This window comes from Odocoileus virginianus, unplaced genomic scaffold (genome assembly GCF_023699985.2).
Source record: "Odocoileus virginianus isolate 20LAN1187 ecotype Illinois unplaced genomic scaffold, Ovbor_1.2 Unplaced_Scaffold_5, whole genome shotgun sequence".
Taxonomy (NCBI): Eukaryota; Metazoa; Chordata; class Mammalia; order Artiodactyla; family Cervidae; genus Odocoileus; species Odocoileus virginianus.
The window spans coordinates 2,909,988-2,978,573 of record NW_027224267.1 but is presented as its reverse complement, the minus strand read 5'-3'; the positions used below and the strand labels follow the sequence as shown (position 1 = coordinate 2,978,573).

General features: G+C 57.7%; 2 protein-coding genes and 2 long non-coding RNA genes across 6 annotated transcripts; 3 read left to right on the top strand and 1 right to left on the bottom strand.

Annotated features, from left to right (window-relative positions):
* Window positions 1-17,341: 17,341 nt before the first annotated feature.
* On the bottom strand, window positions 17,342-19,403 carry LOC110140821 (uncharacterized). The gene is made up of 2 exons (XR_011485984.1): window positions 17,990-19,403; window positions 17,342-17,904 (listed from the first exon to the last, which is right to left on the bottom strand). It is a non-coding gene; the product is annotated as an uncharacterized lncRNA (long non-coding RNA).
* Window positions 19,404-19,632: 229 nt separating this feature from the next.
* On the top strand, window positions 19,633-43,820 carry CTBP1 (C-terminal binding protein 1). Of its 3 annotated transcripts, XM_070462491.1 has the most exons (10): window positions 19,634-19,821; window positions 26,869-27,061; window positions 28,425-28,579; window positions 36,529-36,673; window positions 38,015-38,221; window positions 40,188-40,402; window positions 41,279-41,409; window positions 41,956-42,083; window positions 42,647-42,764; window positions 42,946-43,820. In XM_070462491.1, the coding sequence occupies exons 2-10, from the start codon at window positions 27,055-27,057 to the stop codon at window positions 43,130-43,132; spliced, it is 1,293 nt and encodes a 430-aa protein (XP_070318592.1). In that variant the 5' UTR covers window positions 19,634-19,821; window positions 26,869-27,054; the 3' UTR covers window positions 43,133-43,820. The 3 variants fall into 3 exon arrangements, with proteins under 3 accessions (XP_070318591.1, XP_070318590.1, XP_070318592.1); XM_070462490.1 differs by lacking the exon at window positions 26,869-27,061 and having other exon boundaries at window positions 19,633-19,821; window positions 42,949-43,820; XM_070462489.1 differs by lacking the exon at window positions 26,869-27,061 and having other exon boundaries at window positions 19,633-19,821.
* A 5,165-nt stretch (window positions 43,821-48,985) lies between these two features.
* On the top strand, window positions 48,986-50,015 carry LOC110140817 (uncharacterized). The gene is made up of 2 exons (XM_020899441.2): window positions 48,986-49,181; window positions 49,609-50,015. Exons 1-2 carry the CDS (start codon window positions 48,986-48,988, stop codon window positions 50,013-50,015), a joined length of 603 nt encoding a protein of 200 aa, XP_020755100.2.
* A 1,671-nt stretch (window positions 50,016-51,686) lies between these two features.
* LOC139033412 (uncharacterized) lies at window positions 51,687-54,943 on the top strand. The gene is made up of 2 exons (XR_011485973.1): window positions 51,687-52,352; window positions 53,233-54,943. It is a non-coding gene; the product is annotated as an uncharacterized lncRNA (long non-coding RNA).
* The last annotated feature ends 13,643 nt before the right edge of the window (window positions 54,944-68,586 follow it).

Here is a 68,586-nt window from a genome sequence, read left to right as displayed (position 1 = left end):
TACCTGGGAGAATGCAGAAGGAGTGCGGCCCTGAAGCCACCTTGATCTCAGGCCTCTGCCCTCCTTGACTGCAGGACAATAAACCTGTGCTGTCAGAAGCCACCTGGCTTGTGGGTTCACTGTTATGCTACCCACATACGGTACCCTGGACTTCCGGAAGCAAATCTCCAGCCCGCGTCCGGTGAGCCCATCCACGGCCCCAGCGCAGCTTATTGTCGGGCGCCCAGCACGGAGCCCGCCAAGGAGAGTGGGCAGCTCGGGCGGGGGCTGCAGGCCGCCTGCTGAGCCGCTGCACGCTCCCTGATTGGGAGGGGTGAGGCAGCTGGGGGACGTTTCCAGGATCTCAGCAATCAGTTTTCTGGTTCCAAGCGGCCTGGGGTCTGCAGTGCATTTCCTGGTAGGCAGGATGTATAACCTCTCCCACCTGGTGGGGCGTTCAGTGTGGGCATGACCGCTCAGAGATAGGGCTCGGTGTCACCTGCAGCCTTGGAGGAAGAACTCAAGTTCCTCGACTTCACATCTAAGCTACTCTTATTTTGTCTTGTTGACTGTTTTTATTTGTGCATTTTGTCACTTCAGTTAAATTTGCTCTTTGGAATTCTGGGAAGGCCTAGGAGGCTGAAGCTTGTCTATAAACAAGAGGCAGGCCGGGGATGCGGCCTCCCCGAGGCCCAGCAGGACCATGCTTGGTTACACTAGGGAACCGACACACCAGGTCAAGATGGTTTGCTCTCAAGATTTTTGACTCAATGAAATGGTACAAAACAACATTAGCAGTGAGAAAGAGGGGCTTCTGTGTGCGCTGGTCCCCGAAGGACCTGCTGTCCTGCCCAGCAGCACGCTCCACACCTGCAGCTCCCAGGTCTGTCCGAGTCCTTTAAATCTGCTCAGATAGTACTGTTCTTAATAAAAAATAATGCAATCTTACAATAGCAACCCAGGAAACAGGGAAGTACCAAACTTCCAAAAGCAGCTACCAGCTCCTCACCTGCCGTCTACCTCTCACCCGGTGAGGGTCCTTTTGGATGGCACTAGAGCCCACATTTAGGGGGCGAGTAATGCTGAGGAAACAAGAGGATGAAGGGGGCAGATAAAAGCAGAAGTGACTCCATCACAAGGCTGTGCCAAAGCAGGTGCTAGTTTCATAGTAACAGAAGAAAAAAAAGCAAGGGGAATGGAACAGACTGGTGAAAGGCAGAGGTGGGTTTTCTACTACAAGAGATATTCATTTCCCCAAAGCCCCTACAAATTAAGAATAAAGATGATGAAAGGCAACAGGAGAGTGAGCTCTCTGCCAGCACCCCCCCGCCCCGATCAAAGCCATGCAGCAGGGGGCGCTCATTCAGCTCTGGGCCCAGAGGTCAAGGCCCCTAGCGGCTCCAGGGCAGGCCCTTCCTACCCTTTGGCTTCCATGTGCCTGGTGGCCTGGGGCAGTCCTGGGCTTGCCGCCATGGCCTTCCTATCTCCGGCCCCCTCCCCGCGTGGCTTCTCTGTGTCTGTGTCCACGTTCCCTTCTGCTCATAAGGATATCTGTCAGGTTGGCTCAAGCCCACCTAAGGAGCTCGTTTTAACTTGACATCTGCAGAGACCCCCTCGCTTCCAAAACAGGTTGCACCTGCCGGCCCACGTTAGGTAGAATGTGCCTTTGCGGGGGACGCAGGTCCACGCACACCAGTCACTCTGGGTCCCTCTCAGAGCAAGTTTCTGGTGTGAGCCAGCACCTTCCACACTGCCTGGAACCTATACCCCCCACCCCCACCCCCGCCACCCTCGCCCCCTCCTGCGGTCTGGGCTCTTTCTAATTTCCTGGCTTCGGGGCCTCCATAGCCTGTGCCACCCCTGTGACATGGCAGCTCTCTGCCTTTGGTTCTGTGCGTGAGTGTTTGGTTTCACCGCAGTCCGCTCCCGATGACTCCTGGGCCCGGAGATCCTGAGCTGATCCAGGCCTCCAAGGCTGCCCCGCCGCCCCGGGGAGAACCGGCTTTCCACCCCCAGTGGGTCTGGGGGTTCCTGGGGCACCTGTGCTGGGAGAGGAGCTATGCTTGCTGAGCCGAGGCCCTGGAGACTCAAGTCGGCTGGGCTCTGAGGAGGCCCCCGCTTCGGCTGCCACCTCCCAGTTCTCTGCAAACACCACCTCACTAGGAAATGCAGTCTTTCCTCCCCTTTGGACTAGCCCTGCTGCAGGAGGCTCAGCTGTTGCTGTGGCGACAGTTCTCTCTCCTCCGCCCTGCAGGCAGGACCATCCACCTGTCTCTGAAGACCTTCTGTCTTCAGAGCTAAACTGTCTTCAGAGCCGTGGTGCTGAGACACTCTTACACCCCAAGCTCTGGTCACAGAGGGAGGGAGAGGGGAGGCAGAGGGGGAGGGGGGGTGGGAGGAGGGGACATATTTAGCATGGTTTTTGTAAAAAATAAAAACGGAGTAGCTATGGTCCAGGTTGGAGGAGGAAATGGCAACCTGCTGCAGTATTCTTGCCTGGAGGATCCCATGGACAGAGAAGCCTGGCAGGCTGCAGCCCGTGGGGTCACAGCGGCTCAGACACGACTGAAGCAACTGAGCCTGAGCACACACGTGGTCCAGGCACCCACAGAGCAGCAGGCGGCCAGTGTGGATGTGGGTCAGACACGTCCTGCACCGCCGAGAGCTTGCAGGTCTCTGAGGCGCGTCAAACTCAAGGACACCACCATCCCTCTTCGCAGCAGCACCTGTGAGCAGCTGCCAGCTTCAAAGTCCCCACCCACACTCACTTCACTTCTTCCAGCTCCGACCTGGGTTCCTGGGAAGCATTTTATGCCACCAAGCCATGTGCTACCTTTCTAAGCCCCCATCTTGTAGGCTGCAGGACACAGTTCCCGTGCTTGGATCTGGGTGGCAAACTCCAAACAAACCCCAAATAAATGCCTCCTTATTACAACCAGGCCTTCATCCTTGGGTACCAGAGGGAAGAAACAAGCAGCCATTAGGGCTTTCAGTCCTGGGGGTGCTGACAGCTTTGGCTTCGTCCTGCCTTCTTTTTGGCACTGGGCTGTTTGCCATGGACGTGTGTGACCCTGTGTGGGGTTGAGATTTGGTGTCAGATGATGAAGGAAGCGCATCAGGGAAGCCCCTCCTCCCCTTCCCCACCCTGACCCTGGCCCTGGGAGGACTGCATGGCCCACACACTTGTGATCTGTGACAAAAACAACACACAGGGGTGGGGATGGGACCAAGTAGGAGCCAAGTTCTGTAAGCTATTGAAACTGTGCATATTAATTCAGACTAGATTATTATAAATTAAGATGTTACTCATAATACACAGAACAACCAATAAGATAGTCAAAAATATATGTATATATTCCCTCCTCCCCAGAACAAAAATACTTAAGACAAATAGAAAACAAGTAGCAAAGTTGGCAGAAGGAAGTCCTTGTTTATCAGTAATTACACTAAATATAAGTGGATTGAATTCTCTAATAAAAATATAAGCCCAAAAAGTGGAAACCACTTAAATGTCTTATCAACTGATGAAGATAACAAAATGTATATCTATACAAGGGAATTTTATCCAGTCAGAAAAGGAATAACACACTGACACATGCTATAGCATGGATGAAGCTTGAACACATTATGCTAAGCGAGAAAAACAGACACAAAGACCTACATATTGTAGGATGCCATTTAGATAAGTTCTTAACACAGGCCATGAAAACCATATAGCCTGTGTTAGGCTATTGGGCTATAAAGAAAGCTGAGCACTGAAGAATTGATGCTTTTGAACTGTGGTGGAGAAGACTCTTGAGTGTCCCTTGGACTGCAAGGAGATCCAACCAGTCCATCCTAAAGGAGGTCAGTCCTGGCTATTCATTGGAAGGACTGATGCTGAAGTTGAAACTCCAATGCTTTGGCCACCTGATGCGAAGAGCCAGCTCACTGGAAAAGACCCTGATGCTGGGAAAGATTGAAGGCAGGAGAAGAGGGGGTGACAGAGGATGAGATGGTTGGATGGCATCACCGACTCAGTCACAAACTCCATGGGGTCCACGGGGTCAGACACAATTGAGTGAACAACAGCATCATTAATGTAGGCAAATTCATGGAGATAGTAATCTGCAGTTTAATCTGAAGTTGTCAGGATCTGAGAGGAGGAGGAAATGTGGAGTGCCTGCTAAAGGGACACAGGGTTCCTTATCGGTTCAGTTCAGTTCAGTTGCTCAGTCGTGTCCGACTCTTTGCAACCCCATGGACTGCGGCACGTCAGGCTTCCCTGTCCATCACCAACTCCCAGAGCTTCCTCAAAGTCATGTCCACTGAGTCGGTGATGCCATCCAATCACCGCATCCTGCCTTCAATCTTTCCCAGCATCAGGGTCTTTTCTAATGAGTCAGTTCTTCACATCAGGTGGCCAAAGGATTGGAGCTTCAGCTTCAGCATCAGTCCTTCCAATGAATATTCAGGATTGATTTCCTTTAGGATTGACTGGTTTGATCTCCTTGCAGTCCAGGGGACTCTCAAGAGTCTTCTCCAACACCACAGCTCGAAAGCATCAGCTTCTCAGACAGGTGTGTCTGACACCAGGGAAACGGCAGCTGTGTGGCCCCTAACTCCACCTGCCGGCCCTCCATCCTCACCCCGTGTTCTCTCCCTGGCTCTGGCTGTCTGTTCACAAGCCCCATGGCTGCGGGTTCCCTATTCCAGCACCAGTACGGTCTTCCAGGATCATGGCCTTCATCTTGGCCTGAACCATGGCTCTTCAAAGGGACCCCAGGAGACGATGATTCCACTGCTTTTATAGAGAAGCACATCAGAATGTTGAACCCTGGGTGGATGGGCTAGGCCTGACGTGAGATCATCAGATTTATATTCTTTCCAGATGAAATGTGGATCCGCTAGCAACAGGAGACCAGAGATCAAGCCCTGAGCCTTTGGACTGGGAGCACTGACTCCAGGACCTGAGACCACCAGAGAACTAACCCCGGGCATATTACACAGTGAGAACTCCCACAAAGGAAACCACGTCAATACAAGACCCGGCATCAAGCGGCCACCAGTAGTACCCTGTGCAGGATGCCTCATCCAAACAACAAACAAGACAAAAAACACACCCAATCATCAGCAGACAGGATTACCACCTCACTCAGCCCTGCCCATCAGAGGAAACGCAAAAAACTCAGCACAAATCTCACCCTGTGCGAAGCTTACACAAACCACTGGACCAACCTTAGGAGGGCAGAAACCAAAAGGAAGAAAGAATCAACCCTGAAGCCTGGGAAAGGGAGACCTCAAACACAGCAAGTTTAAAAAATAATAATAATGAAAAGGCAGAGAAGTACTGAACAAACGAAGGGACAGACTAGAAACACAGACGTCCAAATAAATGAAGGGGAAATAGGCAAACCACCTGAAAAAGAATTCACAAGAATGATAGTAAAGATGATCAAAAACCTTGAAAACAGAAAATACAAGAATCAATTAAGAAAGACCTAGAAGAATTAAAGAATAAACAGACAGAGACAAACAATACAGTTACTGAAATTAAACATACTCTAGAAGGAATCAGTAGCAGAATATCTGAAGCAGAAGAACGGATCAGTGAGCTGGAAGATAAAATGGTGGAAATAACTGCTGAAGAGCAGAATAAAGTAAAAAGAATGAAAAGAACTGAGAATAGTCTCAGAGACCTCTGGGACAATATTAAATGTGCCAACATTTGAATTATAGGGGTCCCAGAAGAAGAAGAGAAAAAGAAAGGGTATGAGAAAATTTTTGAAGAGATTATAGTTGAAAATTTCCCCAACATAGAAAAGGAAATAGTCAATCAAGTCCAAGAGGTGCAGAGTCCCATACAGGATAAACCCAAGGAGAAACACACCACAGTGCAAAAGCATCAGCTTCTCAGACAGATGTGTCTGACACCAGGGGAAAAACTACAGCTGTGGCCCCTAACTCCACCTGCGGGCTCTCCATCCTCACCCTGTGTTCACCCGCTGCCTCACACCAAACTAACAAAAATTAAACACAAAGAAAGAATATTAAAAGCAGCAAGGGAAAAGCAACAAGCAACATACAAGGGAAACCCCATACAATTAACAGCTGATCTTTCAGCAGAAACTCTGCAGGCCAGAAGGGAATGGCAGGATATATTTAAAGTACTGAAAGGGAAAAATCTACAACCAAGATTACTCTACCTGGCAAGGATTTCATTCAAAATTGATGGAGAAATCAAAAGCTTTTCAGACAAGCAAAAGTTAAGAGAATTCAGCACCACCAAACCAGCTTTACAACAAATGTTAAAGGGACTTATATAGTCAGGAAACACAAGAGAAGAAAAGAGATCTATGAAAACAAACCTCCAAAAATGAAGAAAATCGCAATAGGAACATATATATCAATGATTGCTTTAAACGTAAATGAATTAAATGCTCCAACCAAAATACACAGACTGACTGAATGGATAAAAAAACAAGACCCAAATATATGCTGTCTATAAGAAAGCCACTTTAGACCTAAAGATGCATATAGACCAAAAGTGAGAGGATGGAAAAATATATTCCATGCAAATGGAAAGCAAAAGAAAGCTGGAGAAGCAATCCTTATATCAGACAAAATAGACCTGAAAATAAAGAAGATTACAAGAGATAAAGAGGACACTAAATAATGACCAAGGGATCAATCCAAGAGGAAGAGATAACAATTGTAAATATCTATGCACCAGATCATGGCATCTGGCCCATCACTTCATGGCAAATAGATGGGGAAACAGTGAAAACAGTGGCAGACTTAATTTTTGGGGGCTCCAAAATCACCGCAGCTGGTGACTGCAGCCGTGAAATTAAAAGACACTTGTTCCTTGGAAGAAAATTTATGACCAACATAGCATATTAAAAAGCAGAGACATTACTTTGCCAACAAAAGTCCGTCTAGTCAAAGCTATAGTTTTTTCCAGTAGTCATGTATGGATGTGAGAGTTGGACTATAAAGAAAGCTGAGTGCCAAAGAATTGATGCTTTTGAACTGTGGTGTTGGAGAAGACTCTTGACAGTCCCTTGGACTGCAAGGAGATCCAACCAGTCCATTCTAAAGGAAATCAGTCCTGGGTGTTCATTGCAAGGACTTATGTTGAATCTGAAACTCCAACACTTTGGCCACCTGATGTGACTCATTTGAAAAAACCCTGATGCTGGGAAAGATTGAAGGCAGGAGGAGAAGGGGATGACAGAGGATGAGATGGTTGGATGGCATCACCGAACTCAATGGACATGAGTTGAGTAAACTCTGGGAGTTGGTGATGGACAGGGAGGCCTGGAGTGCTGCAGTCCATGGGGCTGCAAAGAGTCAGACACGACTGAGCGACTGAACTGAACTGAACTGATGCACCCAATACAGGAGCACCTCAATACATAAGACAAACACTAACAGACATAAAAGGAGAAATTGACAGTAACACAATAATAGTAGGAGACTTTAACACCCCACTTACACCAATGGACAGATCATCAAAACAAAATTACTAAGGAAAAACAAGTCTTAAATGATACATTAGATGAGACTTTGATATCTTCAGGACATTCCATCCAAATGCAGAAGAATACACCTTCTTCTCAAGTGCACATGGAACATTCTCCAGGATAGACCACATCTTGGGTCACAAATCAAACCTCAGTAAATTTAAGAAAATTGAAATCATATCAAGCATCTTTTCTGACCACAATGCTATGAGACTAGATATCAATTACAAGGAAAAAAAAAAAACTGTAAAAAACACAAACACATGGAGATTAAATAATACATTTCTAAATAATGAACAGGTTACTGAAGAAATCAAAAGGGCAATCAAAAAATTCCTAGAAACAAATGACAAGGAAAACACAACAAGTCAAAACCTACGGGACGCAGCAAAAGCAGTCCGAAGAGGGAAGTTTATAGCAATACAGTCCTACCTTTAGAAACAAGAGAAACATCAATGGACAACCTAACTTTACACCTAAAACAACTGGAAAAAGAAGAACAAAAACCCCCAAAATTAGCAGAAGGAAAGAAATCATAAAGATCAGAGCAGAAATAAATGAAAAAGAAATGAAAGAAACAATAGTAAAGATTAATAAAACTAAAAGCTGGTTCTTTGAGAAGATAAACAAAATTGACAAACTTTTAGCCAGACTCATCAAGAAAAAATGAGAAGAATCAAATCAACAAAATTAGAAATTAAAAGGAGAGGTTACAACAGACAATGCAGAAATACAAAGGATTATAAGAGACTATTATGAACAACTATATGGCAATAAAATGGATAACCTGGAAGAAATGGACAGATTCTTAGAAAAGTTCAGTCTTCCATGATTGAATCAGGAAGAAATAGAAATTATTAACAACCCAATTACAAGCACTGAAATCAAAACTGTGATAAAAAATCTCCCCCAAAACAAAAGCCCAGGACCAGATGGCTTCACAGGTGAATTCTATCAAACATTTAGAGAAGAGCTAATGCCTATTCTTCTAAAACTCTTTCAAAAAATTGCAGAGGAAGGAACACTTCCAAACTCATTCTACAAGGCCACCATCACCCTGATACCAAAACCAGACAAAGATAACACACAAAAAAAAAAACTACAGGCCAATATCACTGATGAACATAGATGCAAAAATCCTCAACAAAATTCTAGCAAACAGAATTCAACAACACATTAAAAAGCTCATACACCATGATCAAGTTGGGTTTATTCCAGGGATGCAAGGATTCTTCAATATACACAAATCAATGTGATACACCATATTAACAAATTGAAAGATAAAAACCATATGATATCTCAATAGATGCAGAAAAAGCCTTTGATAAAATTCAGCACCCATTTATGATTAAAACTCTTCAAAAAACAGGCATAGAAAGAACCTACCTCAACATAGTAAAGGCCATATATGATAAGCCTTCAGCAAACATTATTCTCAGTGGTGAAAAACTGAAAGCATTCCCCCTAAGATCAGGAACAAGACAAGGGTGTCCACTCTCACCACTCTTATTCAACATAGTTTTGGAAGTCCTAGCTACAGCAATCAGAGAAGAAAAAGAAATAAAAGGAACCCAGATTGGAAAAGAAGAAGTAAATCTCTCACTGTTTGCAGATGACAGGATACTATACATAGAAAACCCTAAAGATACTATCAGAAAATTACTAGAGCTAATCAGTGAATTTAGCAAAGTCACAGGATACAAAATCAATACACAGAAATCACTTGCATTTCCATATACTAACAATGAAAAATCAGAAAGAGAAATTAAGGAATCAATCCCATTCACCATTGCAACAAAAAGAATAAAATATCTAGGAATAAACCTACTTAAGGAGACAAAAGAACTGTATACAGAAAATTATGACACTGATGAAAGAAATGAAAGACAACATAAGCAGATGGAGAGACATTCCATGTTCCTGGGCAGGAAAAATCAGCAATGTGAAAACGACTACACTACCAAATGCAATCTACAGATTCAATGCAATCCCTATCAAATTACCAATGGCATTTTTCACAGAACTAGAACAAAAAATTTCACAATTCATGTGGAAACACAAAAGACCCTGAATAGCCAAAGCAGTCTTGAGAAAGAAGAATGGAGCTGGAGGGAGCACCCTTCCTGAGTTCAGATTATCCTACAAAGCTGCAGGCACCAGGACATTGCGGTGCTGGCACAGAGACAGAAATACAGCCCGACAGAACAGGACAGACAGCCCAGAAATAAACCCATGCACCTACGGCCACCTTATTTTTGACAAAGGAGGTAAAAATATACAATGGGGCAAAGACAGTCTCTCCAGTAAGGGATACTTGGAAAACTGGACAGCCACATGTAAAAGAATGAAATTAGAACACTTCCTCACACCATACACAAAGATAAACTCAAAATGGATTAAAGACCTAAATGTAAGACCAGAAACTATAAAACTCTCAGAGGAAAACATAGGCAGAACACTCGATGACATAAATCAAAGCAAGATCTTCTATGACCCACCTCCTAGAGTAATGGAAATAAAAACAAAAGTAAACAAGTGGGACCTGATTAAACTTAAAAGATTTTGCACAGTAAAGGAAACTATAAGCAAGGTGAAAAGACAACCCTCAGAATGGGAGAAAATAATAGCAAATAAAACAACTGACAAAGGATTAATCTCCAAAATATACAAGCAGCTCATACAACTCAATACCAGAAAAACAAACAACCCAATCAAAAAGTGGGAAAAAGACCTAAACAGACATTTCTCCAAAGAAGACATACAGATGGCCAACAAACACATGAAAAGATGCTCAACATTGCTCATTATTAGAGAAATGCAAATCAAAACTACAATGAGATATCACTTCACACTGGTCAGAATAGCCATCATCAAAAAGTCTACAAACAATAAATGCTGGAGAGGATGTGGAGAAAAGGGAACCCTCTTTCACTGCTGGCAATGTAAATTGATACAACCATTATGGAAGAGGGTATGGAGATTCTTTTACAAGCTCGGGAAAAAACCACTATATGATTCAGCAGTCCCACTCCTAGGCATACATCCTGAGGAAACCAAAATTGAAAAGGACGTATGTACCCCAATGTTCATTGCAGCATTATTTACAAAACCTAGAATGGCGAAGCAACCTAGCTGTCCATTGCCAAATGAATGGATAACAAACTTCTAATACATATACACAATGGAATATTACTCAGCCATAAAAGGAACACATTTGAGTCAGTTCTAATGAGGTGGATGAACCTAGAGCCTATTATACAGAATGAAGTAAGTCAGAAAGAGAAAGATAAATATACACTAATGCATATATGCGGAATCTAGAAAGATGGTACCGAAGAATTTATTTGCAGGGCAGCAATGGAGAAACAGACTTATGGACATGGGGAGAGGGGAGCAGAGGGTGAGATGTATGGAGAGAGTAACATGGAAGCTTACATTGCCATATGTAAAATAGATAGCCAATGGGAATTTGCTGTATGGCTCAGGAAACTCAAACAGGGGCTCTGTATCAACCCAGAGGGCTGGGATGGGAGGGAGCATGTCGATGGCTGATTCATGTTCAGGTTTGACAGAAAACAACAAAATTCTATAAAGCAATTATCCTTCAATTAAAAAACAAGTCAATTTTAAAAAAGCATCAACTCTTCAGCACCCAGCTTTCTTTATGGTCCAACTCTCACATCCATACACGACTACTGGAAACACCAAAGATTTGACTATACGGACCTTTGTTGGCAAAGTAACATCTCCACTTTTTGATAAGCTTTCTAGGTTGGTCATAGCTGTTTTTCCAAGGAGCAAGCGTCTTTTAATGTCATGGCTGCAGTCACCATCTACAGTGATTTTGGAGCCCAAGAAAAGAAAATCTGTCACTGTTTCCCACTTCCCCCTTCTATTTGCCATGAAGTGATGGGACCAGATGCCATGATCTTAGTTTTTTGAATGCTGAACTTGAAGCCAGCTTTTCCACTCTCCTCTTTAACTGTCATCAAGAGGCTCGTTAGTTTCTCTTCACTTTCTGCCATAAGGGTGGTGTCATCTGCATATCTGAGGTTATTGATATTTCTTCTGGCAATCTTGATTCCAGCTTGTGCTTCATTCAGCCCAGCATTTCACATGATGTACTCTGCATTTAAGTTAAATAAGCAGGGTGACAATATACAGCCTTGACGTATTCCTTTTCCTATTTGGAACCAGTCCGTTTTCCATGTCTAACTCTTGCTTCTTGGATCTGCATACAGGTTTCTCAGGAGGCAGGTAAGGTTGTCTGGTACGCCCATTGCTTGAAGAATTTTCCACAGTTTGTTGTGATCCACACAGTCAAAGTTTTGGTGTAGTCAATGAAGCAGGTTGTTTTTCTGGAACTCTCTTGCTTTTTCCATGATCCAGAAGATACTGGCAATTTGATCTCTGGTTCTTCTGCCTTTTCTAAATCCAGCTTGAATATATGGAAGTTCTCAGTTCAGGTACTGTTAAAGCCTAACTTGGAGAATTTTGAGCATTACTCTGCTAGCGTGTGAGATGAGTGCAATTGTGTGGTAGTCTGAACATTCTTTGGCATTGCCTTTCTTTGGGATTGGAATGAAAGCTGACCTTTTCCAGTCCTGTGGCCACTGCTGAGTTTTCCAAATTTGCTGCCATATTGAGTGCAGCACTTTCACAGTATCATCTTTTCAGATTTGAAATAGCTCAACTGGACTTCCATCACCTCCACTAGCTTTGTTTGTAGTGATGATTCCTAAGGCCCGATGTCTGGTTCTAGGTGAGTGATCATGCCATCATGGTTATCTGGGTCATTGAGATCTTTTTTGTATAGTTCTGTGTGTTCTTGCCACCTCTTCTTAATATCTTCTGCTTCTTTTCAGTCCATACCATTTCTGTCCTTTATTAAGCCCATCCTTGCGTGAAATGTTCCTTTGGTATCTCTAATTTTCTTGAAGTGATCTTTAGTCTTTCCCATTCTATTGTTTTCCTCTTTCTGTGCATTCATTTCTTATCTCTCCTTGCTATTCTTTGGAACTCTACATTCGGATGGGTATATTTTTCCCTTTCTCCTTTGCCTTTCACTTCTCTTCTTTTCTCAGCTATTTATAAGGCCTCCTCAGGCAACCATTTTGCTTTTTTGCATTCCTTTTTCTTGGGGATGGTTTTGGTCACCTCCTGTACAGTGTTATGAACCTCCATCCATAATTCTTCATGCATTCTGTCTACCAGATCTAATTCTTTGAAATCTATTTGTCACTTCCACTGTATAATCATAAGGGAATTGATTTAGGTCATACCTGAATGGTCTAGTGGTTTTCCCTACTTTCTTCAGTTTAAGTCTGAATTCTACAATAAGGAGTTCATGATCTGAGCCGCAGCCGGCCCTTAGGGTGTGATGAAAATGGTCTAGAATTCTATAGTGTGATGGTTGCATAGCACCAAATGTACTAGAAGCTACTGAATTGTCCACTTCAAAATGATTGAATTTTCTGTTATGTCTATTTCCTCTTGATGGAAAAATAATATTTGTTAGATTTTATAAGTGTTTCTTGTATTTATTGTGATGATTCAATGAAAATTTTTCACTCATTGTTAATGTGTTAAATGTTAATATGTTTTCTAATGATACATCACTCTTACTTCCCTGAAATAAACTTAATTTGGTGCAATTATTTTTTATACATATTGACAGATTTGATTTGTTAATATTTTATTTGATAATTTCATATTTCTGTTTCTAAATATGACTAGTCTGTATTTTTAAATTTTTCATAGTAACATCTGGGTTTGATGTCCCAAAATTATTTGAGTAGCTTTCCTACTTCTTAATTACCTGAAAACTTGTAAGATTTGGATTACCTCCTTGTTAAATATTTGATAGAACTTTTCCTTAAGCCATCTGCACTTTCGGATGGGGGTAGATCTTTAAACTGGTAATTCATTTTCTTTGCAGTTATTGGGTTATTTGGGTATTCTATTGTTTCTTGAGTGAGTTTTTTGCTTTGTTTGTTTTAGGGTTTTTTTGGCCTCACAGCTTGCAAGATCTCAGCTCCCCAACCAGGGATGGGACCAACACCCCCTGTGTTGGAAGTATGAAGTCTTCAACCACTGGACCACCAGGGAATTCGCTGAGTTTTGATAAGTTTAGTTTTTAAGAGAATATTCTGTATTTGGTTTAAGCTTTGAATTTGTTGGCAAAGTCGGTTATAGTATCTTCTTTTGATTTTAAAATCTCTGTTTTGTCTATAGCCTGTCTCACTGTTCATCCCTAATACCGTTCAGTAAGGCCTTCTTTCCTCATCTCTTCTTCAATCGCACCAGACTATGACTTCTGTAGCTCATATTAGTTGTCAATTGTTGTGTAACAAGGTTACATCCAAACTCAGTGACAGAAAATCGCTAACTAGGGTTATGAGACAATGGCACCCCACTCCAGTATGATTGGCTGGAAAATCCCATGGACGGAGGAGCCCAGTGGGCTGCAGTCCGTGGGGTCGCTAAGAGTCGGACTTTGACTGAGCAGCTTCACTTTCACTTTCCTGCATTGGAGAAGGAAATGGCAACCGACTCCAGTGTTCTTGCCTGGAGAATCCCAGGGACAGAGGAGCCTAGTGGTCTATGGGGTCACACAGAATCAGACACAACTGAAGTGACTTAGCAGCAGCAGCAGGGTTATGAGATAGCTGGATTTGGTTTTCCTTATCCAATCTGACAAGTGATTTTTTTTAAAAAAAATGGCCAATTTTCTCTGTTTAATTTTAATGTGATTATTGCTTGTTATTGCTCTTGTTCAGTCCCTAAGTGGTGTCCAACTTTTTGCGACCCAGTGGACTGCAGCATACCATGCTTCCCTGTCCTTCACCATCTCCCAGAGTTTGCCTAAACTCATGCCTATTTAGTTAACGATGCCATCCAATCATCTCATCCTCTGTTGTCCCCTTCTCCTGTCCTCAATCTTTCCCAGCATCAGGGTCTTTTCCAATGAGTCAGTTCTTTGCACCAGATGGCCAAAGTATTGGAGCTTCAGTTTTAGCATCAGTCCTTCCAATGAATATTTGGTGTTAGTTTCCTTTAGGATTGACTGGTTTGATTTCCTTGCTGTCCAAGGAACTCTCAAGAGTCTCCTCCAGCACCACAGTTTGAAAGCATCAATTCTTCAGCACTCAGCTCTCTTTACGGTCCAACTGCAACAGTCCAACTCACTCAGTGGGACATGACTGAGCGACTGAGCGTGCAGCTCCGGCAAGGCCTGAGCCCCTTGTCTCAGCAGCCCAGGCCCACGGGCCTGCTCTGAGCTGCTCCCAAGGGCATCCCCCGTGAGGGCCCTTGTCTCAGGCGGGCCGGCGTGGGTGTCCAGGCTGACAGCAGCCCTCCGGAACTGTCCGTCCGCGTGCACTCTGCTTGTGTTTGCCCTCCTCATGAGTCAGCTCCATGTTCCGTCTCTGCAGGTTCGGCGGCAGCAGGTCTGGGGCTCCTCGTCACGGGTAGCATCAGAGCTGCAAGTCTCCTTTGCTTTACTGCTAAGATCACCCTCTGGTCTTCTCTTCAGCACGTTCGCCGTTCCTCTCTGTATCGGCTTTCTAGGGCTGTCATATCAAAGCACCGCAGACTGGCTGGCTTACAGAACAGACATTTGGTGGCTCAGTTCTTGAGGCCCAGGTGGCAGCAGGTGGTGCCTTCTGAGCCGTGAGGAGCAGAGTCCGTCCTGGCTTCTCCCCTCGCTCTGGGGGGTGCTGGAAACCTTTAGCTTCACTGATCTCCGCCCATATCCTGACTGTGTCTTCTCCTGGGACGTCTGTCTGGTATCTCCATCCTCTCTTCTTATGAGGACGCTGGTCAGGGCCCACCTTGTTGACCTCACCTCTCTCCAAGTAAGAAACCGCTGGTGGCATAAGGGGTTGGGGCCACAGATGTGACCAGCGGGCCAGGGCAGTTCTGTCTGTAAGTGTCCCTGTCGCCTGGACTCAGCGGGTGACTCATGAGTTCCAGGCTTTTGCTGAACTCAGCCACGGGACGTTTCTCAAGAGGAGCTGCACAGCAGGAACCCTTCTCCCTCACCATCCAAGGTGGCATCCCCACTCAAGGAGAGCCTCCTCAGGGCCGGGAGCTGGGCAGGGGGCTTGCTGCGGGTGGGCCCGCCACACACCTCGCACACCAGGGCGTTAGGAGCAGCTTTGGGGCAACACGCCATGTTTCGTGGAGTACTAGCCAGCCTGCCAGACTGCCCATTTTTACCCCCTTATGATCGAGGAGACGGGACCTGGTCCGGCAGGGGAGAGCATCACCCCATGGCTGCAGCCCTCCCCCTCCTCGCCCCCATCCACCCCCTTGGAGCCCCCCACAGCCAGCAGTCATCCTGATGGGAGGTGTCACAAGCTTCCTCCTCTCACGGCTGAAACCCCGAGGCTCGTGGAGTTACACAAGTTCTGGGGAGTTTTTCAGGCTGGATCACAAGTACTGCAGCATCTGTCTGTTTCTGCTTCAAGTGCACCTACAGACTGGCTTTGTTGACCTGGCTGGTGTCTGGCTTGCAGCCTGGTGCTCCCTTCCAGCAGCTCATTGAAGTTTCCAGGCCCTGTATCTGTGGACCACAAGGTGATGCTGAGGCAGTATGGACCAAGACAGCTGAAGCCTGGGGTGCAGTGATGGGCCCTGGGGCGGCGCTGGCCTCGGGAGGTTGCTCAGGCATTGGGAGCGAGGATGCAACGTCCCTCCTGGTCGGTTCCAGGGTGGAGTGACCCAGAAGGGAGTGCGGCTCCCACACATGGCCGGCACAAGTATTTAAGTTGAATTCAAGGCTGTGGGCATGGGATGTCCACGACGACCATGAGGTCCACCTTGGCCTCGTGATCACAGCTGTGGGCACAGAGTGGGGAGCCCAGGGCTTTGGGGCCAGAGCCGCAGTGCAAGAGGTGCTTGGGACAGAGGGATGGGGTCAGGAATGCACCCTGGGCGCGGGCGGAGCTCAGGGACATGCGGCCCGTCTCAGCTGGACCTGGTCCCTGGTGCTGGAGCTGCAGCACGGAAGCACGGTGAAAGGGCCCCTCCTGCAGGAGCCCAAAGTCCACTCAGGCTGTGGGAGCCTCCGCTCTCTGCTGCCCTCTCCCACTGCACGTCCAGGGGCTGCGGTTTCTCCCCTGCTGACCTGCCGGCCCTCCAGCTCTCGGTGGAGGCAGATGGCCTCCCGACCCCAGGGTCCCAGCCCCAAGTCCTCCAGGCCTTGCCGCCTGCAGCCGTGGCCGGCCTCTCTCTCCCGCTGCTCTGGCCTTCTCCTGGAGGGCTGGGCGCGGCCCCTGCCCTGTGCACCGCCCCTCCCATCCAGGAGCAGGAGCTGGACCCAGGTCTCGGCCTTGCGAGCCACGGTCTCCTGCCTTTCCCAGCCATGCCCTGCCTCCTTTTCTGCACTGCCTTCCCGAGATCCCTGCGGGGCTGCCCCTTCCCTGCCGCAGACGCCACACCTGCCCCCTCCTCCCACCTGCCACAACCCTCTGCACGGCTGTTTCTGCTGCCTGCCCTTGACCTGCACCCTCCTGAGCCCACTGTCGGCCCATCAGCCTCCAGGTCTGCTGCAAGCAGACCCTCAGGCACACTGACCTCGGTGGTGGTAAAAGTGGGGAGCGGCCTGTGTGCCCTGATGCTGACAAGAGCAGCCAGAGCCACTCCTGTTCAGCCAGAAGCTGAGTCCAAGGCAGCCTTTCAGGGGCTGAGGGGGACACAGCCTCCCTGGGGGGTGCCCACAACGCGCCTGCAGGGACCAGAGCCTAGGGAGAGTGGATGGCCCACAGCAGTGACGGACACGGGGTGCATCGCTGGTGTCCACGCTGCCCACTGTTTTAGAAATTATGCAAGATCTGAACAATGTTCAGAGTGACTCAGAGACAGGAACTTTTCTTGTTCACAGAGAGAAAAGTAAAATATTAACCTCTGGCATTAGAAAAATTCTAGCATTAAGAAGCCCGGACTGCAGGGGCAACCCCTTTGGTGACCTGGTGGAGGGGGGGGTGTCTGGTCTCTTCCTGAAAGAACCAACATATTCCAGTCTTCCTGGGCCCACCTCTGTGGGGGGCACAGTTAGAGAGGCAGAGCTGAAGCCCCAGGACGTATTCCGGGTACACACGCGGGTCCAGCTGAAGGGTTGGGGCTCCTCCCGGGCCCTCCTTCCGGGGGCGAGTCCTCCTGGGAGGCGGCTTCACAAGGAGGCGGCAGCAGAGCTGGCTGGGTGGGGTGGGTGCTCTGTCTCAGGTCCAGGCCCGCCCTGCACTGTGGGGAGACAGGTGAGCTTCTCCAGGCCTCTGCCCGCCAGCCAAGCCTCGGTCTGCAAGGCAGTTCTCTGCAGGTGATTCTGGGTCCTTAGGACCATGCTCGAAGCTGGGGACGGGTGAGGGGGTTGGCGCTTCAGAGGTGGCAGCCTGTGGCTTGGTGTCCTGGACTGGTCCTGAGGATGGAGGGAATTCGTGTGGGACAGGCACGTGCGGAGGGCTGGTCAGTTCCTCCCACGCCTCCACCCAGAGGTCTCCTACCTCGAATGCAGAAGGGTGGGGGTGCAGACCCCCTGTCCTCAGGGCACTCTCAGGGCAGTGGAAAGAAGGCCCAGACAAAGCCGAGTCCGATAGCAGGCACGGGGCGTGGAGAAACTGACCACGGGAAGCGGGGGATGGGAAGGCAGCAGAAACAGCAGAGGCTGTGGCAGGCGGGCGGACACAAGGATGGAGCACAGGGCAGGCAGGGAGAAGTGCCTGGCCAGGGGACGGAAGGAAGGCTGGGGGAGAAGCAGGCGGTCGCCCCAGGGCTCTCTGACCAGCCCAGTGATGAGAATCCAGCAGGGTTCTGAGCAGGACATAGTGGAATCTGATTTCTGTTCTCATGCTCACTGTGCAGCTTGCTAGGCTGGAGAGGGGCAGGTGACCCCAAGCTGGGGGCCGGTGACGGAAGGAGAACCTTGGTCTCAGACAGGAAGGGCTGGCGGAGTCACCTCAGGGGCCCGATCCCTTGTTAACTGAGAGGAGAGGGGTGTGTGGGCCAGACACGTGCTCAGGTCTGGGGTTCCGGGCTTTCCCTTGTGAGTGGTTTTGTGTCTGTGTTCAGGAAAGTTCTCTCAGAGACCTGCTGAATTTCACTTAATCCTGTTTTCTCATTTTCCCTAAATGTTCTAATTAATCCAATGTCGGAGGTAATCTCACAGGTGAGTACCAAGTGTGAGTTTAAAAGCATCTGTTTTGTGGATAGACACCCAGTTAATTCTCCTATTATCGTTTATCAAACCCACCCACACTTTCTCCCTGGCTTGTGGATTTCGAGGATGCAGAGGCCAGTGGATCTCAGGCTGGCACCTCGCGGTTCACCAGCCCACTGCTGCCCTGTTCAGTGTGCCCGTTACCTCTGAAGACAGTGGCACTGCCCGTCCTCAAGGCCACCTGACAGCATTCTCACTGCCAGGAGACCCCTGCCCTAGGCATCACGGTCTCCCAGGGTCAGCCTCGGTCCTTGCCCATGTCCAGAGCACCTTGACCTTGGGGCCTGGCGACCTCCAACCCTGGAGAGCCCTGCTGACCCTCGAGTGCCAGGCCCCCTCGGGAGCTCTGGAACTAAGCACAGGTCGCTCGCTGGGGCTGGGGGTGGGGGGTGGGGGAGGTCGGATTTACATCCACTTCGGCCACACACCTGGCCGCTTCCCAGGGATCACCTCCACCGCCCCGGTCTCGGGGAAGCCGCCCCGCCCAGGCCTCTGCCCTCCTTGGCCCCCGGATCTCAAGCACAAGGGCCGGTTATCTCAGAGGAACCCTCCGGGGGCGGCGCCGCTGCCTCCCCCGACCTCGTGGCCGCATGGAGCCCAAAGGACCCTTAAACCCCCGGTTCGCAGGCGCCGCTCGCTCGGCGGCCGGCGTGTGGGTGCGGGATGGGAACACGAGGGAGGGTGCACGAGGGGCTCAGCGGGCTCCAGGTCGGGGGCGCCGCGGCGTGAGTGCGCGCGGAGCCCGCGGGGAGGCCGGCAGGTGCGGCCGGCGGGGCGGGGCGAGGAGCCGGGTCCGGGGGGCGGGCGCGGCGGGCGGGCGCGGCCTGCAGCCGCCCGCGTGGTCTGCGCGGCGCCCGCGCCTGGAAACAGGAGGCCGCCGCGCCGGAAGCCCCGCCCGCGCGCGCGCCCTGTCCCCGCCCGGTGGAGCGGCTGCTGGCGCGGCGCGGCGGCTCGGCACGGCGGCGCCCGGGCGCAGGCGAGCGGGCGGAGCGGCGGACGGCGCCCAGGCCGCGCCACGCGCCGGGCTCGCGGCGGAGCGCGCCGGACTGGTCGGGGCCCGCGGCCGCCCGCGCCTTTCCATGGGCAGCTCGCACTTGCTCAACAAGGGCCTGCCGCTCGGTAAGGCCGCGCGCGCGCATTTCCGGCCGCGGGGGCGGGGCGGGGCGGGGCGGGGCCGCGGGGGCGGGCGGGGCGGGCGCGGGCGCCGGCTTTTGTGTGCGTGTGCGCGTGCGCGCCGGCGTCCGCGCGCCGGGGGCCGGGGCCGCGGGGGGCGCCGTGCGCATGCGCGGGCTGCTGCGTACGAGTTGGCCGCCGCTCCGACCGGCGGTGCCGCCGTGCGCGTGCGCGTGCTGCTGCGTGCGCGTGCGTGCCGGCGTCCGGGGGGGCGGGGCTGGAGTCAGGGGCGCCGTGCGCGTGCGCGGGCTGCTGTGCGCGAGTGCGCGTGCGCCACCGCCCCGCCCGCCCGCGCAGGTGACACAAAGGGGTGCGGGGCCCTCAGGACCGTCGCGGCTGAGACTCCGCGCCCAAGGCGCGGGCCCTGTTGGCCTGTCCGCCCTGTGGTCCCGGCTGGCGGGATTCCTGCCAGCGGGGCTCCGCAGGGAGGCCGGGCGCGCCGGTGGCCCCTCGTCCTCTAGGGCCGGGCCGTCCGGGGCTCTGCGCCCGTGGGCGATGCGGACCCTCTGTTGAAACGTCTGACTTGACGAGGCGGCGGGGGGCGCCGTGCCGGTCACCGGTGGAGGTGACACCCGCCCCGGGCCCGTGTCCGCCCGTGACCGGATGGTTGTGGTCGCGTCCGTCTCACCTTGTCCCCCCCTTGCTTTGTCAAGTGTGGGGGGCAGGCACCCTCCGTGCCCGGGCGGCGCCCCGAGCTTGCGACCGGGGGGCGGCCCGCGGTGGTGCTTTGCTGGCCGCCGCGCTCCGCCCACGTCGGGCCGGGCCGTGTCCACCTGTCGCGCCCCCCCTATCAGGCCTAGCTCTCCCGGCCGGGGCCCCCTCACGGTGGGGGCGCGTCCGGTCGGCAGCGGAGGGGCCGCCCCCGCCGCTTCCCGTGCCCCCGCCCTGCCCCCGGGAGCCCAAAGACGGGGCCCCGGGCTGCGAGGTCTGTGGACGCAGGAGCAGCCGCGGGTCCGGGCAGGGCTCCCTCTGGCCTGTTCCTGCCCGCCGCAGAGGGGCCCGTCGGCCCTGGGCTTGCCGGGAAGGCGGCCTGTGGCGGGCAGCCTCTGAGCTGGGAGCTTGGCGGGCAGCCTCCTTTCCGGTGATGATCTTCTCTGTGGTTGGTTAGGACAGGCTCGCTGTTGGGACGTGCGATGGGATTGGTTTTCTTCCGAGTCCGCCCTGAGGAGTGATACCACCCCTCCTGCTTCTCTGGATGACTGGACAGTTGGGTCTGCACATGAGGGATCCAGAGTGGGGTCTGCAGGTCCTATCTCATGGGGGCACCTTCTCCCTCTCCAGGACCCCCTCCCCCCACCCCGTCTCACATGTATGTATGCAGAGACAGATATTCAGGAGAAAGTTCGTCTCCAGCAGTGTGGACGCTTGGCGTGCCCTGTGGGTCAGCATCCCCGAGCCTCTGGGCGAGTGGTTGCAGCAGGCAAGAGCACAGGCCTGGCCCTCAGGGAACCTGTGCTGAGCCCCTGACCGGTGCATAGTCGTGGACTTCTGGCGCTCCTGTGTCATGGCTGTACAGTGGGGATGGAGCGTGAGAAGTGGGGTCACGTGACTGAGCGGGTGCCACCTGTCAGATGGAGGGGCAGGGTGGGGGACAGGGGGAGGGTGCTAGGGCCTGGAGGGCAGGGGGCAAGGCTCAGGGTCTCTCTGGAGTGCAGCACTGCCTCTCTGGAAGGCAGGAAGGTGACCTTCGGAGTCACAGTTTGCATCACAATGAACTGCCCCCCCCCATGTTCTTTGATGTGTATGAAGTTATTCCTGGGACTCTTAGCAGCTTGAAGGTAGCAGGACACGTGCACACAGGTGGGCACGAGGGAAGATGGTGGAAGAGGTGAACTCACGTGGGGAAGAGTCTTCGTGACGCACTCATGCCTTTTATCATGGCTTTTATCTGGCACATGTATACCTTTTGGTTTCTGAGGAGTTGAGAGGACACCGTGGCGTGAGGCTGACTCTGGCGTGTGGTCCTGCTGCAGGCGCTGTGAAGCCCTGCGTGCCCGGGGGGGCCCCCTGACCTTGGCTGCAGGGGCTCAGCACCCAGCAGAGGCAGACCTGGCCCGTTGGTATGGCCAGACCCCTGCCCATACGGCTGTGCTGGCGGTGGGGGTGGGCTGGAGAAGGCCTGGCTGCTGCTGGCTCTCAGACAGCGACAGGGGTGGGCCGGGGGCCTCGGTATGTCAGAGGTGTAGCTGGTGGTCAGCCGAAGGGCACGTCCTGACCGACGGGCCGGCTTCGCAGAGGAGGATGGGGAGGTCCCAGGGGGCAGTGACGCGCGCATTTCCTGCTGCTGAGGTGTGGGCACGGGACTGCGGTGACCAGGGAGCCACAGTGTGCAGGCCAGAGGCCTGGTGGAGCGTAGGGGGGGTGCGGGGCCAGGGAGATGGCTGGCAGACTGGATGTGGGACCAGGGACACTGTTCGTGGCTACAGAGTTTGGAGCTTGAGTTTGAGGAGGCAGTTCCTGGGGCTGGAGAGGAAGCAAGGGCTGTTTCGTGGTGAGCTGTGGGTGTATTTACTTTGCAGTGCTCGGTAGCACTGCACCAGGAGGTGTGAGCCAGCCCATGACCCTGACTCAGTGCTGTGGGAGCGGTGAGGCCTAGGGCCGGGTTCTCAGGAACCCTAGGCGTCCTGCAGATGCAGGGATGTGCTATGATCAGTCTGGAGGCTCAGCGACTCCGGTGACCCCGGAGTCTGCCAGCCGCAGCCCTGGTCCCTCCTAGAGCAGCCGCACCCTGGGGACTGTGCCCGAGGATGCGGCTCAGGGCGTGGTGGCTGGGGTGGGGCGGGGCGGGGTAGAGTGGCCGTCCAGTGGGTCGCCGCGCGCCCAGCACGTGGAGGAGGCAGGAGTGAGCGCGAGATGGTGCAGGGTGTATGTCCCCCACGCAGCTCCCCGCTGTCGGCATCACACCTCAGTGTGGCTGTCAGAGTCGCAGCCTAAGTCCCCTGCCTTCCCCTCTAGTCCTTTCCATTCCTCCATCCCCTTTTGCTGCTATGTGGTGTCGCTCCAGGGCACCGTCTGCCTGTCCCAGGGTCTGGCAGGGGTGTCAAGGTGGCTGTCTGCTGGGCCTTCAACAGTGTCCTCCGTCCTGTTGAGCCCGAGCTAGGCAGTGGCTGGTGTGGACGTCCACCTCGGCCCCGCGGGTCCAGTCATCACCCTCTCCCAGCATTTGCGTGGGAGCCGGGGGAGCTCAGGGCCATGTCTAGCTCTCAGGGGAGCCTCCTTTCTCACCGGCTGCTGCGTCCCCTGCCCCTCACTGTTCCGCTGGATGCAAGCGTGCGCACTGGGCACTGCTCCCCGGGATCGGCCCCTGGCTCCCGTGACCACGCCGCCCACGTGCCTGTCCTCTGTCCTCTGCCGCGGGGCCAGTGCAGTCCCTGCGTCAGGCTGGTCATCAGAAGTCCCTCCCTCCCCACGTGCTTACCGAGTGCCCCCAGCAGCCCAGCCCTGCAGGGCCTGTGTCCTGCTCTCAGGGCCCCAAAGATCAGCTGGCACCTGCGTCCATCCCTGAGCGGGACCAGGGAGGCTGGGGGGCTGGTGAGACTGGGAGGAAAAGGAGAACGAAGTCTAGTGGGGAGGCTGCGGCCCAGCAGGTGCAGTCCCTCTCCCTCCAGCAGGTGTGCCTGTCTCCCTGCCCCCACCCCTCCCCCCGGGCACACCCACCCCGAGCGCCCACAGCACCTCCGAGGTCAGCAGGTGCAGGGAGGGAGGGGGAGGGGGCCAGGCTCCGTACCCAGGGCCCTGGGTCTGGGGCTGACCAGGACGGCGTGTGGGTACCTGGGAACCCGGGGCTGTCATGAGGTGACCCGCCTGCCCCTCGGCTGCCCCGCCGCTGAGGGGACAGAGCCTCTGCTTTGGCAGGTGCCCTGGCTGTCAGCCGCCTGCCCCCAGATGGCCTTTCCCCACGGTCACTGGAGTCACCCGGGGGCATGGGGCGTCCCCATCGCCTCTGTCCCCCGAGTTTCTTTGCAAGGAGCCAGCTGTGCATCCCACCTCCAGACAGGGCCCAGTTTCTGGAGAGGGTGAGGGGCAGGTGAGTCTGGAATCTGCAGGGTAGGGGACCTCTGGCCATGACCCCTTCCCCTGGTGTCACTCCTGCCCCTGCCCCCCCGGCGGGGAGGGGCGCAGACCTCCGTGGCTCTCCCGAGATGGGCGGGCCGAGAGCAGGAGCCCCTGAGACTTGTCCAGTCAGGGTGGGGTTGGGGGCCCAGCAGGACAGCCCTGCACCCACAGGGGGTGTGGGACGTGTCTTGGTGCCACGCGCGGGGCCATGCCTGCTGGCTTCGCTCCCTGCAGGCGTCCTCCATCCTCTTTAAAAGGGCGCCATTTCCTCAGAGGCCGGGAGGCGCCTGGCAGGGTGCACAGGGCGGGGTGACTGGGGGGGCCCTGAGGCTAACTGCTGGTCTGCCCCGGGCGTGACCGCGACCCCCAGCCTGTCCCTGCGGCCTTGTGTTGGGCGGTCCCGTCAGTATCCTGAGCACTGAGGTCACTTATGGGTGCTGTTTGCCTGTTTCTGGAAACCAGGTGGGGCTTAGCGTTTTCACCCCACGAGTGTGCCCAGTGCTAGCCTGGAAATTTCTCTCGACCACGGTCTTGCATTATTTCCAGCACAATTGGACAGTCGAATCCCCAAGTCTTGGCCGCTGGAAGCTGCCGTCCTGCCCACAGGGTCCTGGGCCCAGCACGGAGCAGTGCCCGCTGGAGGGCAGCTCCGGTCTGCGTTGGCCTGAGCTCTGCCCGGGGCTCTCCGCCTGTCCAGACTGGCGCCCGAGCCCACAGTGGGTGGGCACCCCTGCCCCACGGGGAGGGACGTGCCAGCCCCTTCAGGCTGCTCAGCGCAGCAGGGCTTCCTTGTGAGGCCGTTTTCACGGCGGGCGGGCCGGCGGTGGGCACAAGAGCCCAGGGTCCTGGCTGCCGCAGCGGGGCCAGGAGCGCACTGCATGGGGCCGCGCGTGAGGGGCAGAGCCCGGCCCTCGGTGGGCGGGATGCAGGTGACCGGGGGCCACGAGTGACCGTGTAGGCCCATCGGGCACCCCCCGCTTCCTGGTTTCTCTGGGGTTTAGGGAGGAGGCTGGGGGAAGCCTCCTGGCAGATGGCTGGCTGTAACCCCCCTGGAGTCCCACCACCTGCACACGCAGGTCTCTGCGGGCAGAGGGCAGCACACAGGCTGGCCCGACTCGGCCGTGCGGAGGTGACCGCACGTCTGCCCCGTGCTGCCCCTGCAGTCTGGCTGGCTGAGGTCCTGAGTGCCCTCTTCCGGCCCTGCCTGTCGGAGCACGGGTGGGGCAGGGGGCCATCGCAGCCGGCAGAACACCCCCCGCCCCTGGTTGTGATACCATCATTGGGCGTGAAGCTGGGGCCCCAAGGCAGCTCTGCTGAGCCTGGGAGACCCCAAGGGGGGCCAGCGTCCCTGGCAGCCAGCTTGCCACCTGGCTGGGCACCCCCCTGCCCGTCCCTGTCCCCGAGCACCTCCTGAGAGGCTGGGCCCGGGGGCCTGGGGGCTGGTGGTGAGGTTGCTGTGGTTCTTTGGGGGTGGTGTCCTGTCCGGGGCCGTGTCTGTGGTGCTGGGGGGACACCTGCTGTCTGACAGCTGATTGAGGACAGTTTTCACGGAGTGAAGTTAAGGCAGAGGAGCATCGCTGTTTCCACGGAAACACCGATTTCCCGTGTTTTGTGGTTTCAGAGAGGAGCGCGGCTGCTCTATGTGAGGGGAAGCCAGCGTGTGTCTCAGGCTCAGGTAGCACGGCCCTAGGTCACCGAGTCCTTTCACACTGGGGCTGCCGTCCACTATGCGGGGATGGGACCTGGGCCCAAGGCGTCGTGACCCCCACTTGTGGGCATGTGGCAGGTGGCACATAGGACCCAGGTGCAGGGGGGCTTCAATCCACGCAGCCACGTGGGGGTGACCCCCAGGCCACACGGGAGCTGGTGATGGGAGCGGCTTGGGTGCTGGATGCCCGTCAGTTGGTGGGCCCGGAGGGGAGCAGGCTGTCGATGGAGGGGCTGTTGACAGTGGGCGGCCCCTGTGCCATGGTCTGGGTTCGTGGCCTGGCTGGCTGGCCAGGACTTGTTGGGAGGGGCCAGATCAGGAAGGACTCGGGCACACCCAAGGTGTGGGTTGTGACTGGTCGCCTGCCCTTGGAAGGGCTGTGTGCAGATGGGAGGTGGGGGTGGGGGAGCCTCTGGACGTCACTGTCCGTGGGGCCTGGAGCCTGTGGGGCTGGTGAGCTGTACAGCCTGGGGCAGGGTGCGAAGGCCTGGGTTCGTGGCCTGGCCGGCTGGCCAGGACTCATTGAGAGGGGCCAGATCAGGAAGGGCCTTTCCTGGTGGCTGGTGTGAGGGGGACAGGCGCCTACGGTCCGCCCCGTGCTGGGAGTGGCCCCACCCTGAGACAGTGGGGCGGGGGCTCGGTGGTCTACGCTCACCCCCATCCTCTGATCCTCAGCCCACGTCCCCGATGGCGTGTGACCCATGTGCGGGCCCCATCACTGCCCGGCCATGCCCCCTGGAGCTGTTTGGGGAAGGCCGTGCCTGAATCCAGCCCCAGCCACAGGACGCTACCCAAGGGGGCCAATGTGCTCACTGGCCTGGGGAGCCCCCACCTCCAGCTGCGAGAGGGGTGTCCAGGTCGGGGTCTGCACCCCGGGGGCTCTCCCCAGCAATCCCCATGGAATCCCAGTCTGCTTGCCCCATCCCAGGCCCAGGAAGCGATGGGCCCCATGAGACAGAAGCTTCCAGAACTGGCCACAAACCTGCTCCCTGAGTTGTCCACCCTCCACCCCTCCCAGCTCATGCACAGGGTGATGTCCGGGGGGGTCCCGGGCATGTGGATGCGACCTTTCGGGGTGAGCCTCTAGCCTCTGAGTCCTGGCCATAGCTGGCTGGTTGCTCCCACGCCAGGTGCCGCCTGGCGCCGCGGTTCGAGGCTGCGGGGACCGGGCTCGGGGGTCCAGTTGGGCCTCAGGGGTGCTTAACGTGTCTCTTGTGTTTGATTTTTAGTCAGACTTTGACCCGGTGCGGGCTTCGGTGGTCGCCGTGGACGGGCGCCTAGGCGCTTTGGTTCGAGACAATTAAAGACGTGGGATGAGGACGCAGTGACAGGCCGCGGTTCTGCCAGGGGATTCTGAAGACAGCCGCTTTGAGCCGTTGAATTCATGGTCGTGGGAGCCGTGCCCATACTGAGAGATGGCAGGTTGGTTCGGGCTTGGGAAGGTGAGGCTGCCCAAGGAGGAGGAGCCGCCCCTGGTCACCGAGTGCGTGGGGTCAGGCCAGGGACACCCCAGGGGCCCTCACCATGGCCCTGGGCTTTGCTTCTGGTGAGGGCCCCAGGGGAGGTGCCGGCCAGGCTGCAGGAGGGAGCAGGCTTCTTGGGGCCTCCCCGCAGGCTCGCTGTGGCCGGGGGTCACTGCCACCCCGGCCCCGCTGGGCAGTGTCCTCTGGTGGGGCTCCCATCCGCGTGCCCCCCGATTGGTGTCTGATGGGGCTCCCGTCCACGTGCCCCCCGATCGGTGTCTGGTGGGGCTCCCGTCCGTGTGCCCCCCGATCGGTGTCTGGTGGGGCTCCCGTCTGCGTGCCCTCGGGTCGGTGTCCTCTGGCGTTTCCCATCTGCATGCCCCCCGATCGGCGTCTGGTGGGGCTCCTGTCTGCCTGCCCCCACGTCGGTGTCTGGCGGGGCTCCCGTCCGCCTGCCCCTGGGTCGGTGTTCTCTGGCGGGGCTCCTGTCCGCGTGTCCTGCCAGCTGGTTCACTCAAGGCTCTGCCAGCGCCTTCTGGCCAAGAGGCCCCTGGACTCGAGGGCGTGGTTCTCGGGGCTGCGTGGGTCGGGGTTTGCGAAGTTGAAGCTGAGCGCGGCTGTGGGTGGGCGTGTGTCATACGTCGTGAGTGATGTTCCTTAGTGAGACATTCTGTTCTCTGGGGGAGCTGGAGAGACCAGGGCGGTGGTGACTGTGTCCCCCGCAGACGGAGGGGCCTGGCGCTCTGCTGGGGGTGCGGGGTCGGGGTCCCATACGGGCCGTGGAAGCGGCTGCCTTGCGTGTCTGCCTGGGCCTCAGGCAGAAGGAGGGAGTTTCTGACAGCTGTTCCCGGGCTTGTTTCTGGAGGGGAGGTGCTCAGGCTGCTTTCCCGCGTCTTAACGTTCTGCTGCCTTTGCTGTTTCTGCTCTTCAGACCTGCGGGTAGAGGTGGTCCTTGCTGTAGTCGGCTGGGTCCCTCTCGGGTTTGGGGCAGTGACGCTGCAGCCTGGGCTGAAAGAGAAACATGAGGCACGCCCGCGAGACGCCACGGTCCAGCTTGCGTGTCTGACGCTGGCTGGAGTGCAGGGGGCCTGGGGCTCTGTTCCCTGGGGCCCTGATTTGTGGTGGGGGCGTCACCGCAGTCAGCAGCCCCTCAGGTGGCAGTGAGCTGTAGCGACCACCCCTGGTGTTTAGTTTAATTTTCGACGAAGATTCCAGCGGCTGGTCGCACAGAACTGGAAGTCCTCGGGATGGGCTGCATGATGTCCGCGGCGGGTGGGCTGAGGTCCCAGCAGGGAGCTGAGCGTCTGGCACTGTCGTTGCAGGCGTCCGACCTCCGATCATGAATGGGCCCATGCACCCCCGGCCCCTGGTGGCACTGCTGGACGGCCGGGACTGCACGGTGGAGATGCCCATCCTGAAGGACGTGGCCACGGTGGCCTTTTGTGACGCGCAGTCCACGCAGGAGATCCATGAGAAGGTACGGCGGGTAGGCGGGCGGGGAGCAGGCACCTCCTGGCCTGTCAGGAGGCGTGGGGACGTCTCCGTTGTAAACAGTTCTTCCCCAGAAAGTGGCCCCTGGGGCTCAGCTGCGGTGGGTGGTGCTGGCAGGGGATGGGGTCTCTCCCCCCACCCCCACACTGATGACAGTGGCGGTGGTCGCCGGGACGCCCTGATCTGTGCCGTGTGGTTGCACCTCTCACGAGTCGAGTCCTGGAAGCTCCAGGCTCCCCGGGACGGGAGCACATTGATCTGGTTTCTGTCTACAGTCCCAGCCGACCAGACTTCAGAGCCGCCTCTCCCCCGAGTCAGCTGGGGAAGCTGGGAGCCCACAGGGCTGGGAGAGGCCCAGCTGCTGCGGGAGAGAAGGCGGCGCTCGGCCCGCGCCCGCCGGGCCGGACACCGGTCGGGCTGCAAGTGGCGGCTGAGAGGCTGGGTGGCGTTGGCACCTCATGGGCCAGCGAACATGGAGCCCTGCTGGATCCCGGCTCTGGGCTGGGCTGCTGGAGAAAGGCTGTGCTGGAACCAGACCTGCCCTCGTGTCCACATCTGGCCTGGACCACCCACAGCAAGCCTTGAACGTGGGTGATAGAGCCCCCGCCCTGTGCCTGGGAGGCTGGCAGGAGGAAGAGGATGGTTCTCTGTGGGGAGAGGCCGTCAGCCTGGGCCCCAGGTCATCAGCAGATCATGGGCTAGCGCGACGCCAAGCACACACAGACGAAGATAACTGGGCCGCAGGGGAGGAAAGAACTGAGTGAGGGCATCCGCTCAGACAGTAAAGCATCCGCCCGCAACGCAGGAGGCCCAGGGTCGATCCCTGGGTCAGGAAGATCCCCCGGAGAAGGGAATGGCAGCCCACTCCAGTATTCTTGCCTGGAGAATCCCATGGCAGCCCACTCCAGTGTTCTTGCCTGGAGAACCCCGTGGACAGAGGCTGCAGTCCATAGGGTTGCAAAGAATCAGACACAACTGAGAGAATTAAAAAAAACCTGAGTGAAAGCAGAGACAGTCAGGATAGGGACCCCATGAGGCCAGTGGGGTGGTTGCTGCCACAACCACCATGTGGAGACCGAGCCTGAGCCGTCAGGAGGGGCCGAGAGCAGAAGGGGCGTGGGGAAGGTCTAGAGCTGCAACAGCAGTGCTGATGTGAGAGAGAGCAGACTTGCCGGCCACTGGGCAGCTGTGGGTGGGAAGGCGGCCGGCGGTGGGCAGAGGCTCCGGGTGAGGGCCCGAGGCAGGAGCCAGCTTCCCGCAGGAACCTCAGGGACCCAGGGCGGAGACGGGCCAGGAGCAGAGCTGACAGGGCGGCGGACGTCAGGTGAGAGGGGGCGGTGGCCCCTGGAGCTCGGGTGGGTGGGCCCCCGAGCAGAACAGGCCTGGGCCGCCTGGCCGGCGGGCCCACAGCCAGTCTGTCTCCTCGAGAAGCAAGCCCCATGTCCACACGGACCTGTCCGAGAGCCCCCAGTGGCTGGCTTTGTGCCTCGTGGCTGGAACCAGAGGGAGCCAGGCTGCCTTCAGCCCCGGGCCCCGGGCCCCCGGTGCCCACTCGGCCAGGAGAAGGAAGAGGGAGCAGGGCACTGGCCTCGGCCAGCAGGGGCGGCTGGTCCTCAGCCTGGCCGTCTCCGTGACTGGGAGGCCGAGGTGCCGGGTTCACGTGCTGATGGGAGGGTGTTCTCTCTGTGGCAACGGTAGTCCTGCGTGGAGGCAGCGGCTCCTCTGATAGAAAGTGACCCGTGGGCAGCTTCCTGTGAGTCTTACGCTGTTTCACACTGAAAAGATATGTTTAGAAAAACCAATAGAGATAAAAAAGAGATAATACAGGAAGAAGTTTTAAAAAGTCATAAGCAGCTCTTCCCTGGTGGTCCAGTGGTTAAGACCTGCCTGCCAATACGGGGGACACAGGCTCAGTCCCTGCTTCGGGAAGGTTCCACGTGCGCAGGAGCCCGCGCACCACTCCCAGAGAGCAGCCTGTTGGCTGGCACCAGAGACAGCCCGCACACAGCTGCATAGACCCAGCACAGCCAAGAGTGAATCACCCCATCAAACCTAAAAACTGAGCAATGTTAAAACAAGTTTTGCCGATGAATTGGAAACCTAAGACAAAACGTGTCACCTAAAATTGTAAGTTACTAAAACTATTTCAACCAGTTACTATAAAACCCAAATAAGCTCCTCAGTAGGCCCCTAGGCAGGGGCAGGGCCCTCAGCTCCGCAGCGAGCTCTGCCCACCCCCAGCCCCTCCAGGCAGGCGGCAACCCCCGCCAACCGGCCCTCTACATCCTGAAACCCACGGGAGCCACGCCGAGGTCTCTCGCCTGTCCGAGAAGAGGCGGAAGACGTGTCCGGGGGACGGAACCTTCTGCTTCCGACGGAAGAGACGTTAGGGCCACGTGACTTGCCCTCAGGCCGGAGGGACGCCTGACTTCCCCGCGGCTCGGCACGCGTTGAGAGCGAGCCCCAGGAGAGCCAGAGGAGCGCTGGAAACTAAATACAGGAGCGAAAGATTTACATTTTAGCAGGAAGCTTGGAAGACGTCGTTCTGGGAAGCCCAGAGGGAAGGTGGAAGCGATGGGGAACTTGGAGAGACGCAGACTCCCTGGGGCGCCAGGCCCTGTGCAGCCGCCCTCGGGGGCTCCCGTTTCTGCCCCCCGCTTTGAGCCAGGGGTGCCCAGTGCCCCAGTCCTTCCGGGGGCACTGCAGCCTGCATGTGCAGAGCCGCTGTTCCTCTCCCTGCCAGGCCTGGGTGGCACAATGGCGCCGCGTGCACCTGCCAACACAGCCGCGGGCGACGCTGGTCTGATGCCTGGGTCGGGAAGACCCCTGGAGAAAGGAGCGGCCACCCACTCCAGTGCTCGTCTGCGAGGTCCCGTGGACAGAGGAGCCTGGCGGGCTACAATGCAGGGGCCGCAGAGTTGAGCACAGCCCAGCAGCGACCAGATGTGCCGGCTGGAGCCTGGGCAGCCACCCAGACCTTGAGGGGAAGCTACGGGGAGCCTGGGAACAGCGGGGCGGCAAGACAGAAGTCCAGGACCCTGATGGCTATGGAGCTGATGGGGTCCCTAGCCCACCTGGCTGCAGGCACTGGGGAAACACCAGCTTGTCTTCATAGCTGGTTGGATGCTGGACGTTTTCACCACAATGTGAGAGAAACTTCAGAGCTGAATGGAGGCTCCCATGTTCCCACCATGAGCCCAGGACAAGTGTCAGGGGCCCCCGGAGGCCCTGGTTCAGGGTTCAGGCTTCAGCATTGCCAGGGTGGGGGACGAGAACCAAAGTGGCCCCAGGTGGGTGTGCTGATCCTGGGAGAAGGGTTTCAGCTGGGATTGCTCCCCCCTCCCTGGCACACAGACCCTAAAGGGGTGTCTCGCCCCTCGGCTGCTCCCTCTGAAGCTCTTAGGGGAAAGTCAGGCCCCCATGAGGTGGAGGTGGCTGTGGAAGAGAGAGGCCTCAGGTCCCGTTGAGGGCTGGGCCAGCTGGGAAAGACAGGCACGCTCAGGGGAGGGTCACAGGGCTCCAGTGGGGACCTGGTCAGCGGAGTCCCAGCACGGACGTGCCGAGGCCGCGTGAGGCAGCACTTACAGTGTAGGGAAACTCCGAGCAAGGTGTGCCGCCGGGGGCCCGCTCAGGGGACCTGCGGGACACTGGCCAGGCCCCGTGCACACACCACACCCGGGGGTGAGAGGCGCGTCCGCAGGGGCCGGCCCCCTGCCCACCCCGGCCAAAACCAAGTGCGGCCGCTCTGCAGGTCACATGTGGAGAGCAGGGGCCGTCTGGCTGTGAGGCAGTCCAGCAGTCTCCCCACAAAACAAATCACACAGAACAGGGAAGAAAGGGGGGTGATGGAGGGATGCCGCAGCGCGCACACTGTGGGATTAGCAGCAAACAGACCCCTCAGCGGGCAGGAGCGAGACAGTCCCAGCGGAGAGTAGGCAACAGAGGGGTGTGGACAAAGCCCAGCAGCCTGCAGGAGCAGGTGGCCCGTCCCCACCCTGGGGGCTCACGGACGCCGGGGCAGCTCCCCTCATGCTATCTGGTGGTGCTCCGGCAGGCCCCCGAGAGTCTGGGCTGCAGTCTTCAGCCCAGTCCTTCCACCTGGACTGTCATCCGGAAACCCCTGGGGCTCTCTGGGAGTCAGCCCTGAGCCTCACTGAGGGTTTGTGCACACACACGTGTGTGCGTGCATGTCTCTGTGCATGTGTCTTTTTGTGCACGCGTCTGTATGTGCATATGTGTGTCTCTGTGTGCAGCCATCCATATGTGTACACGTGTGTATGCATGTGTTTCTGTGGGCAGGTGTCTGTCCGTGTGTCTGCGTGCATCTGTGTGTGTGTGTGTGTGTGTGCAGGCGTCCGTATGTGTGCGTGTGTACATGTGTGCACGTGTCTCTCTGTGCGTGTGTGCATATGTGTTTCTGCATGCAGGTGTCCATATGTGTGTGCGTGCATCTGTATACACGTGTGTATGCACGTGTTTCTGTGGGCAGGTGTCTGCGTGCATCTGTGTGTGTGTGTGTGTGTGTCTGGGCAGGTGTCCATATGTGTGTGCGTGCATCTGTGTATACACGTGTGTATGCACGTGTTTCTGTGGGCAGGTGTCTGCGTGCATGTGTGTGTGTGTGTGGGCAGGTGTCCATATGTGTGCGTGTCCACATGTGTGTGTGTGTGAGACGCTAGGAGGGGACCCTCGAGGTGAGGAGATGCCTAGCCCCCAGCCACGCCTTGGCCCACTTCTGGGCTGGTGCCCGGTGAGCGCCTTTGGGGCCCCGCTGCTCCCAGTGCTCGGCCAGGCAGGCCTGTCACCCCCGTGGGTTTGACAACATCGAGTTGGTGACGAGCTGCTCACACAGAAGGTGGAGGTTGGTGGGAGTGGACCCTGGAAGCTCAAGGGCATACCAGGAGTGTTGTGGCCACTCTGCAACCAGGAAAAGGGTCACAAGGAACCAACAGGAGTGGGGCCCAGGGCCTGGATGGGGTGCAGTGGCCCTGCGGTGGGCTAACCCTGAGGTTGGTGCACTGTGGGGCTACCCTGGGAGGCGTCCGGGCTCCCTTCTGAGAATGCTGCACCTAGGACTGGTTCCAGGGATGCTTGGTAGAAAAATGACCAGGCGTGGAAAAAGGGATAACCCAGAACCGTATGTGGGTGAGCCATACCAGAAGTTCAGTTCAGTTCAGTCGCTCAGTCCTGTCCGACTCTTTGTGACCCATGGACTGCAGCACGCCAGGCCTCCCTGTCCATCACCAACTCCCAGAATCTACCCAAACCCATGTCCATTGAGTCGGTGATGCCATCCAACCATCTCATCCTCTGTCGTCCCCTTCTCCTCCCACCTTCAGTCTTTCCCAGCATCAGGGTCTTTTCAAATGAGTCAGCTCTTCGCATCAGGTGGCCAAAGTATTGGAGCTTCAGCTTCAACATCAGTCCTTCCAGTGAACACCCAGGACTGATTTCCTTTAGGATTGCCTGGTTGTATCCCCTTGCAGTCCAAGGAACTCTCAAGAGTCTTCTCCAACACCACAGTTCAAAAGCATCACTTCTTCTGCACTCAGCTTTCTTTATAGTCCAACTCTCACATCCATACATGACTACTGGGAAAACCACAGCCTTGACTAGATGGACCTTTGTCGGCAAACTAATGTCTCTGCTTTTTAATATGCTGTCTAAAGTTAAAGCTAAAATCACGGTGCCCACCGGCGTGTGCCTCATGCAGCACACGTGATGTTGGGATCTCCAGGTGCTGGATGGGTGGTGCTGATGGGCGGACGTGCCCGGGGTGGTAACAGCAGGACCAGAGCCCGAAGAGGTTTGCAGGGAGCCACCCGTCACCTCAGGGAGACCAGTGGACACATGGGGAGCTGCACGGTCTCCCAACTTTAGAACCTTCCAGACAGCCCCGGACCATGCCTGCTGCCTCGCAGCCCAGGACGCTCAGGGCCCCTTCCCACCCCGCCTGCCTCAGCCCGCCCCCCGACACACACCCCTGTCTCAGCTGTGGGCCACACGCATCCCGCTGTCCAGGCCAGACCAGGCTTCACGCGGGGCCTCCCCTCCTGACGCTGTCAGCCATGTGTCTGCCTCTCTGGTTCCAGCATCCACCCGCCCACAGTGGGCACTGAGCTCTGTCCACACACAGCCCGCCCCCAGCCCTGGGGGCCTCCTCACAGGCTGGCCACACGGCACAGGGCGGCCGGAGGGGCCTTCCCGGGGACCTGCCGGCTGAGCCCGCCCCCTCGCCATCCATCCCGCCCTGGCCGCATGCCCTACCCCATGCCCCTGCCCACCCCACGTGCTCCCACAACCCCTCTGCCTCTGATGCCCGCCCACTGCCCCATGCCGTGCTCACCAGGCCTGCATCTGACCCCCTCCTAGGAGGCTGGGGCAGCTGTCAGGACTCGGCATGGTCCCATCGGCCCATTCGTGTCCCGGGGCTGGGATCCCTGGGTCCTCTGAGCAGGGAGGGCCTGAGCCAGTCTGGCGGCACCTGTCTGCTCCCTGCAGGACCAGGCCCTGGGCCCTCTGCCCTGCTGATGGCTGTCTCTGCCTTGGACCTTTCTCCCCCTGGGGGGTGTCTTCTGGGCCCCATCGGCCAGTAGAACAGGAAGGAAGGCCACGCCAACCTCAAGGAAACTGCATTCTGGGGGGCCCCGTGATCGTAGGAGAGATGAGCCCAGGGCTGTTTCCTGTCTGAGAGGCTGCTGGCTCCTGCCTGGGGTCCCCCCCTCAGCACCTGCACCCCGCACTAGCTGCATCTGCCATGGGCCAGCTGCTGCCTCAGCCCTGTGCGGTTTCGGGAGTCCAGCAGCCTCCACCCCATGGGGGAGCCCGGGTCAGCGAGGACACTCGGTCCAGAGAGGGGCGGGAGGCTGACAGTCCCACGGGTTTCCCGTGGCCTCTGAGACGTCGTGGATTGTACTGGCCCATCAGGGAGGGGTAGACCAGGTCCCCAGCTGCGGCAGGTCCTGGAGTCCCTCATGCCTTGGCTCCAGGTAGCCCAGCTCCAGGGCCCCGCCCTTAGGTCCCTGGCTGTTCTGAGCACATCTGGAGCAGACCCTCATCCCGGGCTATGGGCTGTGGCCCCAACCCCAGCCAGGCATGTCTCACTGGTGGCCTGGTGCTAGCAGCAGCGGCAGGGTGGGTGGGGCCATGCACGCACGCAGGTAGGGGCTTTGCACGGGCTGCAGCTGTGGGCAGACCCCACGGGTGGGGAGATCTGTGCGCCAGGCTCTTAGGAGACCCTGGCAGCTACCTGCTTACATGGGTTTCACTTGGGGCGGCCCTGCTGAGATGCACACGCCCTCCCTGCAAGCATCCTCAGCCCCGTTGGATGGGGCGACGCTCCACAGGGCACAGAGACCGAGCTTTCAGGCCCCTCGCTGGGTCTGCGCTGGCCAGGCCAGCCTCTTGGCCGAGCGCACATGAAACCTGTGCCCACCCTCGACGCCCCCGACCCTTCCTGGGGGAGCCGCCTGTATGGTGACAGCGAGGGGTGGCCACGTCGGCCCCTCCCAGCGTGAAGGGTGCTGTGCTCACTGCTGCGTGTTCACTGCCTGGGGACTGGGGGCCACTGCCCAGGGTGGGGGCCCCGTGGTGGCTCTCTTCGGGGAGCAGGTCGTGTGTGGCAGCATGGCTCCCCTTTCCATTGGGGGCGCTGGGGGTCTCGGGTCCTCCCAGTGCCATCGTTTTCTATCTGTTGCAGCGTCTGGTGCCCAGGGAGAGGCAGCCCCCTCCCCACCTCCCTGTCAGTCAGGAGAGCCCTGTCCCCTCTGTAGACCCGGCAGGTGTCCTTGGCGTGTCTGCTGGGTCACCGGCACCCTCGGGTCACGGCAGGGGCTCAAGCGGGGACCGGGCCGCCTCCCACCCGGACAGCCTGCTGTGCCCACGGGGCGCAGGCTGCTCAGGGCAGCGCCAGTCACCACGCTTCCCTTGCTGCAGGTCCTGAATGAGGCCGTGGGTGCGCTGATGTACCACACCATCACGCTGACCAGGGAGGACCTGGAGAAGTTCAAGGCCCTGCGGATAATTGTGCGCATTGGCAGCGGCTTTGACAACATCGACATCAAGTCGGCTGGGGACCTAGGTAGGCCGCTGGGGACCTAGGTAGGCCCTGGGGACCCTCCCCCACAGCCCTGCCTGCTGCCCCAGGCACGGCCTCGCTGCTTTCGGTCCCGTCCGTTGATTCTCAGCACCTGCCTGCGCGGAGGGGGCCTGGGGGCTGGCATCCACGCGGCTGTCCACGTGTGGGCCCCGTACCAGCTCCCCTCAGGCAGATGCGGGCTGGCGGCACTGCCCCTCAGGAGGCTCGGGCCTCGGGCAGCGCGCCCGCCCTCCTGCGGTACCCCCGGGGACCCGGGCAGGGGCCTCCGTCCAGGGGCAGCCGACACGTTTGTGTCAGGGTTCTCACGTCCTTGTTCATGAGATGGGCCGGGAAAGGAAGTGTGTGCACGCTGGTGTGCATATGGGGGGTGCCTGTGCTCGTGTGCACACACCCTTGAGCACACGTGTGTCTCACACTTGTGAAAACAGACTTACTTGGGCTCTGTTGGGGAGTTTCCTGCCTGCTGTGATGCTCAGGTCTCTCCTTTTCCTTTGTGTTGGTCACCACCTTGCGGGAGGTTAGGACTCAGTCAGCCACGTCACCTGGTCACTGACAGCTCAGACCTGCAGAGTGAGAACCGCTTGCATGGTCAGCGGCCTTGCCTCTCAGGGTTCACCCTGCAGGTGCCCACGGAGCTCTGTCACCCCAGTGTCCACCCCACGCAGTATCTCCTGTCCCCACACGGCATCCACCCCGTCTCCTGTCCCCACGCTGCGTCCACCCCGCCATCTCCTGTCCCCACGCAGCATCCATGCACTGTATCTGGCAGTGTCCACCCCACTGTCGCCCGGCAGTCCAGGTGCTTTCTGAGCCGGCGTGTCCCTGGGCCTCATTCTTGCTGACGGAGCTGGGCCTCTGTGCCTCTCGATTTCACCAGCCGGGGCTCTGTCCTTCATCCAGGGACGTCTGGGCTGTGCTGGGTGGTCCTCCCCTCCAAAGCCCTGCGGGGCCTCCTGTCTGTTGGGTGGCCGGCCGCCTTGCTTCCGAGTCTGATGGGGACTCCAGCTCTTCTTGCTCAGTCTCCCACGTACCCCCCACCCCGTCCTCCCTTGTGCTGAAGGGATGGGGAGGCCGCTGCTCAGGGCGGAGTGGCCTGGCTGAGACCCGTTCCACGAAGGTCCAGTGGCCTGTGGTCCAGGCGGGCAACCCCCCCCCCCCCCCCGGCCTCTGTCATCCCCACCTTGTCTGCCTGTTGGACCCACGGGCAGCCTTCCCCCAGGGCAGGGGCAGGTACCTGCCTTGATCTGGTCTCCAGGCCAGGACATGTCCCTGGGGCTGCCTAGGACCATCCCAGTGATGGCCCTGTGTGTCTTTCATCTCCAGGCATCGCCGTCTGCAACGTGCCGGCCGCGTCCGTGGAGGAGACTGCCGACTCCACCATGTGCCACATCCTCAACCTGTACCGTAGGACCACGTGGCTGCACCAGGCGCTGCGGGAGGGCACGCGCGTCCAGAGCGTCGAGCAGATCCGGGAGGTGGCCTCCGGAGCCGCCAGGATCCGCGGGGAGACCCTGGGCGTCATCGGACTAGGTGCGCTGGCCTCCACCCCGCAGGGGCCTGTGGACCGAGAGGCTGGCTGGGCTGTTGGCGGGTACTCCACCTGGGGCGTCTGTCCAGGCAGGAAGCAGCACTGGGTAACCGGGTCTCTTAGCTGCCCCAGGAACAGCAGGTGGGGCCACACGCCCACCCGGGTGTTAAGTGCCCTTAGGGTCACATGTGCCCTGTGGCTGGGGTCACAGTGCTCTATGGGCGGGGGCACACATGACCTGTGGGCGGGGTCATGTACCCTGTGGGCGGGGTCACACGTGCCCTGTGGCCAGGGTCACAGTGCTCTGTGGGCGGGTCATGTACCCTGTGGGCGGGGTCACAGGGCTCTGTGGGCGGGTCATGTGCCCTGTGGGCGGGGTCACAGGGCTCTGTGGGCGGGTCATGTACCCTGTGGGCGGGGTCACAGGGCTCTGTGGGCGGGGTCACAGTACTCTGGGCCGGGTGCTGCGTGCCCTGTGGGCGGGGTCGTGCAAAAGCTCAGGGCTGTCAGGTGGGGTCGAGGCGTCTGCCCTGAGTCCTGCCCGGGGTGGAGGGAGGCTGCTCGTTGTCTCCCTCGCTGGCTCTCGTGCCCTGCAGGCTGGCGCCCTGGGCTCAGGTAGCAAACCAGGGAGCAGAGAGGTGCTGGGGTCAGAGGTGCTGGGGTGGGGCAGGCCTCTGGGGTTGGGGAAGCGGGGGAGGGCGAGTGTGGACAGAGTGGCCTGCCCTGCCTGGGGGCATAGCTCCTGTGCCCCCATCTGTGATCCCCAGGGTTCTCCACGGCAGAGGCCCCGCCTGTGCAGCCGTGGGGAGCTGCAGGGCAGAGACGCACCTGCGTTAGCTCAGGTCAGGTCCATGAAGTCTGAGGACGTGGGGATGTCCCACTCCTGATGTGACTTGCTGTCCTGCTGGATTGCTCACACAGACACCAGGGCTGGTCAGAGACCCATAGCTACGCGAGCATCCTGCACCCAGCAACGGGGCCCCTGTGCCTGGAACCAGCCAGGGTGGGACCAGTGGGTCCGCTCGGCGTGATTGATGGAGGAGGAGGAAGGGGTGCCGGGAGGGTGGGGCAGATGGGTATCCCTGGCCAGTGGGTTTGGGGCCACATCCCGTCTAGGCACTGTTGGTGCAGACACCACGGAGTGGTCAGGCCCTGGAGGCCTCATCCTCACAGGCTCCCGGTCGTCCTTGGAAGCCGTCAGAGCTGCCCTGGGGGCCGCGGCCCTGGCTGTCTGCTCCTGCCCTCCCTGCGCCCCTCTCGGGACCCCCAGAGCCTGTGTTCCGGTTCCCTCGGCCTGAAAGCAGAGCGGTGGCCCCGGGGGTGTGCGCTGAAGCAGGGGTCTCCGGTGCCTGTGTCACTTGCAGAGGCCAGGGTCGCAGCCGTGGTGGCCCTGCCCGAGACGCTGCGTGCGGCTCCCAGGGACCCAGGGTCGCAGCCGTGGTGGCCCCGCCCGAGATGCTGCGTGCGGCTCCCAGGGACCCAGGGTCGCAGCCGTGGTGGCCCCGCCCGAGATGCTGCGTGCGGCTCCCAGGGACCCAGGGTCGCAGCCGTGGTGGCCCCGCCCGCTACGCTGCGGCGGCCCCCAGGGACCCAGGGTCGCAGCCGTGGTGGCCCCGCCCGAGGCGCTGCGGCGGCTCCCAGGGACCCAGGAGCTGTGCACTGGCAGCTGCCAGATCCAGAACTCCACTTTCCACGTTTGTTCATAAAAATGGAAGTCCTCTTTGGGCTTCCCTGGGTTTGAGGAGCCGGGTGCCGCAGTGAAGTGGCCGAGCGGGGGCTTCTGGCCGCGTCGCCCACCCGCAGAGTGAGAGGCTGCTCCAGCCCCCGTGGTGCTGCCTGTGGCAGGTCCGCTGGCCCGCTGGGCTCCCACGCTCCCCAGACCCCGGCCCTTCTCCCTGAAGCCTTGTTCCCCACGCGCCCACTGCCTGGCCTCTGAGCAGGAGCCCGGGTGACGCCCTCTCCCCCCAGGGCGCGTGGGGCAGGCGGTGGCGCTGCGGGCTAAGGCCTTCGGCTTCAACGTGCTCTTCTACGACCCCTACCTGGCGGACGGCACGGAGCGGGCGCTGGGGCTGCAGCGGGTCAGCACGCTGCAGGACCTGCTCTTCCACAGCGACTGTGTGACCCTGCACTGCGGCCTCAACGAGCACAACCACCACCTCATCAACGACTTCACAGTCAAGCAGGTCTGCGCCGCGGCCCCGCGGGGGGGTGGGACAGGGCGGCCTAACCCTGCGTGGCCCCGCCCGGGTCGGGCCTTTCAAGTGGCAGTGTATACACAGGCCTCTGTGTTGTGAGCACGTGCAGTGCACACACCTGGGTGTGGGCAAGTTTGAATGACAGTGGCCCTCCACGTGTGTGCACATAGTTGTATAGAGGTGTGTGTATACATGTTTCTAAGCGTGTGCAGTTGCGCTTTGCATTTGTGTCTGTCCACACGTGTATACACACACAGACACACATGGTTGGGCTTCCCTGTGGCTCAGCTGGTAAAGAATCTACCTGCAGTGCGGGTGACCTGCTTCCTGGGTTGGAAAGATCCCCTGGAGAAGGAAAAGGCTACCTACTCCAGTATTCTGGTCTGGAGAATTCCATGGACTCTATAGTCCACGGGGTCACAAAGAGTCAGACACAACTGAGCGACTTTCACACATGTGTGCAGGTGCATGCACATGTGGTTACATATATTTCTGTGTGTGCATGGGAATGCATGCACATTCTTGTGTGCACACGTGGAGCCCTGACTGTTGTCTGCCCCAGGCCCCCAGCCCTGTGGAGGGTGAGGCCGGACACCATTCCCACGTGCTGGGCTGGCCTCTGGGGGTCAGGGAGTTGGTCAGGCCAAGCAATCCGTGAGAACCAAGTGAGGCCTGGACAGACAGGAGCCTGCCAGGGAAGAGCCCTGTGCCCACGGACGGCCTCCTGAGCCCCTCGAAGCGGGGGGGGGGGGCTGCCTTGGGGTGAAATCGGGGTCATAAGGAATGCCCCATCTGGAGCAGGGGGAGCCTCCTTCTCAGAACTAGCGAGGGGGTGCCTTCAGGTCCACCGTCTGTCCTTCCCAGATGAGACAAGGGGCCTTCCTGGTGAACACAGCCCGGGGCGGCCTGGTGGACGAGAAGGCACTGGCCCAGGCCCTGAAGGAGGGGCGGATCCGCGGCGCGGCCCTGGACGTGCATGAGTCGGAGCCCTTCAGGTGCCTCCCGCCGGCTCCTGGGGCCCCTGGCATGGTGCCCGCCCTGCTCATGTCCGGCGCTAGCCTGCGTCTGGCCTGGTGGGGGTGGGGCGATGCCCACACATGGTTTCCCAGCCCTGCCTTTGCGCAGCCTGAGGTTGGCTTAGGGTAGACCTTCCTCCAGGGCCAAGCCGGGTCTCAGTGGGATGGGAGCTCAGCCTTGCGGGCCAGGACAGCCCGGGGTCCTGCACCTGGGGGAGGGGGAGGGCTGAGACCAGGGCCCCCTGCCAAGTGTCCGAGGCCGCAGGCCCCCAGGTGGCTGTGTGTAGACGCCCCGGCCGAGAGGCGGTCGGGCATCAGGGCCCGGGGGTCCTCACCCCTGGAGCCTGCAGGGGTGTTCAGGGGGCCCAGGTCTGAGAGCTCAGTCACCTGCAGGGGGCTGGGCGTGTCCCCAGTTGAGACCCTCCCCACTGCGGTCAGGGAGGGGCTGGGCAGATCTGACAGATTGAGGGGGGGTGGGCTCGGCCAAGATTAGGCTCTGACCTTTAGCCTCTGACCTCTGTGCAGCTTTAGCCAGGGCCCCTTGAAGGACGCGCCCAACCTGATCTGCACCCCGCATGCGGCCTGGTACAGCGAGCAGGCCTCCATCGAGATGCGTGAGGAGGCGGCCAGGGAGATCCGGAGAGCCATCACAGGTGGGCGGGTCGGGGCCGCGTCCGGCAGGGTGTGGGGCATGGGAGTCGGGGTGGCCCCAAGCTCTTGCAGGGGTCACGTCTGTCTGTGGGCGGGACCGTGGGGGCGGGGCACGGGTGGGGCCTTGGGGGCGGGGCCGTGGGCCGTGGGGGCGGGGCACGGGGGTGGGGTGCAGAAGGAGATGAGAGCCACCAGGACCTGACATTCCCGCGCCGCAGACCCTGAATGCAGGGGCTCTTGGCGTCGCATCTGTGGTGCTCCTTTGCGGTCCTGGGGGTTCGTGTGTCTTTCTGCCCACCTTTGACAAGGTCTGCTGTGCGTGTGAGCGTCCTGGGTGGGCCCGTCAGCTCTGAAACGTCCGGTCTGAGCAGGCACCAGTGAGCTGAGGTCACCTGCCCGAGGCTGGGGGTCCATGAGCTTCGAGGGGGACCCTTGCCTGACAGGCAGGGCCCACTCTGCCTGAGGGCCATGCGCCTGTGGGGGCGGCCCTGTCCCCGTCAGAGCCCCCCTGGGTCCTGGCGGCTGCGGGACGCAGGCCCCATCCTTTGCTCCCTGCGTTTCCCAGGCCGGATCCCCGACAGCCTGAAGAACTGCGTCAACAAGGACCACCTTGCAGCCGCCACCCACTGGGCCAGTGTGGACCCCGCCGTGGTGCACCCCGAGCTCAACGGGGCAGCCTACAGGCAAGCGGGGCTCTGGGCCCCCTGGCCGTGGGCAGCTGGGGCACGCGCGCCGGAGCGGCAGGCAGCCTTTGGGGTGGTGGACGGGGCGCCGTCCTGGGTCTCGGCTGGAGGGAGCGGGGCGGGGCTGGACGGGCGCCCCGCCCCCCCCCCCCCCGGGCTCACGCGCCACCTCTTCCCCCAGCAGGTACCCCCCAGGCGTGGTGGGCGTGGCGCCCAGCGGCATCCCGGCCGCCGTGGAGGGCATCGTCCCCAGCGCGATGTCCCTGTCCCACGGCTTGCCCCCCGTCTCCCATCCTCCCCATGCCCCTTCTCCCGGCCAAACCGTCAAGCCCGAGGCGGATAGAGACCATGCCAGTGACCAGTTGTAGCCGGGGCGGAGCTCTGCGGCCGGGGTGCCGGCCGAGCCCTGGACGGGCGTGTGTGGCGCGCTGCCTGCGGTGGCCGGGTCTCCAGAGACGGGCCGGGCGCCAGGGCTGAGCTGGTGCCGCTGCCCGCGTCGACTGTAGTTGTCCCGTCCGGAGGGCCGGCCGCGCCCCGAGTCCTCCGCGTCCTCATTCAGCAGCAGAAGTTAGTAGTTCACTCTCCCCGAATGTCCTCGTCTGTGTACAGTCTCTAGAACATCACAGGTGTGTTTGCTCAGCTGTCGGCAGGAGAGCCGGGGCAGCTGCGGCGCTGCTCACGGCCGTTCCTCCTGCGTGTGGAGCACCCCAGACAGGCAGTTGGCAAACTTCTCAGGACAATGAATCCTTCCTGTTTTTCTTTTTACGCCACACAGTGCATTGTTTTTTCTACCTGCTTGTCTTATTTTTAGAATAATTTAGAAAAACAGAACCAAGGCTGTCTTTCCTAACTTTGGCATGAACCCCTTGTTTCCAACGAAGACGGCATCACGAGGCAGCCGGGTGGAGCGCGCGGCCTCTGTCTGGCCGCGGGTGCGGCGCCCGGCCCGTGGTGCCGTCCTGCTGATGTGGTAGGCTAGCAATATTTTGGTTAAAATCATGTTTGTGACCGTAACCATTTGTATGAATTATTTTAAAGAAATAAAAGTCCCAGAAAGAGCCGGCACGCCCAGCCTGTTTTAGCGGCTTTGTCTCATGGGGACACTGGCGGGGTCAGGCCTCTTCTCGGCCAGCGGGGGTGGCCTCGGAGCTGGACGGGCAGCTCTGGGGTGGCCCATGCTGGGCTCTGCTTCCTTTTGCTTCGGAGCCGCTTGACCTTTGTGTCCTTACTGGAACCTGGGGGTCCTCACTGCTCTGTGTTCAGCGCCTTCCCCTCACCCTCGGGGTCCTGAGCCACGGTGGAGGTGCAAGGTCCACGAGTGGGGAGCACCTGAAGTAACTGCGAGCTGCTGGAGCGGCAGCTTAGGGGAGAACGGAGCAACTTAGTGTGAGTTTTAGACAAGAGTGTGAAGGCCGGAATAAAGATACGTTTATTTGTATCTTAACTAGGAAACTATGGAAGCTAAAGTTTTAAGTCATAGGTGGGTGTACAAAATAAATATAAATTTGGAATTAATCAAATAGAATACAAACACAGTATCAAGCAGTTCAACTGTTGGTTCTTTAAATTAGTAAAATTGTTACCTTCAGATAAAGGAAGAGAATAAGACAGCTAGAATGAGGACCAGGACTCAAGAGGAGGTTGCTAAGCAGTTCCCAATGTCAATCAAATCACAGAGGATGTGATGAAAACTTTCTGATGCGAATTTAAGAGAGAACACTTGCTAAACCAACACAAAGTAAAAGATCTGAATTGCTCTATAACTTTCTAAGAAATTAAACTTAAAAAACTCTCAAAGAAAATTACAAATGGCTTCATCCCTTAGTTTTAAAAAATACTTAAAAAAGTAGAAAAAAACCGTTGATTTCCAATTGACGAGAGAACAAACAGGAGGCGCACTTTCCATCATTCTGAGATTAACGTCCCCGATCCTCAGAGGAGGAGAGACGGTCCAGCTTCATCTGAAGGAGCGAGCCAAGTGGGTGACCCCCATAGCCTGAGCAAACGCGGGGTGACCCCCATACCCTGAGCAAGCGCGGGGTGACCCCATACCCTGAGCAAACGCGTGGTGACCCCCATACCCTGAGCAAACGCGGGGTGACCCCATACCCTGAGCAAACGCGGGGTGACCCCATACCCTGAGCAAACGCGGGGTGACCCCCATACCCTGAGCAAACGCGGGGTGACCCCATACCCTGAGCAAACGCGGGGTGACCCCATACCCTGAGCAAACGCGGGGTGACCCCCATACCCTGAGCAAACATGGGGTGAATCCTACGCCATGAGCCCGGGTGGTATATAGGCTACATATGGGGACCAGCCCCCAGGTCTCCCCCAGGTAACGGGTGGGCCCTGTGGAGACCAGGTGACCTCAGGACCCTCCATGGGTTTGAGGGTGACCGTGTGAGGTGGGTGCCTTCACCCTCAGGCCCAGGCCTCACTCCCCGGTCGTGGAGCCGCAGCTGCTGTGGGCCCGGCGGGGCCCCGGCCTGATGCTTTCAGGGCGGCTGTGCTGAGCCTGGGAGCTTGTTTACAAATGCTGCCCCTCTGGATCCACTGAGGACAGTGCTGAAGGGAGGTCCTGAACCCCGAGTCTCCGTGGACCCTCTGACCCTGGCCCAGCGATGTTCCCGCCAAGCTGTGCAGGGGTTGGGGTGGGCATCGCTTGCCGGGAGCCGTGGGCAGAACCACCCAGCATTCCCCCCCCCCACCAGACCCAGTGATCACCCCCCGACCCTGTGTCACCACAGAACTGAGACACGCGGGGCTGGCAGACAGGTCCAGGGACTCTGCAGCAGCTTCTTACAGTGATCAGGACGGGGCCGTCCTGTCCGTCAGCCCTGCCCTGGGCTGGCCTCTGCGGGCCTGGCCCAGCAGCGAGCAGGACCCCGGGTGTGTGCACGGAGCTCCGTGCGTGCGTGTCAGCTGGGTCCCAGTGACCGTGGGTAGCAAGGCCTGTTTCCCGGAGCCGGCCGCTGGCCTGCCCACCTGGCCCCTAGCAAGCCCCACAGCCCCTGGACACCCTGCCCGGTCTGCAGCTGGATGCGGCCGTCGGCCCTCCCCGAGACGGCGGGGGTTGCATGGCCCCCTGACCTTGGTTCTGCATCCAGGAGACCCTGTTGATTTCTCTTTGCTGTCAGAGCAGGGCTGAGGACTTCTGATCTCATCCCCTGTCAGAGCTGAAACCTTGTATTTTACTTCAAGCTTTTTTTGGTTTAACTTCTTTGCAAAAGTGTGAGTTTCAGGAGGCCCGCCCAGTGGCCGGAGCGTGAGGGTTAGTGAATCAGTGACGGTGCCGTTTCCTCAGACCGGAAGCTCACGCTGGCTTGGGACCTCCGCGCTGGCCGCCCAGTTCCCACCCCAACGACTTCCTCCTCTTGGGTGTTCACACTCCACGTGCTGAAGTAGCTCCCTGAGAATGGGCTCCGGGGACCTGATTTTGTCAAACCTTGTGTGTCTGACATACCCTCCCGGTCTCGTGAGCAGGTGGGGCTGGGGCTTAACACCGACATCCCCAGTGCGTTCCCCAGCAGGAACGGAAGTTCAGGGCAACTCGGCCAGAACGCCAGCTGTTTACCGTCAGTAAATTCTTATCTCCAAATGCATATGGACTCACAGGGGTCTGCGAACTTGGGACTACACTACTTTGAGGCTCGTCAAAAAGCAGACATAGTAACAGAGACAGACGGGGGCCAAATGGAAGGGAAGCCGGAGAGAGCTGGTGCACGTGTGCGTGCGTGTGCACTCGTGTGAGCTTGTTTGGGGAAACTTGAGCCGTGACGGGGACGCCAGTGCGTGGAGCAGGACGGCTGGTCTGTGCCCGGAGTGTGACCAGAGCAGCCTCTCCGACGACAGGACCGCACAGGCGCAGAGCTCAAGGGGGAACCTGGCTGGCTGCACATGCCCTCATGGCGGGTTCAGCCTCGGAGAGGCTGGGACAGCCGAGGGCCAGGCACACCCGACGGTGGTCCTGCAATCCTCAGTGCCGAGCGGACCCCGGCCTCCCCTCCATCAAGCCGCCCCCACGGTGGTCCCTTCAGGAGCACAGGGTGGCTGCCTCAGCCCTCTTCCCTCAACCTGGGGCCCACAGCCAGGATCTGTGGACTTCCTGGGCCCTGGGCAGGGCGCTGGGGGGACAGCGGTCTGGGGTGCCCTGAGCAGGACAGCGGGCAGGGGTAGGCTCTCTCCCTGTAGCCTCTGAGTCTCCACCTGGCCAGCCCCCTCCTGCCTGGGCCCAGAGAGGTCTGGAGCCTGCGTTTGCCTCAGCGCCAGCCGGGCCGCCCCCAGCTGCTCTGGGCCCAGGCCCAGCTGGATTCGCAGAAGTGATTTTCCAACAAAAAACAACATCAGGGGGAAGTGCGGAGAGCAGGGCCAGCTGCAGGCTCTTCCAGGCTCTCTGCCCCGGCCGCCAGTGCTCCCCCGTAAAGAGAACCATCTGGTCCCCTGGACCGGGCCGGCGCCCAGTGGAGGCCCTCAGGCCCCTGTGACCAGCCCAGCACCCCAGCACACGGTGTCCGGGCCCACCCGGCTCACCACACACGGCCCTGGAAGGGACACTCCATTCCCGTCCTGTGTCTCTGACCCTGTGGCCTCAGACCTGAGGCACGCTGGGTTCCTGGGGGGAGCTCGTGCTCCCCGAGACCCCCGCACGGCTGGCACCGCTCTTTCTTCTGGTGACGGCCACGTGGGGCTGCATTGTGGAGATGAGTCACTGCTTACTCCCCCGCCTCGTGCCTTCCGCCTTTCGCTGTTACAAACAGCAGCTCAGCCTGGAGCTTGTCCTTGGATCACTGTTCGGGGGATTCCCAGGAGTGTCATAGCTCATGCAACACCCACTGCACATAGTCTGGGGAGAGAGGCCCACACTGGCCAGTTTAAACACGTGCAAGCTGTGCTTCTCCACAGCCATTCGGACACGCTGGTTACTGAGCTGCCCAGTTCACAGTGATGTCACGGTGGGGCATGGACCCTCCGTGCGCTTGTCACCTGTGAAACTGCACACTGCCATGGCTCCGTGTCCTGCGGTGTGTCTTTGTTCATTTCCTGTTTGGCAGGTTATGGATGGTCTTTTTCTTATTGATTTCTAAGAGCTCTTCGTATATTAAGGAGTTAACCTTAGCAACAACATGAGTTGTAGATAGTTTCTTCTTTTGTTGTTGGTTTACAAACACGTTGGGCTTCCCTTGTGGCTCAGCTGGTAAAGTATCCACTGGCAATGTGAGAGACCTGGCTTTGATCCCTGATTTGGGAAGATCCCCTGGAGAAGGAAAAGGCTCCCCACTCCAGTATTCTGGCCTGAAGAACTCCGTGGACTGTATAGTCCGTGGGGTCACGAAGAGTCGGCCACAACTGAGCAGCTTTCACTGCAAACATGTTTACTGCCTTTCCTCGGGAAGGTCGGCCCCAGGGAGGAGGAGTGTCCTGGCTGTCCCTGCACACGTTGTCTTCACCTGTGAGCTGACCCCACCCAGGCCATGGTCCCAGGCTCAGGGGAGACCCTCCTCCCCTTGTGCCAGGAGCTTGCCAGGGGTGGAGGCCAGGGGAGGGCCCCCCAGGAGACCGCACTAAGGAGGAGAGACTGCCTCCTCACTCTGATAGAGGCGAGGGGCTTCAGTCCAGGGCAGCTGATGTCTGATGGTCCTCCTCAGTCCAGAAACTAAGATCTCCCATGGGGGAAAAGAGCCCCCAACTCACAGCTGAGTCAGGGCTGGCGTGCGGCACCCAGAGCGCAGAGCCCTGCATCCGGAGGGGGAGAAGGGGCAGAGCCCCTCTTTCCTGTCCTTGAAGGCAAAACGCACTGTCCTAGGCAAATGTCCTGTCTCACAGGACACAGGTGGTCCCGCCTGCTGTCTGCATGTCTCCTGGCTGTCCCAGGGTGTTTCCCCCAAGTCCACACACACACACACCCCATCATCCTAGAGCGGCTCCCACCCCACAGCCCTGCTGGAGGAAGCAGCCCTTCCCAGCTCCTCCTCCGCGCCTGCCCCCGCCCGTGGCTGACCCGTGTGTTCCGTCTGGCGTGAGCTGGGCCAGTCCCTTGGGATGCTGCTGCAGTGGTCGGGGGTCAGACCTGGGGTCGGCCCTGCCCCCTCCCTGAGCCCAGGGATGAGGCCGGGGCTGGGCGGGCAGGGGCGGGCAGAGGGGTCCCCGTGAAGGGGGCCAGGCTGGGCCCTTGGGAACAAGAGACGGGAGAGAGGCCACCTCCCTCCCCCTGGGGGAACATGGAGGGTTTCCCGGAGCCAGGCCCGCCCGCGTCCACCCCCACCGCCTGCCAGTCTCAGCGCCCCCATCTGAGCCCCACCCGAAGCCTCAGCTGGCCGCCCAGTGCCCCGTCCCCGGGGGCCTTGTCACCGGGCGGGGGCAGGCTGGGGAGGCAGCCCCCTGTCAGGGCTGGGGGCCAGCCTGCCAACAAAAGCTGTGAGTGTTTTAACAAATGGAAGATCCTGGAAATTGCTGAGGAAAAACCTGTTCTTGGGCCCATGAGGCTTGGCTGGGGCGACCACAGGAGGAGCAGGGGAAGAGGGGCACAGGCTGGATGCGGGGGGTGTCTGATTGCCTGGCCCCACCCCGGGCCATGCTGTGTCTGCAATGGAATTCCCAGGCCCAGCGGTCATGCCCCCCGAAGCCCCATGGAGCTCCCCGGGACCCCAGCCAGTGCGGGGTGTTGGGCCCGTCCAGCTGCTCCCCACAGCCTGGGGCATCCTTCACCCCACTGCCTCCAGGCCCCTGATGGGGGTATTTGGGGTAACCTGGTCTGTGCTGCCACTCAGCTGTGCCCACCACTTGGGGCCACCCACCCTGGGCCAGTCACACGGACCCCATGGGCCCTCATGTCCCTACTCAGACCAGGGCAGCCTCTGTGCCCCCAGCCAACTGACCTTTGACAGCACTGCCCCTCCTTACCCCCTCACCTCCCCACCTGTCCCGTGTCCCATCACCCTGCACCCCCTCACTGTACACCCTCACCCCACACCGCGTCACCCTGTACCCCATCGCCCCACACCCCTCCACCCTGCACCCCTCACCCCGCACCCCTCCACCCCGCACCCCTTCCACCCTGCACCCCCTCACCCCGCACCCCCTCACTCTGCACCGGTGGCCCAGGGCCAGGCACTGGTGGGCATGCCCCCTGAGATCCTGGGGGAGCTCCAACCTCACCTCCTGGGGCACCCCAGCTCTCTGTCCCATGACCGAGACCCCCCAGGCCAGGCCTATGCCCCCAGAGCTGGGCCCAGGGCTGAGCCGCCGTGACCCCTGCCTGGGGTCCGTCTCAGGAGGAGACGTGTCTTGCTCCGGGACCCCAGTCAGCCTCGGGCTCCCCTCCCCTGGGAGGCCAGTGGCCCCGCGTCGTGGCTCAGCCAGTGGACCCCCGGGCAGACTGTAGCTCAGGGGCCGATGTGCCTGCTGTGGTCCCCAGGCCCGCAGCCGTCGTCGTCAGCTGACTCATCAGTGCCCTGCCCTGGGGTGTGGTCCCCACGGGGTCTGTGAGGTCACTGCCGAGGTCACCCTTGGTGGGGAGGACAAACGGACAGACGGGGTCGCAGAGCAGGCCGGGGTGGGGGCGGCCACGCAATGCCCAGCCAGTCACACGCCAGCAGGTGACTTTGGCCATGATCAGCCCAGGGAGCGGGGCCTGGCCATGGAGGACATGCCCAGGTCTGCAGCTGGGTTGCCCGTGGGGGAAGTGTGCGGGCGGTGCCACCCCGGCCCGTGCCGGGCCCTTCACTTCCTGAGGCTGCCCTGGATGGCCCTCAGGCATCTGGAAGCTGGCCGAGGCTGGGAGTGGCCCACCGGTTTGCGTGGTGGGCAGAGGACACCTCCCAGGGGGGCCCTGTGTCCACTCAGAACCAGGACCGTGTGCTGGGACACAGCCGTTCCCAGGCTGGCTCTCTGCTGTGCCCCAGCCCCTTCCTGGCCAGGGCACGGGGTTTGGGGGCAGAGAGGACAGGGTGGGCTGTCATGTCCACCTCGTGCCCCCAGGAGAGCTCAGGGTGCGGCCAAGGGCCAGCGGGCTCCCCAGACCCCCCTCCGGGGCCTGGGGACCAACTTCTGCTGGCCGCCGGGTCTGAGCCCCCAGCCTGTGAGAGGCTTGAGTGGTGGGAGCGGCCCCGCGGGGCCCACGGTGGGGGGCACCACGTGGGGACCTGTGCGCTGGGTCCCTGGGTGCTTCTGGCAGGGGCGTTAAGTGAGAGGGGCATCCAGCCCCTTGGTCCACCCAACCCTTTCTGAGGCCTGGCCAGGCAGGGTGGACCCAGCAGGTGCAGATGGGGCCCCAGGGTGGTGGGTACTGGGCTGTGACCTGGCTTCCCCGAGGGAGACGCAGGCTCCTGTTTGTGACCCCAAATCCTGACACCTGCCGCGCGTCCCCAGAGCAGCTCCCCTAAGGACGAGGGGGGAGGAGGACGGGCCGGGCCTGCTGCCCCCTCCTGTGGTGATGCCAGCCTGGACCCAGGCCTCCCCTGGCCCAGCCTTCAGAGCCCACTGTGCGCTATCCACATGCCCCCCAGACCACGTGGACGTGCGCATACACACACACACACACAGGTCCCGCTGCAACCGCCTGCAGCCGAGGAACCAGCAGAAACAGAAGCCACAGGTGAGTTCACGAGGAAGTCTGTACACAGAATTAACGTTCAGACAGCAAAGCAACTCCCAGGTAGAAACGCTGACAAGAACATGACATTTATGACAGCGATACACGTAAATCGTCAAAGCTCAAACTTCTCTCCAGATCTCCTTAGAAAAAGCCCCAGGAGGCGGCCGGCAGCCCGCTGTCCTGGGCAGGAGTCCCCACCACCCAGAGACACCTGGGTTGCTCTAAATGCTACTAGGGCCCCGTAAAGCAGAACAAGGTGGAAACAGCTGAGGGGCCTGCAGGGCCCGGGCAGGGAGGACTCTGTCTTCACCAGATGTCAGCGCCGGTTCACCGCCCAGGAGGTGGGCGGAGCTGACACCCAAGGGGCTCACGTGCCTCGGTGGAGTGGGGGGCACCGTCTGCCCTCAGCGGGGGGCAGGCCACCCTCTGAGGTTCCAACCCAGCTGACGCCCCTCAATCATGCCCCGTGCCCTCTGCAAGCAGGGTTCAAGAGGTCACGTGACTATCTCTGGCCAAGAACCAAGGCGATATTTGTGAGGCTGTTATAAACCGACACACCAACCATCTCCTGCAAGTCAACAATCAATAAATGAACAGCTGAGTGTACACAGCCCACACGGGCTCCTGATGATTTACATGAACAGCCAGCAAGCAAATGAACGATCACACAGTGTCTGTGGTCATCAGGGAAAGCGGATCAGTGGGTCAGGGCTTCATACCCACCAGGACAGCAGCCGCTGGCGGCCCAGGGGGGTGCTCCGAAATGTCAGAGAGCCGCCACCCAGCCCCACAGGCCTGTCCACACACGGGTGTCCTCACAGGTGTTCCAGCAGCCAGGAGGCAGGAAGAGCCCGCTGTGGTTGGCAGATGAATCGATAAACAGAACATGGTCCGTCCACACGAGGAGCACGACTCAGCACTGGAGAGGAGGCAGGGCCTGACACCTGCAGGAACAGGGGCGAAGGGGCCTTGAAAACACGACGTGGTTGAAGGTGAGTCCCGAAGGCCATGCCTGCAGGCTGCACGCGTGTGAACGCCCTGCACGGGCAGATCCCGCGAGGCAGAGTGCGGGCCCCAGGCAGGGAGGGTGGGTGGACCGCTAGAGGCGATGACCACTGTGATGCATGCGGGAACTCTCTGGGGAGCAGGGGAAGGTTCTGAAATTGGGTAGAGGTGACAGTTGCATGACACTGAGCAAATTGAAGACCAGTGAAACGCACGCTTCTAAAGGGTGGACCTATGTCCCGTGAGCTGCATCTCAGAAAAGCCGGGGTGCTTCCCCCATCTGTCTTCGGGGGCCTACGGGGCCTGCAGAAGGGCGGAAACTGTGCTGGGTCCTGAGTGTGGCCCCCTTCTGGGAGGATGTGCAGAGGGCGGTGGCCCCCGAGGCCGTGTGGACCCTGGCTCTTCTGCCAGTCAGGCCAGTGTGCCCCCTCTTTTCTGAGGGCCTCCGTCCTCCCCCCTGGTTTCTGAGGCCTGGATTGCGGGGCACAGGCCTGCGCCCTAGAGGATCTGCGGCCTGTCCAGAGGAACGTCCGGGCAGGGGAGGCCAGTCCCACGCTGCAGGCCAGCAGAGAGCCAGCTGGGTGGAGAGCAAGGCCCCCCCAGAGCGGTTCCAGCCCAGGGAGGGGCATGGGGAGCAGAGTGGGGACCTGGGCCCTCCTCCTCCCGCCCCCACCCCCTCCCCCAGAGCCCTGGCTGTCCGTGCGTCCTCCCAGAGGGCTGCCCGGGCTGGGGCGGGCGGGAGGGGCGCTCACACCTGGCTTGCAGCTGCAGGGCCTCAGGCTTCCTGCTGAAGAAGGGCCGCCTGGCGGGGTGCGGCGGGAGCCTCGTCCCTGAGCACTTAGCTCACGGTTCACACGTCCTCCGCAGGCCGCCATGTCGTGGGCAGCTGGCAGTGCGGTGCTGAGCCGGCAAGCCGCCCGGGACCTCCTCCTCTGATTGGCGTCCTCACTTGTGCCCAGGGCTGCTCAGTCTAAGGCCAGACCTCCTCATGGCAGCCTCAGTCCCTCACTCGGCGCAGGGCACCCCACCGTTCAGCCCCTCAGCACCCCAGCCATGTCCCATCCCGGCCACTGGAGGACTGCCCCCAGCTCCTTGCACAGGATGGTGTGTGTGTGTGTGTGCGTGTGTAGGCTCAGTCATGTCCAAGCCTGTGACCCATGGACCGTGGCCCCCTAGGCTCCTCTGTCCATAGAACTCTCCAGGCAAGAACACTAGAGCGGGTTGCCATTTCCTCCTCCAAGGATGGCATTTATGACTTACTCAAACACTGTTTTATGCACTGACTTTCTACGTGGCTTTGCTCACATATTCCAGAGTCCTGCTCTGGGCTCCATTATGGGCACCAGACTGCTTAGTCTCTGGGTCACCAGCACACGGATGGGGTTTCTGCAGTTGCAGGTATGTTCTGAGTCATGTGAACATTGCCCCCAAGATGGCCTGATGTTCATCAAGCCCTTGCCAGGTGTCGCCTGCTGCCATGGGTCCCCATGCCTCGCGTAGGTCTGCCCACCACACCCCTTTGACAGCCGCAGGGCCCGGTGCTCTGGGCTCAGTGGCACCCAAGGCCAATCATCTGGATCTGTACCACTGCAGCCCCTCACCTCCCTCCCTCCACATCTGCCCTCCATGGAGACCGTAGGCTCCATGGCGGGAAAGGCTGGGATCTGTCAGGAGCATGTGCACCTTCTGCGCTGGCTTCCCAGACCTCCAGGAGCCAGGAGTCTTCCCATCCGGTCAGGTCTCTGCTCCGCGCTCGGCAGGTGTGGTCTCCTCCTGCAGTTCTGACCTGTGGGGAGGCTGCCGCTCATCACGTTTGGCGCCTCTCCGTGGCATCGTGTCCTCCTCACCGTGCACATGGCAAGGCTGTGCCCGGGGCCCTGGCAGCCAGGCAAGGGCTGACCGAGCGGTGACCACAAGACCCCAGTGGGCTGGTGTGGCCACCTCCAACATGCAGCCTCAGAAGAGGTGGCAGCCACTTCCTCCCACTCTCCCCTCCTGTAGGCTGGACCCTGCAGCGCAGGACACAGCCCCAGAGGCCAGAGGGGAGGTGTGGTGGAGGGGGAGTGGTTCCTGGGCCTGGGGGAGCAGAGAGGCCATCAGATGCAAGAGCTGTGAATGCCTTTGCCTGTTCCATCACCTTCATGCTTGGGGCTGATCAACCGCATGGTCACTGCTGCAAATGGAATCTGTGCTGCCTTTGCTTCTAGGTGCGCATTGTTCAAGAAATTACTGGCTTTTCTGTATTTATATGGTATCATTTTATTATTCATTTTTAATTTTTTAAACTAGGGGATATGTGGAAATCTCTAGATTTAGAATCATAGCAACATTAAAATTCTATCTATTTTTCCTAAGGTTAGCGTCATTTAATGTTCCTCTCTTATTGCATTGCTACAACCTTCAAGAAGATGTTGAATCACAACAGACAGAGGGGAGCTCAGTGCTTTCTCCTGCATTTTTGAGAGTTTTGTGTTTTCCATGTAGCATGATCTTGGCCTCTTGTGGGCAAAATTGTTACCTTTCTTTTTTCCTATTTTAATTAATGTCATAATTAATAAAATTGCTAAATTTTGTCACATTTCTTTTCAGTACTTATTGATTTGGTTTTATTAATTTTCTGTGCTAATTTGTCCATGAAATTATTTAAATGAATCATTGAGCCACTCTTGGAAACCTGGCCTAGGCCCATTGTAACACATAATCCTGCAGACTCTCTAGTGGGTTCTCTCTGCTACTATCTTATTTAGATTTTTTCCCTCATCTCCATTTATAAGTGATATTTGTCTATAGTTTCTTTTCTGTAATACATCAAGTTCTTGTATTAAATTTTACTGGTTTCATGAGGTGAATTAATTTTCCATGTTTTTATGTGTCTCAGAAAAGTTAAAATAACATTGGGATAGCTTTTCTTGTAACTTCAGGTCAGCTCACAGTCAGCTGTGAACATCTGTCTCTGGTGCTTTTCCCCACTCGTTCATTTTAGATCACCTTCCCAGGTTCTTGCATTCGCTTGCTCATGTTTTCCTTACTGTAAGTTATTTTGGTGATTTGCATTCACTAGAAAATTACCAGTTTGCTCAGGTTTCTGACAGCTGCCCCAGACAGAAAGCTGTGGTGTGTGTCATCCTGCCCACCTTTTCTGTCCCCGAGTCTCCTTTTTCGTTCCTAATTATAGGCGGTTTCTGAATTTCATACGCAAAGTCTAAATTGAGACCGCCATCCCTGCATCAGTCTCTTGGGACCAGTGGCTCCTCTGATTCTCTTTTAGAAGAAACACTTTATCATTTCTCTTTTTTACTTATTCTCTACTTCACTGATTTCTGCTTTTACCTCCGTAATTTCCTCTTTCTACTTTTTGAACGGTACCTGATTCGAATTCTAATTCCCAAAGATGGTCAGGAAATCCCTCACTGCTGTTCTTTCCTCAGAGAATCTGAGCGACGGTCAGTCGAGCCCGCGGGCTCAGCTGAGATGCTATTTCCAGAAAGCCTGTGTGCTCAGATTTCATTTCCTGCTTTATCTAAGTTTCCCTGGAAATGTCTTTCTTAGTTTCTGAGTAATCAAGATTGGGGGTGTGTTTAAAATTTATTTAAAACTTTGTTGGATTATAATAAGATTTTTGTTAACCTACTTTTTTAGCTCATTGAGGTTTCCTTTGTGGGCGAGTCAACGTCACAGCCTCATAGTACAATGTTTTCTCTGTGGAGCGTGAAGACCGGTTTCTACACCCACTTCTGCTGGTTTTTTGGCTGCCACAAGACCCAGCCATGATGAGGGCCGGGAGAATCCCTGCCTGCACCCACGGTCCCTATGTTACCTTTCAGGGGCTTTCTGAAGTGGCCCCTGGCACGTACGTCTGCAGCGCCCCGCCACGTGCTAGCTCAGGGAACAAAGGCGTGTGCGAGTGTGTCCAGTCTTAGGTCGGCCTCCTTGCTGGACCTGCGTCCCACCCCCAACCTCTTCTGGACATCATCTTGTGCCTCCACTCTGCTTCATGGGCAGCGCTGGTCTCTTTCTGGAATTCTCCTTGGATGGGCCACGTGGGTGCCAAGCTCACAGTAGCTGCTCCTGGGCTCGCCAGGATCCTGGGCGGCGTCCCCCGCCCCCATGACCCACGGGGATGACATCGCACTGTCCTCAGCTCCCGGGTTGCTGATGAGAACTCCAGGCCTCTTCATATTTTCTGTCTTGAAGTAACATGTTCCAATGACAGGCGTGAAAATCTTCCCTCCGGGGGTTTGTGAGAGCGAGGAGCCGGCAAACCCCCAGCAGCTTCCGCGGGCCTCTGCCTGGTACCTGCCGGGCGGCCCCCCACCTTCCTCTGCGCTCTCGCGGTCAGGGACCCCCCACTGGACATTGTGTGTTTGCCCAGCGGTTGATGGTGAAGGTGAGAGGTTGCGACCTTGGAGGGCTGGACCTAAGAGGGCTCCTTAGAGCCTTGCAGACCCCGTGTCTAGACGGGAGGAGAGGCCCCGAGGGCCAGCCTCCCTGACGGTGCACAGCTGGTGCATGAAGGGCACTGCGTCCCTCACCCCAGAGTACTGGACCTCCTTGGGCAAGACCTCGTGGGCGTGGTCCCGACCCTGTGGGCGCGGCCCCCATTGGGCGTGGCCTCCAGTGGGCGTGGCCTTCGTGGGTGAGGTCCTATGTGGGCGTGGTCTCTCATGGGCAGGGCTTCCCGTGGGTGTGCTCCCATTGGGTGTGGCCTCCCGTGGGCGTGTCCCTATAGGCGTGGCCGCACATGGGTGTGGTTGATTGGGCGTGGCTCCCATGGGCGTGGCCTTGTAGGGAAGCCGAGGCCCCTCTTTTCTTGGGCGCATCCCAGGCTGGGTTCCCCGTGGCTGCCCCTTTCCCGCCCACAGAGAGGACAGGCAGAGGACGGGTGGGTGAAGGGGCTGAGTCAGCGGGAGAGCGGGCAGCGTCCATGGGCCTCCTAAGGGGTAAGAGTGCCGGGAGCTCCCCCAAATGGTCCCTTCTTGTATTAGTCAGAGGGCCCCACTGAGACCACTCACTGCCTTACAAGGGGAGTGGAGGGCAGCCCCCGCCCGGCCCGGTGGGACCCCAGTGTCCCCCCTCCCCTTCACTGCGCTCCCCAGGGAGGGCTTCCCGGGAGGGCTTCTCCCCAGGAGCAGCCCTCATCCCTTGTCACCCTCCCAGGCCCAGTGTGTCCTGACATCCAGGACGTCAGGGGCTTGATCACCAGCCCCTACCCCACCGAGGACAGCACCCTCCAAAGAGGGTGAAGCCGGAGAAGGGAGGAGGACAGGGTTGCCCTGGGGAGGACCTGGAGAAGTAAAGCCCATCTGCTCCACCAGGAGCTGTGGCCATTGGGTTCTCACCCCAGCAGCTCTAGGCCCAGGTGTCAACCCCCAGGACACGTCACCCAGGTCTAATGCAGGGTGCCTGCGCCCTGAGAGCGATGGCCACCTCAGCTGCTCCCCTGGGATTCCCACCCAAGCCAGACTCACACCTGGGTCAGCAAACACACGTGGACCTGGACACCGTGCCCCATGCCTGGTCATGCCCTTCAAACTGCCCAGGACTCAGGTTCTCCAGGCAGTGTGGGGTCCCCTAGGGGGTCCTGCATGGAGGGACCCAGCAGAAAGCTGCTGACGTCTGGGCGGGTCCCAGGCTGGGCTAGTGACAGGAGCCGGCATGAGCATCCTGGCTCTGACCACTGTGTAGGGCGGAGGGTGGAGGGTACAGGCAACTGGACTATTTCTGCAACTTTTCTGTAAGCCTAAAATTATCTCAGAAGCAGCCTTTTTTAAACAAGTATCCCTGTGGTAGGGTCGGTGGGGGTAAGGGTTTGTGATGTGCCTGTCACGCACATCCCGCTGGCCACCCCTGCTTCTCCCCAGAGGTCACCCGGGGCCCCTTGGCTCCCCGGAGGGTGGGTGTTTGCTCCAGCCCCTCCTCGTCAGACACAGGCCCTGGGGCCCCCAGGCAGGTTCCCTTGCTCACCCTTCACTGGCAGACGAGGGGCTGCTGGGGCTTGGGGGAGGGGCAGCTTAAATCGTGAATAAGGCTCACTTCCCATGTCTGTCAGATGTCCTTCTGGAAGTCCCAGAAGGAAGGGGGGACATTTCACAAAGTGCTCTTGATCCTCCCAGCGCTACCCACCTGCTCTGTGCCCCGTGGTCGGCAGGGGCTGCAGCAGGCACCATGCCAGGGCACCCTCCCAACAGCAGAGCTGTTTAGAGGATGGGAGCCCCATGGGCAGACCCCCTGCAGAGGTGCAGGTGCTGGGCGGCAGGGCCCGCCCCCCCGGGACAGGCAGCCCCAGTCTGGGGGTGGGGGTCAGTGTGCAGGTGGGACAGCTGCTGGGGGCGGTGGGGGCCCTGCTGGCCACGGGCTGCGCTGGTGATTTTCCTACCAGTGGCTCTGGCCCCCGGCCAGGTGAGCAGACGCTGACCCACATTTCCACTGCGCCTGGCGGAAAGCAGGCCACCGTGAGGCTGGAGCCGGGGTGTCCGGCCGCAAGGCTGTGGACTCAGAATTTCCAGGCTGGGAAGTGGGTCCCCAGGGGAGAGAGGCCTCGCTGGGCTGGGGGTGGGCAGCGGGGACTGCCTGACAGAGCCCCGTGCTCCTTGCAGTCCCCTCACCACCTGGTGACCCCTCCCCACCCGGGTTGGTCCAGGAGCCCCCATCTGGCGATGCCCACGGGTTTGAAAACAGCCCCTCAACGGGGGCCCTTTCAGTTGAACCTGCCACCCTGACAGGACAGAACGGCCTGGACATGACACCCCAGGCCCCAGATGTGGGGCCATTGGCCATTCTGGGGGAGGGGTAGATGGTGGCCAGGGGCCACAGCTTGGGGAGGGCTCCTGGTTCTCTGGTAGCCTTGCCCACAGCCCAGACTGTGTGTCTCCCCCTTGACACACTGTCCCCAGCTGTCCCTTGCCCCAGGATGCCTGAGGAGGCTGCGGTAGACACCCTGCCCCCCGCAGTGCTCAGGGCTATGGCACGTGAGGCCAGCAGGGGTGTCACCGTCTCGATTACCAGCCCCGAGGCTGGGCCGGGGTGACAGCAGGGGCTCTGGGAGAAGGGCCGGGTCCCTGAGCTGCAGGGCAGCCCCTCCCCCTGGACAGACAGGTGGACACATCTCAGGACAGCTACCCAGCAGAGGAGCAAGGAGCAGGAAGCAGGGGGAGCAGGGCAGGCCTGAGCAGAGCATGCAGGCCCACAGAGTCAGTCCAGAGCCAGACTTCCCGAGCAGGTGTGTCCTCAGAAACAGCTGCAAGGTCAGCCTGGGACTTGGCCTATGATGGGGAGCGCCTGGCAGGCGTGTGAGGGGTGTGTTCACACATGTGCCATCCTGGATCCTGGCGTGGTGGGAGTGGAGGCCCTGGGGACCCCGGCCCCCCTAGACACTGAGGTCCATGACCCACACGTTCTCCACCCGAAAACCTCAGTCCGGCATCTCCCTCCTCCGGAGCTGGACCAGCTCTGATTTCCAGGAGAGTCCAGCCTGGGGTTCACCCCCAGCTGTTGCCCCTGGTCTGCATCCCTGGCCAGGCTCTTCCCCAGGGTTCAGTCTCCCTGTTGACAGGATGGGTGGGTGGTGTGGCCCCTGGGCGCCTGCTGGACCAGGGAGCGATGAGACAAGCCCAGGCTGAGGCCCAGGATGGCAAAGAAACGTCCATGCTCTTAGCAGGACAGGCTGTGCTCACCTTCCCCCCTCCCCTGCAATCCAGCCTGCGAGTCCTGTGAACTGACGGGGCGAGGCACAGGTGGAGGTGCTCTCTGCCCCAGGACTCCAGGTTTGCCTGAGGGCACCCCTCTCCAGGGAGCACCTCCTCTCGGGGGAGCACCCTTTCCTGGGAGCACTCCCTCTGATGGCTCTCCCCATGTTGCTCCCCCTGCACCTTGTGTCCTTCGGGAAGGGGGCTCCCCGAGCTCATCATGACAGCTTCCAGGTTCAGATACAGCTGACGACTCCACAGCCCCATGGAGAGCAAGAGGAAGTTCAAGGGAAGGAAGCAAATGTGAAAATTAAAGCGTAAATCCCCAAATCCCAGACCGCTCCCGGGGATGCACAGCCAGCCTGGCCGCTAGGGAGCCGCTGAGCCAGAACTTGGACGGAACTCCCTTCCCGCACGGCCGCTGGGCTGGCCTGTGGGGTCATGGGGGGGGGGTCATCTCTGTGGGGAAGCACGGTGGGGCGCCAGAGGGGCTGGAGGGTGTCGGGGAGCAGTCACATCTCACATGCGGCAGACTCTGAGGCGACTCAGGCTCAGGGCTCCCTCAGGCCAGCCCACCCCAGTGGTGTCCCGTCAGAGACCAGAAGCCCCGGTGCTGGACGGCCAGGCCCAGATGGCAGGGGCTGCTGCCCTGGGCGCCCAGCCGCCTCCTCCTGCCCTGGTGCAAACCCCGTGGCGTGCGTGGGGAACCCACACAAGGGGGCTTGGCGGCCCCTCTGGGCTCTGCGTCCATGGCAGTCATCAGCCCCCGTCTCCACCCCAGCCTGCACTCCGCTCCCCGACCTCCAGGCCTTCCCTGTCCGTCTCAGAGCCCCTCCCAAGGCCGAGCTCTGCTGGACAGGGTCCCAGGGAGGGTGGAGGAGGTGGTGGAGTGCGCGGCCTGAGAGGAGGCCCTTGGGGCCAGTGTCCTGGGGGAGACCTGCTGGGTCCTTCCCAGGCGCCAGCCCTTCTGCATGGTCCGCATACACTCGCGGCTGAAACTGCGAGCAGACAGGAAAGCATAGCCTCAACCTGCCTGCGTCCTGCTGGGGGGAGCCGGGAAGAGGTCAGGGGCCTCTCATATCCAGAGGGCTCCACCCCAGCACCCTTGTCCTGGGCTGGGCGAGGAGGGGCGCGGATGAGGGCGCATCCTGTGGGTGAACTTCCTCCGGCCCCTCGGCTGCTCTGAAACTCCCTCCCAGCTTGGTGCACATCAGCCGCTTATGTGGAGTTGACCTGGGAGCCCAACTCCGACTGGCAGGTTGCGCTGGGTCTGGGGGCTGCAAACAAACCTGGGCACTGGAGCCCCTTCCACAGGCCACGCTGTGGCCCCTGGGTGTGGTGACCCCAGAGCTGGCCTGTCCCTGCAGGTCCTGGAGGCCTGGGCGGCAGCCCCATGTCCCCCAGGGGCCACCAGCCCCCCAGCCCCTGTCGTCTAGGACCACGCCACCCCCGTAAGAGGCGGGGTCTGCTGTCCTCCTCGAGACCGGGGCTGTGGCTCCGCGTCTCACGAGGGCAGGTCCCTTCGCCCGTGCGGCCTCCCTGGCTCCTGCTCTCAGGAAGCCCGCCCAGGCGCCGGCTGCCATCCGACAGGAAGGGCGGGCAGGGCAGAGGCCGCAGGCAAGGGCTCCAGGCCCTGCTAAGGCCCCAGCCTAGCGTGAAACCCCAGCCGTGAGCCAAGGGGCCTCTGGACGACTGCAGCTGTGGCCTTCCCACCGCCCAGTGACCCCACGGGGAGCGGGACAGAGCCCTACCGTGTGCAGGCGTGTGGGCAGAGCAGACAGCGCCGTGGGTTCCGGGCGCCAGATCCCCGGCGGCTGGTCACTCACCAGACAGTAACCAGAGCCAACCCCAGCGGGGCCCTGGGTGCTCCCTGCCCGTGGCTACGCCTCCATCCGGACCCTCGGGGGCCCGAGCCTTCCCTGCAGCACTGGGAGTCCGAGGGCTCTCAGGGGCCCGAGAAGGCTTCTTGCCAGAAATCCCAAGTCCCAGGCAGAGTGTCTTCCAGAACATTCTGCAGGGAAGCGTGTGGGCAGTCCGGTCTCCCTCAGAATGGTTGCTCATGGGTCTGTCGGGTTCTTTCTCTTCGGAGCCCATGTGCCACCCCCCTCCTCCGCCCCCGAGACCCCCAGATTCTCGGTCATTCCCGCTGGCGGCGCTGTGCGCAGCTGCAGGCCAGAGCTTCCTCCGCAGGAGGAGTGGTTCTTTCACTGAGTCTTCCCCGCGTCTTATTCTCTCTGCAAACACCCGCAGTGTGTGAGGAACCCCCGGGCCTCTCACTTCCTCTGTGATGTCTCTCCTTTGCATCTGGTCTTGAAGACTAGGCTCTGCCCTCTGACCCATCAGATACTGGGGACTCTGACACGTGGGAGTCACGGATTGTTTGCACTCTTTTCCTCTCAATGGTGTCCTCTGAAGCACAAACATTTTTCATTTTGATGATGCATAATTTATCTAATTTTCCTTTAGTTTTTGTGCTTCAGGTGTCAAATCTTAAGAAATTGTTGCCTGAATCCATGGTCACAAAAGTTACACCTGAGACTCCTTTTAGAGTTTTATAGTTTTAGCTTTTATGTGTGGGTTTTTGTCTCGGTGTGAGGTGGGAGCAAGTTCTGTCTTCTGCATGTGGACGTCCGCTTGTCTGGGCACATCTGGGAAAGTGCTGTCCTTTCTTCTAGTGCTGGTTTTGGCACACCTGTCAAAAATCAACGGACCTCAGTGTAAGGGTCCATTTCTGAGCTATCAGTCATGCTCCACTGGTCTCTTCTCAGGACAGTGCCACGCTGTCTTAATTCCTGTAGCTTTGTGATATTTTTTGAAATTGAGAAGTGGGAGTTCTCCCACTTAGTGCTTCTTTTATAAGGTTATTTTGGTTATCTGGGGCCCTTGCAATTCCATATGAATTTCAGGATCAGCCTTTCCATTTCTGGAGGGAAAAAATAGCAGTTGGAATTTTGATAGGGATTGTAATGAATCTGTGGGCTTCCCAGGTGGCATTAGTAGTAAAGAACCCACCTGCCAATGCAGGAGACTCAAGAGATGTGGGTTCGATCCCCTGGGTCAGGAAGATCCCCTGGAGGAGGGCATGGCAACCCACTCCAGTATTCTTGCCTGGAGAATCCCGTGGACAGAGGGGCCTGGCGGGCTGCCAGTCCATGGGGTCGCACAGAGCTGACACTACGGAAGCCACTGAACATGCCTGCACGTAGTGAGTCTGTAGGTGTTTGGGGAGTGTCTGCATCTCAGCAACACTAACTCTCCCAATCGATGAACACGTCTTCCCACCTATTTACATCTTTACTTCCCAACCACACTCTGTAGTTTTTAGTGTACAACTTTTCCACTTCTTTGTCTAAATTGATGCCTAAGTATTTTATCCTTTTTGGATGCTATTGTGAATGGAGCTGTTTTCTTAATTTTACTTTCAGATTATTCGTTGCTAATGTATACAAGGGCTTCCCTGGTGGCTCAGGCGTAAAGAATCTGCTTGCAATGCAGGAGACCCAGGTTTGATCCCTGGGTCGGGAAGATCCCCTGGAGAAGGGAATGACAACCCACTCCAGTATTCTTGCCAGAGGAGTCTGAGAGGCTCCAGTCCCTGGGATCGCAAAAAGTTGGACATGGCTGAACAATTAGCACACAGTGTATAGAAACACAGCTGATTTTTGTGTACTGACCTTATATCTGTGATCTTGCTAAGCTCATTTAGTAGCTCCAATATTTTTGTATAGATTTCTTAGGATTTTGTATACAAGGCCATGTCATCTGCAAACAGAGATAATTTTACTTCATCTTTGTCAACTTTTGTTTCATTTTCTTGCAGAATTTTCCTGGCTGGAACCTCCAAGACTGAATAGAAGTAACAGGAGTGGGCATTCTTGTCTTGTTCCTAATTTTAAGGGAAAAGCTTTCTGTTGTCTTCTTTTTTTGCAATGACTTTGTCTAGTTTCAGTATCAGGGTAAAACTAGCCTTATAGAGTGAGTCGGGAAGGAGTCCCTCTTCTTTTGGTTTTGGAAGATTTAGAGCAGGATTGGTGTTAATTTTCCTTTAAATATGTTGTGAAATTCACTGATGAAGTCATATGATCCTGTGCTTTTCTTTATGGTAAGTTTTAAAAATTATTAATTAAATCTCTTTATTATAATTCTATTCAGATTGTCTATTTCTTCTTGAGTCAGTATTGGCAGTTTGTGTCTTCCTAAGGATTTGTCCATTTCATGTAAGTTACCTAATTTGTTGACATACCATTATTGATAGAATTCTCTCATAATCCTTTTTATTTCTGTAAGGTAATTAATAATGTCTCCCATTTCACTCTTTTTTTCTTTGTCTAGCTGGTCAATTCTCTTGATCTTTTCAGAGAACCAACTTTTACTTTCATTGATTTTTCTCAATTTTTGAAATTTTCATTTTCTGTATTTCTGCTCTGATATTTACTATTTCTTGTGTGATTTGGATTTAGTTTGCTCTCCTTTTTCTGGTTTCTTTAGGTGGATGGTTAGGTTACTGATTTGAGATCTTATTTATTTCCTTCTAAGTACTGCTTTGCTTCATTCCATAAATTTTTACATGTTGTGCTTTCATTTATCTCAGAGTATTTTCTAACTTATAATGTGATTTCTTCTTCTATCCATTGGTTAGTAAGGAGTATAAGGTTTAATTTCAACATGCTTTTTAATTTCCAAAATTTCTTCTTTTTATTGCCTTTTTTTAAAAATTAAGGGAAAAATGAATATATTGGCAGGATCTTTAAGAATCCTAGTTTCAATTTACCCAGAAGTAGGATTGCTGGATCATATGGTAGGTTATTTTATTTTATTTAATACTTACTCATTCACTTGGCTGTGTTGGGTCTTAGTTGTGTCCCACGGGCTCTTCCGTCTTCCTTGCGGCATGCAGGGTCTTTCTGGTCGTGACACGCGGGATCAACTTCCTTGAGCAGGGCTTGAACCCGGGCCTCCTGCATTGGGAGTGCAGAGTCTCAGCCACCCAACCAACAGGGAAGTCCCCTGTTACTGATTTTTAATTTCACTCCGTTGTGGTGAGAGAGCATATTTTGCAGGATTTCAGTCATTTTTTTTTGATTTTTATATTTTTATTCGGAAATGGGATCCCGATCGTTTTAAATTTACTGAGACGTTTCACCACGCGGTCTGCTTTGGAAGGCTCCCTGTGCTGCAAAGCACAGCTGTCAGATAGAGGCGCGCAGGCCCTGCTGGGCCAAGCCCATGGACAGTGTGGTTCCCGTTCCCGTTTCCTTTGGATCTGCTGTCTCGTTTTTCATCCGTCCTTGAAGCACAGCTGTCAGATAGAGGCGCGCAGGCCCTGTTGGGCCAAGCCCATGGACAGTGTGGTTCCCGTTCCCGTTTCCTTTGGATCTGCTGTCTCGTTTTTCATCCGTCCTTGAAGCACAGCTGTCAGATAGAGGCGCGCAGGCCCTGCTGGGCCAAGCCCATGGACAGTGTGGTTCCCGTTCCCGTTTCCTTTGGATCTGCTGTCTCGTTTTTCATCCGTCCTTGAAGCACAGCTGTCAGATAGAGGCGCGCAGGCCCTGTTGGGCCAAGCCCATGGACAGTGTGGTTCCCGTTCCCGTTTCCTTTGGATCTGCTGTCTCGTTTTTCATCCGTCCTTGAAGCACAGCTGTCAGATAGAGGCGCGCAGGCCCTGTTGGGCCAAGCCCATGGACAGTGTGGTTCCCGTTCCCGTTTCCTTTGGATCTGCTGTCTCGTTTTTCATCCGTCCTTGAAGCACAGCTGTCAGATAGAGGCGCGCAGGCCCTGTTGGGCCAAGCCCATGGACAGTGTGGTTCCCGTTCCCGTTTCCTTTGGATCTGCTGTCTCGTTCTTCATCCGTCCTTGAAGCACAGCTGTCAGATAGAGGCGCGCAGGCCCTGCTGGGCCAAGCCCATGGACAGTGTGGTTCCCGTTCCCGTTTCCTTTGGATCTGCTGTCTCGTTCTTCATCCGTCCTTGAAGACAGGCTATTGACTGTGGGCAGGCTCCAGAGATTATTCTTGGATTGTCCATGCCACCTTCACTTGTCCGTTTGTGTGCATGCACGTTGGGGCTCCAGCCCGAAGCCTGTGCATTCACAGCAGCCCTGTCTTCCTGAGGGTTTGCCTGCTCTCACTGCCGCTCTGTCTCCAGGAACAGGGTTGCCCTGAAGCCTGTTTTCCTCGTTTGGCAGAGGTGCTCCCACTTGGTTTTGTTTCCTGTTGGTTTACCGGATTCTTCCCTTTTACTTCCACCTATTTGGGTCTTTGATGTCGGTCTTTTGCAGGCAGCATATGGTAAGATTAGGTTTTATTTTTGTCTACTCTGCCATTTGCTGGTAATTAATTGATATCTAACTCATATTGAATCTTTAACTGTAAGGTAGGATTTAGATCTGCCATTTGCTATTTGTTTTCCACATGGATTGTATCTTTTTTGTTCTTCTGTTCCTCTGTGCTGCCTCCCTTTGCATTGTTCAGTCACTCAGCCGGGTCTTGACTCTTTGTGATCCCATGGACTGCAGCACACCAGGCTTCTCTGTCCTTCACTATCTCCTGGAGTTTGCTCAAACTCATGTCCATTGAGTCGGTGATGCCATCCAACCATCTCATCCTCTTCTCCCCCCTTCAATCTTTCCCAGCATCAGGGTCTTTTCCCAATGAGTCGGCTCTTTGCATCAGGTGGCCAAAGTACTGGAGTTTCAGCTTCAGCATCAGTCCTTCCAATGAATATTCAGGGTTGATTTCCTTTAGGATGGACTGGTTTGATCTCCTTGCAGTCCAAGGGACTCTCAAGAGTCTTCTCCAACACCACAGTTTGAAAGCATCAATTCTTCAGTGCTCAGTCTTCTTTATGGTCCAACTCTCACATCCGTACATGACTACTGGAAAAACCATAGTTTTGACTAGACAGACCTTTGTCAGCAAAACGATGTCTCTGCTTTTTAATACACTGTCTGGGTTATGGAAGAGATCGTGGGGCAAGTGAAATGAACAACCACCAACCATGCAAAAGGCCAGTCTTCATCTAAAGAAAGTGATGTGTATATGATGGGATTGTAAGGGAATCCTATATTATGAGCTTCTTTTGGAAAACTAAACAATTCCAACAAGTACTGCTCCCAATTAGACCAACTGAAAGTACTCAACAAAAAGCATCTGGAATTAATCAACAGAAAATGCATAATCTTCCATTAGGATAATGCAAGACTGCTGTGTTTCTTTGATGACCAGGCAAAAACTGTTACAGCTTGGCTGGGAAGTTCTGATTCATCCAGTGTTCACCAGACATTGCACCTTGGGATGTCCATTTATTTTGGTCTTTAAAAAATTCTCTTAATGGAAAAATTTTCCATTCCCTGGAAGACTGGAATAAGATTCCTGGAATAGTTCTTTGCTTAAACTGATAAAAAAAAATTTTGGAAAGATGGAATTATGAAGTTGCCTGAAAAATGGCAGAAGGTAGGGCAAAACGGTGAATACGTTGTTCAGTAAAGTCCTTGGTGAAAATGAAAAAACAGGGACTTCCTTGGTGGTCTGCGCTCTCAATGCAGAGGGCTGGGCTTGATCCCTGGTCAGGGAACTAGACCCCACAAGCCTCAGCTAAAGATCCTGCGTGCCACAACCAAGACCTGATGCAGCCAAATAAATAAATAAAAATAAACTGAAAAAATAGAAAATGAAAAATGTGTCTTTTATTTTACTTAAAACCAAAGGAACTTTTTGGCCAACCCAGTATGTTTTTCAAGTTATTTTCTTCGTGGTTTCCCCGGGGTTTGTTACTGCTTCTGCCTGCTGTAGTTGTTTGGTGGCATTTCTGAACTACTTCTGTAAAGCTGGTATTCTTTGCCATGTGGTCACCGAGTCTTGCTTCATCAGCTTAGTGGTCAGCTCATGACTGAACAGAGAGTTCCCTAAACGCCTGGAACCAGCCAGCTTCACAGTCTTTGTTGTGGGACTCTGTGGGTCTCAGGCCAGGTGGTCGGCGTTCCTCAGACTTTCCCTCAGCTCCCAGTCTCTTGCTCACCCCCACGTTGTCCATCACCTCGGGCTACTGCACAGTTCATTAATGGCCTGGAAACATTTTCAACAATCAGCTGTGAGAGGGCTTTTCACTCCTGGGTGGGCTCTGGATTGAGTCCATTGCAGACAGCCTTGCATGTGGGGTCTTCCAGACCATCAGCTGGTCAAACAAACCAGTCCACTCTAAAGGAAATCAGCCCTGAATACTCATCGGAAGGACTGATGCTGAATAGCCCTGAATACTCATTGGAAGGACTGATGCTGAAGCTGAAACTCCAATACTTTGGCCACCTGATGCGAACAGCTGACTCACTGGAAAAGACCCTGATGCTGGGAAAGGTTGAAGGCGGGAGGAGAAGGGGAGACAGAGGATGAGATGGTCGGGTGCTGTTGTTTCAAGGGATGTTGCTCTGAGGCCGCTGGCCCCACTCTTCTCTCCAGTGGGGAGGACGGGCGATTGGTTTGCACCATGAATCCGCTGTGTCGGCTTTCAAGGCTACAGAGCTGGCGGGTGGGGGATGGGTC

Bases quoted from the DNA above. Each gene is read 5' to 3' on its own strand.
- CTBP1 (XM_070462489.1), top strand. From the start codon at position 19,782: ATGGGCAGCTCGCACTTGCTCAACAAGGGCCTGCCGCTCG. The intron at 42,084-42,646 runs GTGGGCGGGTCG...TGCGTTTCCCAG, and splicing joins GATCCGGAGAGCCATCACAG to GCCGGATCCCCGACAGCCTG. The intron at 42,765-42,945 runs GCAAGCGGGGCT...CTCTTCCCCCAG, and splicing joins CTCAACGGGGCAGCCTACAG to CAGGTACCCCCCAGGCGTGG.
- LOC110140817 (XM_020899441.2), top strand. From the start codon at position 48,986: ATGGAGGGTTTCCCGGAGCCAGGCCCGCCCGCGTCCACCCCCACCGCC. The intron at 49,182-49,608 runs GTGAGTGTTTTA...GTCCCTACTCAG, and splicing joins CCAGCCTGCCAACAAAAGCT to ACCAGGGCAGCCTCTGTGCC.